Here is a 64,008-nt window from a genome sequence, read left to right on the forward strand (position 1 = left end):
TGTGTGGGACGTCAAAGAGATAATCAAGTGTTCTGCAACAACGCAATTTAATATTGAGAGTGCTTTTGTCACATACCATACAACAGGATGTAGTACTAAATAACAATGCAATTTGTTCAGACCATTTACAGCCATTTAAAGTTAATCCTTAACTTTACAAATATAGATTTAAAAAATACAGCTGATGTCATCTTTACAACATGAAAACTCCATATGGGGTGAAATTGGGATCCTATATTGCCACTAATTTCAACTCCAATGGTAAAATCGTGATTTTTGAGGGGGTGGGGGGCGGTGGTAGAATAGTGAAATTAAAACGAAATGTTATCTTCACCGAGGTGAATGACATTCTTGGGAATATTTTATTCACTTTTGGCACTTAATGTCAGAATGGTTATTTTGGGAGGATTTCTGTACCACAGATACAGACCTAGGAACTATCAGATCAGGTCAGTTTGTTCCTATGGTTGGAAAATACAACTTCACATGATTTAAAATATGTTAGTTATTTGGATGTCAAAATCGCAATACTTTTTCCTAAGCATTCAGACAGATATCTATTGATTCACAAAAAATTACCAAACGGAGCAAAATAGACATTGGGCCATATGAGTGAATTCACTCCTTTGAGTTCATGAAGTAGAAACACACCCAAATACCTTTCCTGTTTTCTGTTAAAATTATGTTTATATTGTGGGGAAGAATCCACAACTATATGAATTATCCATGTTGTGTTTGAAGGAGCACGTTCAATTGTTTGAGTGGCCTCTTTCTCATTCCATATATTACCTTTTTTTTAAAAAAAAACTCATCATTACAAAGCATACGTGTGAGGTTATTATATTATTTAACATTTTTTTTTAGAACTACAGTATTAGTCCATATCCATGGGACGGCCTGCTTTGTGAAACCTTTAATGAAAAATAACACAACCCCTTTAAATCATGTCATTCGCTTGTACACGAATGGTTTCCATATAAACAATCAACACCCATTAATTTGGGTCAGAATGCTTATGCTTTTGTCATAAGACCATCAGCAATTATGATAAATTGTTGGTACAGATGAACTTTATGTGTTGGGATGTTTCCTTCAGTTTTTTGTCGTTGTAGCAAACCCAATCCTTCACAGTGTCCTCTGAAATGTCGGGGTAGAAAGTCAGAGTTCATATGGACACCGGGCACACTATAAACCTGTCTTCGAGCAACACACTGATGATTAAAAACACAAAGTACAGGCCAAACATGGTAAAGCCCAGGAACTTGTTCATTTTCCACTTGGACAGGCCTATAGACATGATTACAAACAGCAGCATCAGGAACAGCAGGACAATAGCACAGAACAAGCCATTGCTACTCACGGCAACCGGCTGGAATGAGTTAAATGAGGTGAACAATAGCCAGGGAATCGGAAGCCTGTAGGTTGGAAGAGAAAGAAGAAACAATATTAAATGATGTGGTTTTGTGGGTTGTGTTCATGCTGTGTATTTACGGCAATAATATTAATAATACTTGCATTTGATATTGTCACGTTGAGATGTTTCAAAGCGCTTCACAAGATATACTGTAAAGTGGATTGATTGTGTAGTATGTGGGTGAAATACACAGTCGCACACAGCATTGTTCCACAAACAGCCATGGAGGGAATGACAAATTTTATTTGGGGGATTGTTGTCAGGACACCGGGGGAGAGACGCTCCTCTTTTCAAATAGTGCCATGGGATCTTAAACACCCACCTGAACAGGCAGAGAGGACCTCGGTTTAACATCTCATCCGAAGGAGTGTGTGTGTGTGTGTGTGTGTGCTCTCAGTTGTATGGATGGAAATGTTGAGTTAGACAGGCTTCCAGCAGAGGTTGATTAGACATGACTTTGCATTTGCATAGCGCCTGCGCTTACTTCTCTATCACAATCTATCCAGAATGCCATCTGCTTAACAGTGGAGGTGCTCAGAGCTCAGAGCCGCTACCCGCATAAAGGGTGCTATATAAATGCAAATTGTTATCAACGAGCATTGAAAGTATTACTTTAGCGCAGAATAAACATTATTGCTCACCCCACGGTGATGTCAAATATGTTGCTTCCCACTGAGCTCGAGACAGCCATGTCACCCAGACCTTTACGGGCCACGATGACACTGGTGATCAGGTCAGGGATTGAGGTTCCAGCAGCAAGGATCGTTAAACCCATGATCTCTTCGGAGATCCCAATAGTTTCACCAACCTGCACAATAAGGATATACAGCATTATGCACAAGTACAACTTATGGCAGCAAGTGGTCCAAGCTCACAGGATTTTGTCTGTCAGTGCCATTGCCTTCCAAACCACAACACCATCGGAGAATCACTTAGATTCGGTCCCATTCAATAGGATCAATGAATCAAATGAATTCCCAGCCATTCCTATTGTACAAAATTTCACAATTATTCACTTTTTTTGGTCTCCTATATGCACACACCGCATTGACATAGTGCATCTGGTATTAATATTGTTACGAGCGATGAAAAGGGAGGATGTAGCAATTATCCTACCACATACAGTGAAATTCACCCCTATTGTTACAATGAAAGTTTTGATGGATAAAGTTTCAGGATTGTCAATGAGGCTCACTGACAAGTCCTATGTGTAACAGTGAGTCCCTGTAAAGGGCTGAGGGTAAATATACACAGTTGTACTTTGCTGTAGTTCATTGCAACCCTGATCTTACCTGGTGAGCCCACCACACCATCAAGTACGAAAAAGCACCAATCCATAAAATTGATCCGAATAAAAGTTATGGGGAAGAATTTCTTAGAAGCCTGTTGAAGAGAAACATCCGTTTTATTTAAGTGTTGCAGAGAGAGCTGTTATTTTTTTTTTTACAGTCCCAGTGGAATTTTTTTAAAAAGTTTTATTTAGTTCTGTTTGCAATCTTGGGGATGAAATCCCATTAGTTGGACCAGTTGTTCAGTTGTTCCTCCACTTACATGGTTTCGGACGTCAGGTAACGTTAGCCAGAGAGGGAACACGATGGGCAGCAGGAAGAGGTAAGTCGCCTGTTTTCTCAAGGTGTCCGGCCATTCTAGGCTTAAAGGCTCTTCATCATCCTCTTGCTCGTCCTCATCATCATCATCGCTGTCCTCGTCACTATCATCATCACTATCTTCGTCCTCGTCATCCTTGTCACTCCCGTCAGAACCACCACCACCATCGTCACCAGGGTCTTCATCGTCTGGTTTCTAAGCAACAACAGAAACGGCACAGATTCAGCAAAGCGTTCAGCATGCATCAGATGAAATGTGATGACTCCCTTGTAACGCTTGTTATGGCTGTAAAATACAGGGTACCCTAGTTACAGGGGTTAAAGGGGTAGAGATGGACATTAACTAAAATAAGTGCCGAAAATGTAATGCTGGTGAAACCGATGAAGAGTTTGCATACTTGGTCTCCTGTGGGTTTCGCCTGATCTTCAGCGTCCTCCTGCTGTAACGGACCGGGCGAGTCAGAGGGAGGAGTAACTTCTACATTCACTGTATTCGGAAGATCCAGCTTCTCATTCTTATCGACCTCATTCTTATCGACCTCAGTCTTTTCGAGCACATTTTTATCCACCTTTTCATTTTTATTCACCTTCTGATTTCTAAACCCACCTGCTCAACAGAAGATATGGATGCCTTCAAAGAGCGTTCTAGTACTCAGTTAAGGTGCGCTACGGAAAATAAACATTCAGTATAAAAATTATTGCCCCCCCCCCCATGTGGATGATGGACATACTGGTGAAATTCAGGCAAAGACGAGGAGGAAGAATTGTGTTTGAAATGCTCACTGTGACTCAGGCGGAGCTGACATTGGGGTTTGCAGCGTTGGAAGCGTGTGATACAGAAAGATCTGATAGCTATACCGCCCTGGGTGGAGTAGGGGCCGTGGTAAACAGTGAAGGGAATTGCAGAAGAATGCAGGAAGACATAAACAGGCTGGCAGAACAGGCAGACACACAGCAAATGAAAGTTGCCACTTCATGGTAGTGCTAAATGAACGTAGAAACATGCGAATGAATTCACTTTGGCAGGAAAAGCAAAGAAGCCATCTATAGTCTAGACGAGCAAAGAGATCTTCTCCATCTCGTTTCCAAGTCAGACGTTTGTGGGGTCAAGACCCATGTCGGAACTTTGGATAACATAGTCTAGGCTGACACTCGAAAAGAGAAGGGTGTTTCTCCCAATGTCATAGTCAACAAATCCCCCAAATAATTTGGTCACTTACTCCATGAATGTCTGTGGGACATTGCTGTGTGCAAACTGGCCCCACATTTCACCCGCAAAATACAGTCACAGTATATCCTGTGACATGTTTTGAGACATCCTGACAATGTGATAAGGCGTTATATAAATGCAAGGATTATTCTGGTCTCCCCACTATAAGAACAGTATAGCAGTGATGGAAAGAGTACAGTGGATGATACCAGGGCTGGCAGGATACTGCTATCAGGATAGAATGTGTAGACTAGGCCTTTTTTCACTAGAGAAGAGACGTTTACAGGAGGAACCAATAGAAATGTTTAACATTATGAAAGGGATTGATAAGGTTAACATAAACAGGCCGTTTCCATTGGTTGGGGAGTCCGTTACCAGTGGACACAAATATAAGATAGTGACTAGGAGAATTTAGGAGAAACTACTTCGCAGAGAGGGTAGTGAGTTTGTGGAACTTAGCTGACTGAGCGGGGCTTGAATCAGATAGTGTGGATACATTCAAGCTAGACCTTTACACAAGGGATAGAGGATTAGAGGGGTGTGGGAGAGAGTAAGGATTGGGTGAAGATTCATGTGGAGCATAAACATCGCCACGGACTGTTTCCGTGCTGCACATTCTTTGTAAAAGTGAAAACTCCGAGATCCTTGTAAAGTGCCGTGTTGATATCTTTCACATCATTGCGCACTTTCACAAGGCAAAAAGGTCTCTCTAAAAAAGTGAGGATCACAAGTTAACCCAATGCATGGAACCTCCAACCCACCACCGGCCTCACACAGCAACCATGTCTGGACCAGATATAAAAGTAATATTTCATCTCATCCTCGTCTATTCGGAGTGGAGTGGAGTAATTAGTAGTTACATTAGAGACAAACTGCTTGTGACAGAATTGCAACCAATAACTGACACACAAATACATCCTGCATTTCAAGTACCTTCCAGGTATCTCCACTATTATCCCATCCTCGCACCACAGCCGGTACTGAGTCAGATTCCTGTATATAATGACCGCTGCAATGTCCATCTGTGCGCCATTTTCCTTGCAATGCTCACTCCTCATCACATTCCATATCTGACCAGTCTTGTGCCATTTCCTACAGACATTCACTCTTCACCATGTCCCATACTTGCCCACCATTTCTCCTGGCTGCCCATCCTTCAGACTTCCCTACAATTACCTTATTGACAATTCCAGTTATGCTCCACACTTTACTATTATCTTGGCTTCGCTGAGGTACACATTTCCCATGTACCATGATTGTTCAATTTACACCATATCCCATGTGGGCTGCTCTCCCTTGTGCTTAGTGTCAGGTTATGAGACTGTATTTGCTGTTTAACTCACAGTCAAGCTATGACCACAAAGATGATTTTCAAGGAAAGCGTTAAGAAAGTGAGAAAGAGAGAAGAACAGTCTTGCCTTTCATTGTATCCCATGTTATCCCATACAAAAAATATTTCTTTATGTTTTACTATTCACACGGGAACAGCCCAGGCTGCTATGATCTAATTCCTACTAATAAAAATCTGTGACCATCCAGTGGGACTTATGCCAACTAGTGTATAGGAGACACCCAATACTTCAGCATCAAAGTGCCCATTACATTGGAGAATTCTCTTGCACTATAAACCCTAATGTGTTCGCACAGCATCACACTCAGATCTGCTGTCATATCATATCCTGTTCACTAATCCACCTGTGATTTGCTATTAACTGCACTTTTCTTTTTAAAAAAAATCATGTTCTGGAAAGTCTTGTCATATATTGAATACAGTAAAGTGATTCATAGGAATGTTTTTCTTTTAGATATAACACCAGGTGCACAGGGCAACCTGTATACTTTACCCGTGTACTCATGGATTGGTACACCGCTAATTGCGACCAGACTTTTCCCCCAATCCCAGGGTAACTCATTCCTATGGTTCTTTTCTGTATCTCACCTCTGGCCTTGACTCCTTGTGGCTCTTTTGAATTTCCCTTGCCCTGGGTCATATTTTTCATTATTTCAGCTTTGTCCTTAAACTTCACTGCAAACAAAAGAGACGTTACAAATGGGCAAGGTTCAGGGACAGGTGTGAGAACCTCACTAGTGCATATACCACAGTTACAGAGCAGCAAATACTGATACAATCTGTAGATTGAACTACAAAGCTGGTATAATGATAGCCAGAGTGTGTGTTTCTCTCTCTCTCTCACTCACATACACACCTCACATACATCAATGCAAACTCCCAAATCGGCACATGTTCCACAATACCCTTTCTTCTGTCTAATTTATAGAACTAACTTTATAGTTCTCTGCATTAAACTGTGTCTGCCACCTCCCTGTCCATGTCTCCAGATTCCTCTGAATTTGCACACATTGATTCTAATGCTTTGCCACTCTCAATTTAGTATCATCTGTCAATTTAAACACCTTTGACAGTATATTAGTCTCAAAATCATTTTTAAAAGTTTTAAATAATATTGGTTTTCAAACTGACCCCTTTGACACAACAACAATGTATTTATATAATGTCCTTCGCACAGGTGGTGTCTCAGAGAGTTTGGCACATCACCGGCAACCAACACCCAGCCACACAACTCTCCTCACACAACTCCTCTCTGCTTTCTACCAAATTGCTATCTATAACATACGATAAAAAAAATCTACATTTATATAGCGCCTATCACATTAGTCAGACAGCCCAAGGTGTGTAACATGTATGCAAATACAAAAAGGAAATGCATTAACACGAGACACACTGATTAAAAACAATAGAGGTCAACGTGCTCATATAAAGGTTCACGCTCACAAGACAGACACAAGCACAATGCACAATGTATATGAGCATCTGTATGCAAAGATACAGATGCTCACCAACAACAATAGATCACAAGATTACAAGAGATGTTTAGATAAAGAGGAATCCAACCCATTTGACTACACACACAAAGTGGCGAGCGCAGATGCATACACTTGTACGAACCTCAGTGTACGTACAGCACAAAGAGAAAATATGTATGTACACACAAAAACTGCAAATATACCCAGAAACATCTGCACACAGAGACAAAATTGAAGATATACAGGCCCGATGGGAGATGGGCACATACTGATATGAACTGTTGTAATGATAGCTGATTTCTCACTCACCGCACATAGACACAAAGAACGATATAATGAAAACAGGTCTCTACATTCTGATGGTGTATGAAGGGATAGCATCAACACGTGTATGTACGGGACACTGGTTACCTGAGGTCACAGGGAGTTAACAATCTGTGAGTTTAAGAGCCTAAGCTTATTTTTTTTTAAAAAATTAAAAAGCCAGCAAGAAAAAATAAAAAAGAGAAACAATATGTAATACCGAAGGGTAAAGCTTTCTAAACGTTTGATTATGTTTGTATATAGGTTAAGGGGTTGTAGTTAATATGTTATGTAAGCCTGTTATACCTTATTAACTTAATACTGTATTAGTATGTGTTTCAGCATCTCAGTGTGTGAGCCCTCAGGGTTAATGTCCATCTTCCAATGCTTGGAGCAACCACTTAATTAGTTCAGATCTGCTTGAATGCTATTTAGGAGTGTTAATGAGACTGGGTAGGGGTGAGAAGAGTGTGTGTTTTCTCAGACATTTCTGTTGTTCATGTCACACCCATAGACACGGAAATTCCTACAGGTGAGGAATATTCAGGAATTCTATTCCCACGGGGTTTGGGAGCGAGGAACCTGAGAAATGAAGCCACATCCATAGATTAAATGGATCAACAGCAGTACTGCAGCAACCTTTAATCACATCATCTCGAAAATGTGATAAGGCGCTATATCAATTGCAAGGATTATTATTGTTATTAGTATTATTATTAGTATTATCATTATTATCAACAAGACCAATCAATATGTTGTAGCTATTTGAAATTCTTCCCACAGTGTGCAATTGTAAAGTCAACTTTCCTTTGAGCGGTTAACAGTGGGCTGGAACATTGTTAAATCGTCACCTTTGCCAAAGGAATCCCACCCAGTAAAATGCTTTTTTTTTCATTGGTTTGATTCTTATCCTATTGAAAAAATTATACATAGGGAAACAAAAAGAAATGAAAATGGAGACAGACAAATGGTGCTGAGATGTAATGGAAAGCTTAGCCCTCACACTACTTACCTTTCTCCTTCTTGGACATGGAGGGTTTTACATTTCCATCTGCTACTACCTCTACAGCACAAAAGGAATCAGGGCAAAAAAAACATTAGAAATGCCATAAGGAGGAAGAAAATTGCCTCCTTTTGAATGAGTTGAGGTTGAAATTCAAAATCCCCTTCTCAAGTGTTAACTCTTTGGACAACCGTGCTGTAAATTGGGATAGGCTTTCACAATAAACTTGTGGTCTTGAGACTGTAGGAAGAAAAGACTATGGGAGATTATAATGAGCCACACAATCTTGAAATGCTGGGAAAGAATAATGATCATGTTCTTGAGGCGATACAAATTCTTGGAAGAGCTCAGCAAGTTGTATTGCAAAATATCCACTGTACTGACCTTTGGAGAACATTAGGTTACTGTAGGAAATCTTGTATTTATTCCAAACAGAGTTACATACTTTACAGTATAACTAAAGGGTCCATTTCAGACAGCTTGACTCAACTGATTCTGTCAAATTTCATTGGCTAGGCAGACCCTACTCCTACACACCAAACAAAACACATTTCAATCAATACGGTAGTTACACACAGGATATCCGGTTAAATATATTGTAAATTCAGGCCCACCATCTGAGAGTGAATTTGTCCACATTGACTGTTTTTGATGACTTGATGCATTCAGACAAAAAAGAAAGAAAAAAACTGCACTATGTTGTGTTTCAGATTACAAGCTCTTACTGACGGTGGAAAGGATTGGTTGAAATCTAATATAAAAAGAGCTTTGCTGTGCCCGGGGCCTTGTTAATCTTTAATCCTCGCTTGTGATAGGAGCGCGATAAAATGCCCAGAAACCACAGGTATAAAGCTAAAAACTCTTTCATTCCCATATTTCTCAATCAGCATAATCCCGTCTCTCAATCAGCATAATCCTGTTGGGCACCCCCAACCCCACCCCACTGACTCCCAAATTACTTCTGAATTTAAGAATTTTTCACAATCCGAGTTTAAAACAAGATTGTAGAAGTTTCCACGGGTTAGATTTATGAGGCTCAAGACACTCCTGAGACCCCAGTTATTGACTTCTTGTGATGAATCCAAACAGCTGCCCTCAGAAGGTCCATTTAGGACATGAGAACATGCTGGGAGGCAACCTCTCTATCCCTTTCGTGCTAAGGAGATTTGTCTGAGATTTATCCAGCTCTCCTCAAGATTGAATTAAATCTGATTAAAAGCCAATAACTTTCATTCACCTGACAGAGGTTTCACCAGCTTGGCCTCGGAGGAGCTGAAGGTCACCGCAGACCTGGAGCTAAAGCAATGCTTCCATTGTTCATATGCAAATTCTTTTTTTTAAAAAAACAAGTGAGGAAAAACAACTGACTCCCAAGTTACTTCTGAATTTAAGAATTTTTCAGCTCCTTATTAGCTCATCCAACCTCAACCAGAAAATCTCCTCGTCTCTCGCTCTGCCTTTTGTACACATGGCTCAGTCAGTCAAAGGACATCCCTCCAAAGCGCTCCTCTCATTTAATGCTACTGTACTCCTTAGAATTGAGTTCACCAATTGACTTACCTTGTAGTTTTGGGGCCACAGGTTTCTCTATTTATCCCGCAGTTATCATTACCGACCACCCATTGCTTACAACTGTGCAACTAATGCAATTTATGGTAGTGTAACAAAGTGGCAACAGGCCTCAGATAAATACAGATTTATAACAGTGACTCCCTTGATTTCGCATCTAAATACATTATACATAATCGCCAACATTGAAATTTGCAAGTCATATTGTTGTACGGATATCCCACGAGGCATGTGGAGCAGAGATGCAGAGGTTGAGAGTACAGTACCAGAATGGGCATTGCAACACTGAGTGTTGACTGATACTCAGGCTGACTCTAATCCCATCGTTTCTTTGATTCCTTCAGATGCAGTGGGATTCAGACCAATTCTGCCCAAAGATTGATCACAGATCTCAGGACAGTGACAAGTATCTTAACACCAGAGCGGAGGGGACTTGAGTCAGAAGTGCTTCTTATTGGCAACTCTGGATTGAGTGGCTGAGAATAAGAATCTCCGGTGAAATTGACTGTTCGTGTCACAAAATTGGAAGTTACATTTTGTTTTAGAATAAGAGAGAACCTTTGGAGGTTCCCGTGTCGGATTCTGAGAACCTTGTCAGCAGCTCATGCACATTTATCTACTTAGCATCCAATCTCTGCTTATCTATTTTTGAAAGACATAGTTGGTAATCCTTCTCACAGGGTGATTTAGGCCAGTGAGACCGCGAGTTCTAGGTGACAGCAACAAATGAGACAACACACGGACTACATAACAGGTCAACTTTTACAATGGCCATTTCCAGCCATTCACAAGGCTGTTTGAAGGGAAGTGCCATCAACTCCCAGGCTGGTCTCACACTAGTCTTTGCCGGGACAAGAGAGATGTGGACATTAGGTGTGGGCATCTCCCTTATCTGACCCTGGAGTGTAGGAAGTGCAAGTGGTGAAGGGGGACGTGGGAGACATGAAGTGGAAATTAATAATAGAATCAAATGGTGAAACAATTGGCATTTATTTTGTTTTATGAAATGAATGACCTGTCAGGTTGACCATGATCTGGAGGCTAATATATCAAATGCAAGGATAAAAATCAATGAGTTGGCTCGAGTCAGACAACCATCCACTCTGGTGCAACACCTAAGTCATGTAAACACAACTAATCTCTATAAAAGTAGCATAGGGATGATTCCTCTGCTTACCAAGGTCAACTGAGCAGAGAGCCCGACACCTCTCAATAACAGCCACTTTAAGTGCCATCATCAAATAATACTAGAATTATTTAAAAGCAAACTGGATAATTACCAGAGCAGTAAAAACATTAATAACAACAACAACAACTTGCGTTTATATAGCGCCCTTCACCCGGGGTAGTGTCTGAAAGCGCTTAACAATGGCGGAGCTTGATGCCAAGCCAGGTAAAGGGGGGGGAAGTGATCGGAGGCACGGTCTAAGAGGAAGATCTTCAGATAAGCAAGGGGGGATCAAGGTGAAGGGACTGAGGCAGAGTTCCACAATTTGGGGGCACAATGGTTGAAAGCCTGGCCGCTAATGGTGGAGTAGAGGAGGGGACAAGGGACGTACAGGACACAGGAGCCAGCTGTGCAAAGGCAGTAGGTAGTGGAGCGGGGTGTTGGAAAGTTGGGGAGGTCCCAGGGCGTGAAGTGATTTGTACGTGTGCGTGGGGTGTTGAAATTGATCTGTTCTGCAACAGGAAGTCAGTGTAACCTGGCGAAGGAGAATGCAAAAAGGGAAGTTCATTTATTTTTAAAAAATAATGTTTTAGGGAAATATATGGAGTGGCTGGGAATGATGGGCCAAATGGTCTCTTTTGTGTGCTGAAAATGTCTATGTGATGTGGGTTGGATGGCCCTAATTCAGTCTTTTATTCCCTCCATCATCCCCAGTGTGTAATTTCAATAGGTTTTCACTGTAACGAACAACGGTTGATCTTATAAATCTCATTGTCTTGAGATGATCTATATTGCAGCAGTTTTACCCTTTTTTTTGTTGTAATGACACTTTGGGGCATTTCAATAGGAATTGGGTCATTGCGTCACAGTGGCCAAACATTGATTTCACAAACGCTTTTGAACGAAGGTCTTTTGAAGTTCCCGTGTGGTTTAGAAGGCCACCGGCCCTTCAGCAACCCGTTCTCAAACTGTGCACAAAGTGTCAGCTTTGTCACTGAAATCAAGTCTCCCTTACCTTCACCCAATGGGTCCAGGGTATGAATCATGAGCTGGAAGATGGTGCTTCGCAATGTGCTGTTGTGCAGCGATGCTGTGCTTCCTCCTCGTTGGAGAGCCGGTTTGGGCTGAACAATCGGGGGGAGGAGGGGGGGAGCACAAGATGCCAAATATATCAGATGTTATATGGGGAGTTTCAAAGTAATTACCTCAAGCGCAGACAACATATTGAAGAGGAGCTCCATATAGTTACAGTGAGTGACCCTGGCTGAATACAATAAGATCCTTGCCCTGTTCGATAAACAAGAACCTCAAACTATAACGCAAGTGTTTTACACAGATCAGCAAAAACTCGTCATCGATTTGCTACGTCTTTAGATGTTAGTTTATAGGGAGCAAGGCAAGACTAATTTCCCTTGCGTTCCCCCTGTCAGGAATATCTATCAGTCACTTGCCTGCTTTCTTGTGAAGACGCTGTTTTGAATGATCACTCAGCCCTTGGGTACAGAACTGACCATTGCCTTCACACGTTTTGTGGCAAAGTTCATATGAGCTCATAGGCTAACATGCTCATCATCCTAGTAAGGAAAATCTATGAAATCATACATTGTGGGTACACTAACTTTTCACTTGTTCTTATAAATCACCTTGACCTGTCAATTAGATCTTGGGAAGGTCTTGTGATCATTCACAGGGTATCTATTTTATATAAAGCTTCTGAATGTCTTGGTTAGATTGCGATCTATAATTCTTTTCCACGAATCCCCTACTCGGTAAATGAACTATCTGAGCCCTACCTTAAGTCTGTTCTTGTCGTCTGGTTCCTCACTGGATCCTGTTTCATCGGGTTTCTTTATACAAATGAAGAAGACAAAATGGATTTCAGATCGGTGGTTAAGTTGGTGATTTCACTTAGGAAGACGTGAACCCCTTCTCTCTCCCTCTCTCTCTCTCTCTCTGCTTTGAGACAGGCCATATCACTGACTTGTAATAATAATAGTCCTCTCAGTTGGAATATAATGCCAATATTATTGAAACGTATTAAAGTTTATTTGGTAAGGAATTTGCTATCGAGTGTTGTGACTGTGTAAGTTGTAGGAAAACCTGGCAGCAAATTCTAGCAGCAAGGACCTCAAACAGCCACGAGGATGTTGATCAAATCATCTGGAGGATCGCTGGCCAGGACACCGAGAGAAACTCTCTGCTTCTTAAAAAACAATGTCACTGGATCTTCAACTGTCAACACCATAACCCACCCCAGTGCCAGCAATCATCTGACCACAGTTGTTGCTTCTGCAGTCCCAGCAATTCAACAGGACCCACATTCATGTCACTCCTGAATCTTGTTGGACTCAGTTTGGTAAATAGCAAATGACAATTTCTAAATGTAGCATTTTTTCATGACTTACTTATAACAGAAGATCCTCACTGCTTTTAGTGATCTGCTGACAAGAGACCCCATCTTTCTTTGTGGGCGCGTGTGTGTGTGTGTGTGTGTCTACATAAAATAAATGTTAGCCAAAGGTTGAAGTGTATGACTGTCAAAGGTCATTCAAAGTAGCCCACTCTGAAAATCTCTGGAAATGTAACCTCTCACGATCAGGGAAAACAGAGTAAGACAAAAAGTGTCAAATAAAACCCTGGACCAACTTAGATGTAAGTGGCTTGTGGAGCTGGGAGGCAGATTTCAAATGGGCAGTGGGATGGGAGGGATGAGGATGGGGATGGAGAAGCCCATTTCCACGGTAACAGCAGCTAATTTCCAGATAAAGAAATCACGCAGCAGGAATTGGTCAGCTGAAGAAAGAACCATAAGTGGAACCTTAACATCCAGCGTTAAATTCAGTGAACGTGGCGATTAATCTGGAGACGTTATGAATTGTGCTGCAGTTATTATGAACACCATTTAATCATCATGATCACATCTCAGTCGCTTTTATAATGTGCTCTCTGAGAGACTGGCAGTGGGTATTGATTCCACTTATCCAGCGCTGTTGGTGATATCAACAGGTACAGTCGTGTTCAGCCATGGAATCGGAGGACTAGTACGTGGAGGTTTAGGAGAGCACATGAACAAGCTGTGACTTCCAAAACTGAAAGAGGTTGTCTTTCCTCTAACAAGGTGCTCAGTGCCCATGACCACCAGCTCCCATTGTAAATACTTTTTTTTACATGAAAGGCTCTATGTCAATGCAAGTTATTAAAGCGGATGTCAAAATGTCATACGGAGATCAGGAGTTTGATGAAACTGCAGATAAAAATAACCAATTTACATCCTTTTGTTAACAGGCTGTTAGTCACTCAGTCACACATTTAATCCTAGCAGGTGGTCTCTCTCACATTACAACTAAATAAATTGATTCCGAAAATACTGGATTTGATTGTAGGATGAGCTTGAATTAGGCAATTTTTCATCAAAATACAGCGTTTAAATAAGAACTTGCATTTAATTTCAAGTTATAGACATGCCAAGTTCATAGATGTGTGTGTATGTGTGTGTGTGTGTGTGTGTGTCAGCCTTAGGTAGACTCCTAGCTGCGTTGTAACTTTTCTGCTTTCAGAATTGTGCCTTTATTTGTAAAAATGCTCGTTCTCCCACTCTCAATACATCCCCCGCACATTACCCTGCAGATTATAGGCAATCAACTGGCTCCTGGGTGTTTCCAAAAGATCTGCCCAATAATAATAATACTATAATAATAATCCTTTCATTTGACGTGACGCCTCAGCAAGTCGTTGAGATGGCTCAAAGCGCTTCACAGGATATATATTGTCAAATGCATTGACTGTGTATTTGTGGGCGAAACGAGTATGAGATGGCAGTGTGCAGAGTACCTCACCCACCCAGGTCTCGCTCCTTCCCTGTGGAGCATCAGGAGTAATTAACCCCCAGTTCCCTTTTCCGTCTGAGAGGGTGAACAAAACCAAACAGCCACAATTTGTGTCTGCTTCCTAAAGCCCAGGGCATTGCCAGGGGGAGGGGAGAAGGTTCTAACACTAACTAAAACCCCCTCACTTTACTTTGATTCAGCGGCTTTGCTGCACAAAACTGAACCTGAAGATTCAGGAGTTACGTAATCTAACTGAGGATAAATTATCTGACACTCGGGTCGATAACGAGCTCCTTGTATTCCTGAATGCAAACCAGGTCCTTCATCACACAAAGGCTGCTGTTGCACACAGATATCTGAAGGTCACCTTGTGAGAAAACAATTTATCATTTGCATCTTTTATGAGACCGGACACCTCAATCAAACTCATTACTCAACCTCCCTTCAATCAAATTTGATTGGAAGCAACAGGGAATTTGTGCCTTTAGATTTCCTCTAATCCTGAACTCACTGTAATCAGAGAGAAGATTGTAGGCAATCGACTGTTATTATTATAATTCCGTGTTCTCGGTGACTGACAGCTTTCCAGGACAGCGCCAGCCACTGACTGCTTACCCAGTCTGTTATTCCAATGTTAGGAGGTGGGAATTGTTTTGCTAAAGACTCAGAAGAGGTTTCCGTAGCAACCCACACCACAAAAATGATCTCAGTGCTTTTCCCCCAACCCTGTTTTGATGACGAAGGTGCCTTGTTTTGATAATCATCATCAGGTGAAGAGAAGTTGGGAGTTCATTTTGCATGTGGTGGACAGGGGGGAGTGTCCGGGGGTGGAGGGGGGAGATTTAATATGTCTACCTGTGTCAGAACCACTGAAATCGCAACGGATTACAAACCAGAAGAGAAAGACACAACATAACTGCCTATAAGTCATAGTATCTATCTGTAGTGTTGCCTCCTCATCTCAGTTTCAGAATATCTCTGATATTTCCACTTTGCCTCTTGCCCATTTTATTACCAATTTACGCTGAAATGTGACTGACATTACACCGTGGACTGCTCAGAAATAGAAACTGTGTTTGGATAATAATAGTTCTTGCATTTGATATAGCGCCTTATCACGTCCTTGAAACGTCTCAAAGCGCCTCACATAATATACTGTAAAGTGAATTGACTGTATATTTGTGGACAAAATGCGGCAGCCAATTGCGCGCAGCAGCGTCCCACAAACAGTCGTGGCTTGAAGTGACCAATTTATGATTATTTATTTTCTTGAGGGATTATTATCAGGCCTATGGAGTAAGGAAACTTGCCCAAGGTTTTGCCCTGCCGGGAATCAAACCCAGGTCTCTCGCTTGCGGGGCGAGTGCTCTAACCACTGAGCTATAAGAATCAATGCATTTACAATATGCAAGGCCTGCAAAGATGTTTTTGCAGATTTTAAACACGTGTTGAAACTGTTGGAGCTGCTTCGTGTTATGTTTTTTTTTACGGTTTGCAAGAACGATGCTCTTTCTGGGAAATGGAAGATGTCTTCAGCGCAGCCATCAATGTCCTTGGTGCTTTAGTACGTTCCAGTCCAATTGTTTTAAGGTGAGTCAAGGTAACACGGGATTAGAAACAGATTGAATTATGACGGAAAATCTCTGTAAGACACGCTGTTGTGGAGCTATGCCAAGCAAAGGAAACAATCCGAACGGAAATGTCCTGGTTTCAAACAGTCTAACCTGAATAGAACAAAGGTATTGCTAAATAAAGAATTTATTGGATCTCAAGAAGGCTCTATCACATTGGGTAGAAAACACCGATGAAGTGTTTCAAGGCAATGACCCGAATGAGGACTTCTTAAACAATGGAGGTTGAATGCTCTATTTTATCATCTAAACCGCGACAAATTCCACCTCATATGAGATTTACTAAATGCCCTGATATTGAGATGTATACAGTCAATTCACTTTACAGTCTATTCTGTGAAGCGCTTTGAGATGTCGAGAAGACGTGAAAAGCGCTATATCAAATGCAAGGATTATTATTATTTATTATGTAACTGTACTGTACAATTTGCCAAGCCCCAGTGATCAACATTATGAAGTTCTTTAAATGAACCACTGGAGTTGGCCAAGCATTTGGTCACTCAATCCACGGCTGTTTGTGGGACACTGCTCTGCGCAATTTGCTGCCGTGTTTCGCCCACAAAATACACAGTCAATCCACTTTACAGTATATTCTGTGAAGCGCTTTGAGACGTCTCAAAGACATTCACGTGTGGAATTCTACAAATTTCACGCGTGAAGAAAAAAAAATCTATCGAGTACTCAAGGTAACGAGAGAGTACCAACAAGTGAAGATTGAATTGATTCCTAATACAACAATCAATTTTATTTTGAGATATTTGTTGTTCAACAGCAACCTTCAGGGGTAGAGAGTGAATGCAATAATGGCCGGTCATCACCAAGATCACTGCACTCTGAATAAAAGCATCAGTTGGATGAATGTGTGATCAGAAGTACAATCATGCACACTATGCCTAACCAGGCAAGTGGTTCATTTGAAAATAATGAAACTCTGAGCAGTTGTTCAGGAAAATAATCACCTTTATGAAATCTGCTTGAGGAAGGTCATGCCCCTGTATATTGGGTGCCTTGTGAGTTGTACAGAAATCATAACCCCATATGAAGCGTTAAAAGAAATCTATTGGCTTCATCCTGCAATGTCCTTGGTGAATTTAATCAGTGAACCCACCCCCTTTATAATTGACCAGTGTGTGATTAAATTGAGTTTAATCCCCAAATCTACTGAATTCGTAATGGTATAGCTTTATAGAGACTCCACCGAGAAGCCAGATTCTTCCCCAATGTGTGAAGGGGAACCTGAACCATTATGTCAACTCCTAGTTATACAGGAAAGCCAATTAATTTTTACTTCTTTTCGCCTCTCCTATTTTCGGACCTGAACTAGACTTACATAGCTAACTAAATTCACCAACGACGGTGATCAAATTGCATGATGTCTTAAATAATCCACAAGGGTTGGTTTGGAAAGAAAGCAGCAAGCGTAGGTTGAATCTTTCCGCTTGAGTTAGAAAGAAATTCCCTTAACAGCGAATGAGTATGGCTGAGATTTTGTTTTCAGGAGGGGAGTATAATGGGAGGAATCTATACTTCAAATGGTTACAGCAGGGTTAAAGGCAGATTTGCTCAACTATCATATGATGAAAAGAGAAGTAAGCACCAATTAATGCCAATCTTCACCCAGTGAGTAAATGCACACACATGCATTAATCCTTCTATTGCCTTGGGATGTCCTCCCAACATGAAAAGGGCTATACAAATATAATTTGTTGTTGTTGGATACACATCAGAATATAGTGTTTACCAGACAGAGAGCAGGAAATGGGAATAATGAGGATGTTGCCAAGCCATGTATGTGTTCACCGTTCACTGTTTTTCTTTAACCACTGCACGACAATTATCTTTGTAAACTGATTTCTAGACATTATACTGGTATATATTGTTCAAGAATCAAAACATAAATAATAATAATTGAATAAATAATGATAATAATTTGGTCCCTCAATCCACGACTGTGCGCAATTGGCCGCTGTGTTTCGCCCACAAAATATACGGTCAATTTACATTGCAGTATATTCTATGAAGCGCTTTGAGGCTTCTCAATGACGTGATAAGGCACTATATCAAATGCAAGGATTATTATTTTCCTACATGTCCGCAATGCAAATACAGCAAAAGCGTGAGCAAAGCCAAAGACACATGTTATATAAGTGCAAGTTGTTGTTGTTTTATCATTCCACACTCCCTATCATACAGCAAACATTAAGGGAATTTTCCAAGCATATCAAAGAACCAGTTATACAAACTTTTTTCTCTTTAAAATTTGCCTTCAATTCCCCCAATTATATGTATATATACTATATATAAAAAACAAGCGCTACCTTTCTACAGCCCCTCTAAAGAAAAACTGAGCAAGAATGTATTAAAAGGTGGAATTAAATATAAATATCAATGCATTAAAAATAAGTCACTGACCTTTTCTTTATCCATCAGAGAGAGGACTTTGACAATGTTACTGTTGTTTAGGATGTACCTCCTGAACAGTTTTTCCATCTTCGAGTTATATTTCATGAAGCTGACGTAAAGGATGTAGCTAGAAAACAGAAACATGCTCTCCCACCAGACGATGATATTGTCTAAGAAGAAGATGATCAACATGATCAAGTCTAGAATGTAGAAGGAGACATCTCTGAAGAGAGGCCACCAGGTCAGGTTGAGGATCTCTCGGGAGAAGACAGCGCACATGCCAATCACAAACAGGATGTTGAACACAGCAGATCCCACGATGGTCCCGATCCCCACGTTACTGTGGGAGATGAAGACGCCGATCAAGGACGTGAAGAGTTCCGGAGCCGAGCCACCGGCGGCCATGAAAGTAGCTCCAGCTACATCGTCTGAGATGTCCAACTTTGTGGTGATGGTCCCCAAGGCTGGCACGAAGAATTCGTCGCACACCAGAGCCAGAGAGACGAACATGTACATCATCCCAAACAAATGGAGGACCACCCAGCCTTGCCTGCGCTCCTCCACGCTGAACAGATCCTGAGGGTAGTCCCCCTTGGTGTGGGCCAAGGGAGGTTCCCTGGAGATGGTGATGTTTGGGGGAGTGATTGTGGTGTTGGGGAAAGGAGTGGTGGTGGGGGTTGGGGTGGTGGTCGCTGGGATAATCTCATTCCCAACCAATATACATCCTCTCAACCTAGGTTTCTCCGTGACCACGGGTTTCGCTGTGACTTGGGGGGTGTGGTTCGTCTCGGGGCCGAGGGTGCGGGTTGGGGTTGGGGTCACGGTGGTGAGCGCGAGTCCCCTTGGAGATGGGGTGCCGGGGGTCCTGGGATTGGGGGAGGGGATGGATGAGGTGGACTTGACCATGATGGTGGGATTGGTACTGCTCTCCAGGAGCCTCCTACCCTGCACCCCGTCCCCTGCACCTCTGGACCCCTCTCCATCCTGCGCTCTCCTCGGTGCTGACAGCAGAAAGTCACTGACTGAGACCTGATACAGGCAACAAGTGACCAGACATGAGAACAGGAAGATAACTCGGTTCCAAGCCAACCTTTTCCTCCGTCTCGTCTGCATCTCTCCCACTCCTTCTCTCTATTTTAGGTCAGTTTTTTTGTGGTGGGGTGGAATAAGTCCAATTTCGTTTCCACCCCCCACCCCCCAAAAAAAAATAAGGGTCCTTTAAACCTCACCCATGGAAGTGTGTCGTCTGGTTTTCGTTTCTGCTTCGGTTTCCTCTCTGCTCTATTGGCGTTGGTATTGGGTGTCGATCGTTTTGCTTTCTTGTGTGTGTGTTTTTTTATCTTGATATCAGTTGATGCAATTCGTACATTGTTTTACGTCGATACAGAGGATGGATCTCAGTCATGTCCCGGGTATAGCTCGAGCTGTGATCTGCTGCTCTCCTCTCTGTGTCCCCAATAGCCCCTTCTCAAAGCTGCACAGAAAGACAAGAGATAATAAGAGAAAAGAAGGCTTCTAAATTGTTGCACACACTATATGCACATAAATATTATAGTATATTACACACACACACACTATATACACGTAGATATTATAGTATATTACACACACACTATATATAATAGTGCATTGCACACACTATATGTACACATAGATATTATAGTATATTACACACACACTATATATAATAGTGCATTACACACACTATATGTACACATAGATATTATAGTATATTACACACGTACACACTATATATATATATATTCTATTGTATGAAAACAGCGCTCTGTATTAAGTATTTGCACAGCAATTGATGTCTCTCTCGCCCCCACCGCAAAAAGCTACCTGGACACCTGCTGCACAAATCCGGACCAATTTCAGTGACCGACTGAAGGATTCGGGTTCTGGTTACAAAGGGATTAAGGACAAGAGCAGCTTCCAGAGAAGAGCTCAGACCTCCCTCCTCTGTCCAGTGCCTCTCCTCCGCCAGGACTGACTCTGATCTGAAATGGTCCATTCAGTTCTCCTCCACACAGCGCCTTGGGATCCAATTATCCCCATCATTTGGCCCCGAGAGAGAGAGAGGGAGAGAGAGAGAGAGAGAGATGATGGCTATTTTACCCCGAGGTTTAAGGGTGGCTGGAGTGATGGGGGAGTTTGTTGTTCAGGAATAATAATAATAATTATTATTATTATATGTTTTTAAGCATTTATCTTGGAAATCTAAAATCTATGGAAGCACTTTCCAGCCCAGAAGCTGCTTCGCTCAGAACAAAAAAACCTGTACTGGTTTCCATAGGAACCGACATAATTTACTTTAACTCTATGAATAAAAGACAGAATTTTTTTTTAAAAAACGCGACTGCCCCTTATTAAAGTAATTCGAAATGCCACTTGCTGCCCTATTCAGTCAATTGGACCAAATTGTTTTGTCTTAATAGAGTCAATGCAACCTCTTCCTACCTGACTTTCCTCTCACTGCCTGTGGATCAAGACTGAAGCAGAATTGGATGCTCCGTTGAGCTCCAACAGTCTGGTTCTGAGGCGGAGCCCTGTGGAAAGTCTTTGTTGGGATTTGGAAGAAGGCTTCTCTCTCTCCCCTCCCTCCCCCTTCAAGCTCAACAGGGTCAGGTGTGAAGGACACACCACTTGTACAGCTCTAACCCCCAGTGAGACTAAACCTTGCAAACCTTAAGAAGCTTAATCCACCTTTCAGCCACATACATACATAACTTGTCCATGGTGTTTGGCTTTTCTTGTTTCAAATAGACCATTTTGATGCAAATTCAGCCATAATCTGGATACTCTGATCAGAAACATTGCAGTAACAAACAATATTTTCCAACCTAGAGCATAAACTATCTCCTACAAAATTCTCTACTTCGAGCCATTAGACCTCTGTACTGTACTTGCTTCACAGATTAGTAATCATATCAAATTGACTTAGGTATTATTGCTTGGCCACACTATTGATTAATGATGCCACTTGCCATTGTATCACCCAAAAATTGGACTGACATTTCAGTGCAGTGCTAGGGTTCGCTGCACTACTGAGGGGTACCCTAATTTGATCCTTTGGGTGGGACTATAATAATAATCCTTGCATTTGATATAATAATAATCCTTGCATTTGATATAGCGCTTTTCATGTCTTCTAGACGTCCCAAAGCGCTTCACAGAATATACTGTAAAGTGGATTGAATGATATCTTTGGGCAAAACACAGCAGCCAATTGCGCACAGAGTTGTTTCTTGATTAACCTCCAGTGATGCTATCAATGCTTCAGGGTAATTGCCCCTAACCCTTTAAGGGCACAAAAAGCTTTGGCAGTCAGTGTTCCATGTTGACAGCTGCTGATGGCATCAAAATCACCCTTCAACTGGTCAAAAACTGGGTACTTTAGAGTGAGCTGAAATATAATATAGGCAGAGAGCTGTTAAAAAGAACTGTTTTAATCGAGTTGTACTTTTTTTTATTTTTTTATTAAAAAAGTATGTTCTTATTTCGTGTTGCCTTTCTCCGTGCTGCCAGCTTCGTCTCTATTGTTTTCGCGTGAGAAAAGCTAATGCAACCACATTGGCCTGAAGTTTGCAGCTTTAGAACCAGAAAAGGAACCCAGACCAAGTTGGTTGTGTTTTGTGGCTACCTGCTGCCCGCAGTCAGTATTGCTGGTCAGTTTTCTTGAATTACAATACCGTATCTACTACCGCATCCATTGGATTGGATCCTTAGTGATTGTGGGCATTGCATTCGCCCCAAGTGAACTAACACGTGCTGTTCAAAATAAATTATTTTCTGCAAAAAAAAAGGTGCGTGTAGTACTTTTTTTTTGGGGGGTGGGGGGTGGGGGGGGTCTTTTGCATTTTGCAATCCTCCTTCGGATAAATTGGTCATCGCTGCGTTTATCCCTACAAAATAAACTTACTTTTCGGAGCAGTTGCCTTTGGAAGTTTTTCTTTATTAAAAAAAAAGGCGCTTTTTGTCAAACGCGAGGATTATTACAATAAATGATGACAATAAACGATTATAATAAACGATTATAATAAATGTTGCCCTGAGATCAGTCCATGAGAATCCAGACCTCTTTGTGTTGTTTTGGTGGGAGTGGGGGGGGGGGAACAATAATACGGGTGGTCTGTGGGGGGAACTTTAGTTCCGGGCTGTGCGCGCGGGGCCGGACGGGTTTGGAGGCGGACACGAAGGACCGTCCCCGGGGAGGAAGCGGCCGCCGCTGTCAGTGAAGAGCTGATGAGCCGCGCGGGAGCGGGGCCGCCGCCTCCTCCTCAGCCTCCGCCACCGCCTCCGCCTCCTCTCCGCCGCCGGAGTCGCCAGAGGCAGCGTCAGGGGGAGCGAGTAAGCGCCGCTCTGCCCGCTATTGGCGGTGTAGGCCGCACAGCCTCGGGCTGGTAGTAGCTGTTGTAGCCGGATCAGTGGCCTGGGCCTGGGCCTGGGCCTGGGCCGGACCGGGAGGGCTTTGCTTTACGGCGGTTATTATCATCATCATCATCATCATCATCATCATTAATAATAATAACAATAATAATAATAATAATAATAATCCTCGCATTTGATACAGCGCCTCTCGTCACGTCTTCGCCACCTCTCAAAGCCCTTTTCGCAGCACAGACGGTATGTAACGTGAACGCGACTGTTTTGTGGGTGAAGTCAATGAATCGTTAAATTTGGGAGTTGGTATTTTCAGCTCTCAACGTCAGATTGTTTTTAAGGTCATGACAGCAGCAGCAGCACCAGGAACCGCCGACTTCCGCGGCTGAAGCGCCGCCTTTCCGCGTCGGGAGGACGTCCCGAGGCGCTGGACGGACGAGAGTTGCGGACCCGAGCTGGGGGGGGGGGGTCGGGGAGGGGGCGGGGGGAGGGGAGGGTCTTGAGACAGGTCTTGAAGGTGGCGAGGGAGCTGGCGAGGCGGGGGGACTGCGGGGTGGAGTTCCGGAGGGTGGGGGGGCAGAGTGGCAGAAGGCCCACCCGCCAACGGTGGGGCGAGCGGGGCGGGGGGACGTGAAGCAGGCCGGAGCCGCCTGAGCGCAGCGAGCGAGCGAGCGAGCAGGGTGGGAGGGGGGTTAGGAGGTCGCAGAGTTAGGGGGGGGGAAGCAGGACCATGGAGGGCTTTGAAGGTGAGGACCAGGATCTCAAGAGAACGGCATTTGCAAATCTCAGAGCTTTACTGTTATTATTAATTACTTATAATAAAGGTAATAATAATAAAGAGGGGCTTTGGGGTTTGCACGGATCCATTTCATTTGTTTTTCAAAAGGGGGTCAAATACGTACACTCGGAATCGAGCAAAGTGGATTAAATTGGGCTTTGCTGCAGATCGACTTCCAGGAACTGGCTGTTCCCGAACCTCTTCTCCCGCCCACTGAGGCGAGGAGACGGTGCACCCGCTCCAAACTCATCTCTTACACAGTCCTGATTCATGATCATAATAATAATCCTCACAGTTCAGTTGTGGGCAACCTAATCGTTCACTGAAAATGACTCTCACCTGTCCCCTAAAACAGCGGTTAAAGGTATTTTTAAAAAAAAACTTTCAAACACACATTGAAAATGTGCATGGATCACGCGTCTCCTAATGCAGCAAATGCCTATCTTACTGACTGTGTTACTGAGATGTTCAAAAGGAATTGCACAGGTAGGGAGTTGAGGGGTACAATGTTGGGCTGGAAAATGATCGCTGTTTAGTGTCTGAAGGTGGATGTGGATTGTCTGAATACCTACTCCCATTCACACTTTTGATAATTCAAGGATTATATTTATATCTTTCCTTATATCTCAAATGCAAGGATTACATCTTCAATGCACACAGTAACGTTAACAGTTTGGATGTCACTCAAGGGGGTATTGAGAGTTTTAGACAGCAATTTAGATTCAATGTCGTTCTGTTCTCAGGTCCCAGAGCTGTGCTTGTGTGCAGCTGAGTGGAGCAGATGTGTTCGTCTCTTAAATTGTAATAAATGATTCACTTTTATAATTCCAGCACAGTAACCACTGTAACCATGCCGACGGTCGTCCTGTTAGACGTGTCTCTCTCCATGACACGGCCCGTCTCCATGGAAGGGTCTGAGGAGTACCAGCGTAAGCACCTCGCTGCCCACGGCTTGAGTATGCTGTTCGAGCACATGGCCACCAACTACAAACTGGAATTCACAGCATTGGTAGCTTTCTCTTCACTCTGGGAGCTTATGGTTCCCTTCACCAGAGACTACAACACTCTGCAGGTAAAGTGACTTCAGCAAAAGGACCGCAGTCAGACTTGAGAAAGGAAAATGCACGTTTGAAAAGTTAAATGAAGCTTATAACAAAGTTAACTTTTTTGACTCTTAAAAAATCTCCTTTCGAAGTCTCCCACAAAATATACAGCTGATTCACTTCACAGTATATTCTGTGAAGCGCTTTGAGACGCCTCAAAGTCATGATAAGGCGCTATAACAAATGCAAGGATTATTAGTAGAAGGAATTCCATTTGATACTGTATTTTGTTTCAAAACATTTCACACCGTATTTACTTTTTTGAGATGCAGCAATACTATATGTAAATATATGCAAAGGTCACTGTTAATCTTTGTCAGCAGTGTCCTATAAACAGTAACAGTGAATTTATGGGGTGGGATAATATTGACCAGGATATTGGAAACATAAACTCTTTACTTCAAAATAGCGCCTTTATTCAAAAGGTGATTGTTATTGGAGTCAACGTAAAGAGGATTAAAGAGTAAGAGCCGTAGATCTCATTCTGTTGAGGAATTTAGGATGAAGGGAAGCTGATCCAGGAGTATTAAGTCTTGAGAATTTTCAGTTTGTTACAAGCAATTCCATCAGATGTGTTTTGTTGGCAGGAGGCATTGAGCACTGTAGATGACTATGACAAGACGTGCCTGGAATCCGCTCTGGTGGGAATCAGCAACATTGTTCAGGAGGAGTGGGGCGTCTGCATTCCCTGTCAGGTACCTGGACGTTTTCATTCCTTTAACCAGTCGTAGCCAATGACACTGATACATTCTCACGGAAGCAGAAGACACAAACTCTGGTGAAATTCAGAAATTTATCAAACTGTATGCGACTTATAAAAGTACTCGTTTCACCCGCAAAGCATGCCGTCACTCCACTTTACAGTATATTCTGTGAAGTACTTTGAGACGTCTCGACGATGTGATAAGGCGCTATATCAAATGCAAGGATTAATATTCTTACAAAATTGCTGCAATGAAGACTAACACTATGAGCTTTAAATCCTAAGAACTACTGACTGTGCTTTTGCTCTAATCGCTTTGCCCAGAAAATTCCAGCCTGCTGAAGCCTCTGATCTAAAGAATTCTTAGTAATCCCATTATTGGGATTAATAGGTAGGATTGGGATTAAGACTCTTTCTCTCTTTCTCAGATAATCCTTGTCACTGACGGGAGTTTGGGAATTGGCCGAGGATCCCTGAGGCACTCGCTGGCCACTCTCAACCATCGCGGGGAAGAGAACAAGTTTCCATTACCTTTCCCGTTTCCTTCAAAGCTCTATGTCATGTGCATTGCTAACTTGGAAGAGGTAAAACAGATCTCTGAGAATGTCATTTCCTTAGACATTACCATTTGCAGTGTACTGAGAAATACCTTATACTTATTTATATATTTGCTTTATATTTATATATAAATTTATATGTAAAGTATATCGCTGTATATTTTAAAAATCAGATCTTATGCATAATGTGTGTCTGAAAATATATATTGTTTTTAAAAAAAACTTTTGGTAAATTACTTGCTCTTCAAACAGGGGAAAGATTGACAGCTAAGGAAAGCAGTGTCTGTATTTAGACACATCTGGTGCCAAGTGATGCAGAGTTGGCAGAAAAGTGTCTTGTGACCCGATTTTGTTCCCACTCTAAAATGTCTTCACACTGTCCCAAACTAATTCCACTGAGAACTCATTTCCTATCACTTTGGGATGCCACCCCGTATGAAGGGTGCTATATAAATTCAAGTAGTTGTTGTTGTTGTCTTGCCCCCACCATACAGCTCTTTCCCGAGCTAGAGAAAGAGTTTGTTGTGGGTGAGAGAAATATTGATGGGATGGAAAATGTTTTATTAGTCAGTCAGGACCAGCTGTACTTTAGCAGTTTATAAGCAAAAACTATCTTGTCTTTACTCAGCTTCAGACCACAGACACATTGGACATCCTGGAACGCATGATAGACGTAAACAACGGTGAAGGACAGATCTTTACCATTGATGGGCCTCTCTGCTTAAAAAATGTACAGTCAATGTTCGGGTACGTCCCTCTTGTGAATCCCAAACTCACCAGTATCTCCTGGTAGCCAGCTACGGAGGGTGTGTGGGGGTGGGGGTGGGGGAGGGGAGATAGAGCAAACACCGGTGCCGTACTCCGTGTCTTCTCTGCGATCAGGGCCTTGTCATACAAGAAGTGGTCTCCTCCCTTGTATGCATACAAGGTGGCGAGGCCAGGAACCAATGCTGCGTCTCTTTACTCTCGGTTGCAGCAAACTGATTGACCAGGCATACACACCATTCCACGCTGTGTTGAAGTGCGGCCACCTGGTGTCTGACATGCAGATGTTTCCCAGGCCGGAACCTGTGACCATAGATGAGGAGCTGGAGCCGGTGCCAAAATCCATCAACACAGGTCAGTCTGGGACAAGCGATGCACTCCTGGTCTCTGACTGCAGGGTAGGATGTCCATCTGGACTCGGTAGGAGGGAGGTTCATTGTGATTCATTTTGTAATGGCATTAATCGCTTTTTATCACATTTCCTTTGCAGAGCTGGATATACTGGGATTTATAAAGATCGCTGATATCTCCAGCCCCCCTGTGCTGTCCCGACACTTGGTTTTACCCATAGCCTTCAATAAAGGTACGTCCTTGGTGCTTAAGAAGTACCTGTTGTGTTGTGGAAATCTGCCCGGTTTGGAGACTGACGTGGTGAATCAGTAAATCTATTACGTGGGGTTGGTGAAGGCGGTGGAGAGAATATTATAATATACCGAGGCTTAGTACCTGCAATTGCTGTGTGTTTCCAAATACATTCCACACACTAAATGTTTACCCTGTAAACAAAAGACCTGTTTGTTTTTTATATGGAAGGGTGCAGTGTCTAACTGCGCTATGAGTTAGGGCTTTAGTTGGCCATGTATCAACACTGTTGAAGGGGTAGAAGTGTCATGATCACAGGGGTAGCGGTCAGTGGGTTGGGTGGGCAGATGAGTTATCCCCCTACGAGGAAGGTATTCACAGTTTCTCTGTCACTGGGGAAGCGGGGTGAATGTGGAGAATTGTCTGGTTACCGTGGGAAATGGCACCTTGGAGCAGTGGCGAACGGGAAGGGAGCGGCAGGTAGGGTTACAGCGATACTGAAGAGTTTTGTTTCCTATTGTTTGGGTAGAAGGCGATGATCTGGGAACTGGAATCCCCGAAGAGACCGAGGACGAGAACTCTGCTTCTCAGATTGCTGGCAAAATGCCGTCCTTCTGTGTGCTGCTGCACGGCAGTCTGAAAGTGGAAGGGATGGTCGCCATAGTTCAGCTCGGGTAAGGAACTGCAAGGTGATATACTCCCAAATTTAGCCACGCAATCTGTGTTTCTTTCCTCACCCAGAACACTCAGTCTCCACTTCCCTTGTTCATACCCTGAGTTTGTTAACGGTGCCGATTATATGGTATGTGTAAACGTAAAGGTTTGTATTGTTCCAGCGCCTTTCCGACATGAAATAATAATAATCATGATCCTTACATTTGATATAGTGCCATATCACGTCGTTCAGACGTCTCAAAGCGCTTCGCAGGATATATTGTGAATTGACTGTGTATTATGTGGATGAAACACGGCATCCGATTGCGCACAGCAGCGTCCCTCAAACAGTCGTAGATATGGATAAGTACTGCTGAGAGTGTTCCTATGCAGCTTACCCACCCCTCCGTTCTTTTTGTGCCTCTTTGATTTGTCCAGCCCAGACTGGTACGGGATGCTGTATTCCCAGGCTGACAGTAAAAAGAAGTCCAACTTGATGATGTCCTTGTTCGAGCCGGGTCCAGAACCCCTTCCTTGGCTCGGGAGAATATCGCAGTTAGGGCCCATTTTAGGTGAGTGCTGTCACACCGGATTAGCTGTGGGGTTGCCCTGCTTGTTTGTTTGTCCTCCTCCACTAATTTTCCTGTTAATCTGTATTGCTATGTACCCGTTCAGATGCTGCCGAAAATCCGTATGGTGAAGATGACAGCAAAAGCCCCTTTCCTCTGCAGCCCAGGACGAAACGCAGTTACGCACAGAATGTGACCGTGTGGATTAAACCCAGCGGACTCCAGGTACGTGCATTGTGCATACACACAACCTGCAGTAAATTAAAAGTCTTCCTCTCGCCTCCCCTTGCCCTCTGACCTCTTGACTCCAACCCCCTCCTCGGGTGCAAACCTTCACTGTCCAGCGCCTTGGGGCGTCCTCCCGACGTGAAAGGTGCTAAATCAATGCAATTTGATGCTGCTGCTGTTGTGGGTGCAGGCTTGCTTTGATGTAAGATTATCCTGTTTTAACAAGGTAATGGATTTGGAGGGATGGTTCGGCACAGGCAGTGAGCACACTATGCTACGAATCTCTCAGTCTTTTCCATGGTCTTGTTTCTTGCCTTTAGACGGACGTTCAAAAGATTTTAAGAAATGCTCGGAAACTTCCTGAGAAGACACAGACATTCTACAAGGTAGGATAGACAACTGTCTGTCTGTGTTGTGCCAGTGTTCTGATACTGCTATGTATAAAACAGAAAAAGTTACCGCATATCTTTTGTTTAAACAGAAGTTGGAGAAAGGCTCAGCATTAAACTGCCCCAATGATCTGAGTGTTGTTGCCTCTAGTGTTAGTGCAGCGTGCTGGATTAAATGTTTTAAACCCATTATGATCATTGAAAGAAAATTCCCTGCTTCGCCACCCGTCTCTCCCCCCAAGGACTTGCTATATTTTCTGTTACAGATTTAGTCTTGACTAGTCTCCATGTAACGAAGGGTGGTTAGCACTGGGAATGGGAAATATCACAATGGTAAGATATGGTTGAGGTTTAGGCATATTATTGAGGTCAAAGACTTTACTCCAGTTTTTCCTCATGTCTGTCAAAGACCTAGAATTGGTTGACGCCGATATTAAAATGGGGTAAATGTGCCGTTCCTTTCATGTCGATCGCACTTTTGAAAGGACAGTATTTTATTAAAAAAGTTTAAAAGAAAGGCTGTTGTTTGACACGTTTGCAGGAACTGAATCGCTTGAGAAAGGCAGCCTTGGCGTTCGGATTTCTAGACCTGCTGAAGGGAGTAGCGGACATGCTGGACCGAGAGTGCACACTCCTGCCTGAGACAGCCCACCCTGACGCTGCGTTTCAGCTTTCTCACGCCGCACAACAGCTGAAATTGGCCAGCACCGGGAACTCCGAGTATGCTGCTTATGAGCACAACATCACACCCCTGCAAACAGACTTCTCAGGGAGCAGCGCTGACAGAATCTGATTGGGACGCAGACTGAATTTGGTTCGCTTCTGAGAACCCTATTTGTTTTTAAAAAATCTAGTGAACAGTGCTGTGCACAGTGAACACACATTAGATGCCTCAAGGTTGCATCAGGGTCTACTCGAGATCTTTAGTGCTCCACACACAAGCCTTTTTACAGTAACTTAAAAAGCAAAAGTCTTGCGTTTTAGCTAAAGTATCGACAGAAATTTGTTTCCAGTTTGTTTTCGCCTTTGCGTTGCAAACTCCAGTTGAAAGCTGACAATTCAGTGGGGTCAGAATACAGAAGTTATTTTATTATCTCCGTACTACCTCTTGTACGTATAAAGTACACACCAGCAAAAACAAGAGAATGTTAGTTTGTTTGATACTGTATTTCATAGTCTCTGCTGTGTATGGCTACAGTTGTCAGCGGGATGCTTGGGCAATGGGGAGAATGAACCAGGCTTCCTATTCTTGCTTACTGTAAAGTACATGTTGGATGTTGGGTAAGATTAGGATCAGGTGTCGCTACGATGGTCAGTTAAACTGCCGGCACCGACTGCCTCAGCTCACTTATAGATAACAACCACTGAAAACTGGGGACTTCCATGCACGTGATACAAATTAAATAAGTTTATGTCAACTTAATTCAGTCCCTCACCCATTTCAATTCGTAAACTGATTTGTCTGCATTTTAAATTGAATCTTAACTCACTCGACAAACAACAAAACAAATTGCACTTTTTTTCCAAAAAAAAGTGCAAAAACAGGATGACTAACAGCAAAGGTTTTCTCATTAAAATGTCTTCAAATAATCTGAGAAAACTTGCACAATGGAAGGAAACCTAGGCTGGAGACTGAAAGAGGCCGAGGGATGTGAATGAGATGGGCCAGGCAGTGAAAATGTGCAGCAAGATATTCACGGGTTAAAGAATGACATTACAATCAGAAAAGTAAAATTTAACAGTGTCTGAACCACAAGATGTGTGGCCCCCCCTCCTGCCCCTGTGAAAAGCAACAGGGTCCAAACTTCATGGGATTTGAAGTGAACTGAACTAGTGTTGAATCACTTGATCGAGCCTGCAATAATAACATCAGGATTTGCTTCACTGTGTGCAACATGGGAACAGGACCTGCGATGATATCAGAAATTCTCAAAATTTGTTTGCTTACAGAGTGTTATCTTTATCGAAAAGTCATGCCTTCACTCAGGTCAAACTACATTACCCTTGATTGTCATCTGACCTCTTCCTGCCAAAGCAATGTGTTAAAAATGTTTATCTTCTGCTGCAAAATTGACAACTGGTGAAAGACGTGAGCCAATGGTCTGCCCACGTCACGGCTCGCTTGTTAATTGCAACACTGATTGTGCTGTTATACAGAGCACGGAGGCCTGAGGTTTAAATGCCTCGGCTTGGCTGACTTTACAGATTTCTGGAGGCTGGTAATGGGGGTAGGGGTAGCACAATAGGCCTTGGAGTACTGGGCAAGGGAATAATTAACTGGGATTCCTGCTCAACACAATCCAGAGACACCTGCTGGAAAGTGCAAATGGTTTGTGGGTTCTGGATTAGGACAGAATCAGACTTCATGATCAAACAGGCAAACGCTCACACGTGAAAAATCACTTGGGTGCAGGTACTGATAGTTGTGAAATGTCTCTACCATCAAAGTCAGGATAAAGGGAGAAAATTGTGGCAGGTGGGCAGGGTAGTGAAGGAATAGCTTTGTCACAAAGTAGTCAATATTCATTTTTAAAACTCTTTCCTAGTCCTTATTTTAAGATTTCACATTAGATATCTACTGGATGTTTAATTTTTTTATGATGTAATAAATTACACCTTTGTTTTTTTTGACTTACTGTTTTATTGATCTTTTAATGACCCCCAAATACAGATTATGGAAATCTCACAGTTGGTGACATGTCCCTTCCATATTCGAAACCCACAAGCCTTTGGGAACTAAAGCTGAAGATCACATGCATCCATTCATTTGTGAACATGCACTTCCTATAGGAATAATGCAATAGTCTAAATCAAACATTAATTAGAATGAATTACTGATGTACATTAGCCATCTATAGTGAAATACAGTTGCTGACTTCAATCTATAAACTTATAATAATAATCCTTGCATTCGATATAGCGCTTTATTTAGAGACATCTCAAAGCGCTTCAAAGAATATACTATAAAGTAAATTGACTATATTTTGTGGGTGAAATACAGCAGCCAATTGCGCACATCAGTGCCCCACAAACAGTCGTGAATTTAGTGAACACATTTTTTTTCAAAGCTTAATGCACATTTGGGTGATAAGTTCATACATTTATATTTAGGTCTTTTTTTACTAAAATCTTTTGATCAGTTTCTATCTTAATACTAGGAGCAATAAGATCATCTGAATGGGATGAAAAAGAAAATGTATTAACTCAGTTTTATTCCAGCATTTCTCCATTCATAGCAACTTTTCAAACATTGGGATATCGTCAGCAGAAACACTTGATTGAATTACTGATAAAAAAAATTCCATGTTCATGCTGAAGATCATAAAATTGGCCTTTTTTTCTAAGTGGTGTGGCAATGTTTTAAAAGCAAAATGGACTAAAACATTTTACATGAAAAGCATGAGAGACTAAAAGTGAAAGTAGTCACTGGTACAGATTATAAAACGGCTTTGACCGAATTTCAGCCATCACATTCTGGGATTCAATTCAGGAACGTGAACCAATCAAGTTTCTAGTTTGTAGTTTAAGAGATAACTCGGACGTCAGGCTGCCATTCACTCTCGTATTTGATCAGTCGATTGAAATGAATCCTTTTAAATAGCTGCCTTATATGTGGAAATGCATCATTAAGCACATTTTCAAAGCAGCTTAGGTGTGCAGCAACCTTGAGGTTGAATTGGTGCACAGAATGGCGGGATATGAACGGGGGTCAGGATACAAGCCTGTTCTGCATTTCCTCGCCCTGGAGTTCTTGGTCTTTGTGGTACTTGCCCAGTGGAAGTAAAAAGAGAAAAAAAAATGCAGGCAATCTCTCGACTGCTGTTTAACTCCTAGCAAGTGGTTACAAGGCAGCTACAACCTGGGAGTAGGTCTCAGCTCAAGAAAAGTATATCATGAAGTGACTTAAAGGAGTTAATTAAAATATTTTAAAATTAAGTTATTTAATTATAGACAGGCCCATCAACAATATTAACTCCTCCACTGACCGATGCTATCACACTTCATTCCTCAATTACTTTTGATAATTACAACTTACATTGTTACAATGTGCAATCATTTTAATTGATAACAATTACTCAATTTGTTTTTAAAAATTGCTCAGCAAGAGTGCAAAATAATTGGCTACAACTCATTCCCCAGCCCCCCTCACAATCGTAACAGATTGGATTTAATCAAATGTACATTTATACAGAAAACATTAAAAGACTAAATTGAACCTTTGATGGGATGTGTTCAACATCACTGCAAAACCATTCCTCGCAACGAGTAACAATTCTGAACAATGAGAGGTCAAAGCCATCATTGTAGCAGAAGTACGATTGGTGACTGAGGATTTACTTTGCAATGGCTTTTATTATTTCCTGAAAATTACAGTACGCTCAATAAAGGCAGCAAGTTAACACTGTAGTGAAACTCTTCGAGGACGGTTTCTCACCAGCTGAAAGAAGCAGACGCGGGCTTCCTCTAGTTCATCTTGCGCTTCCTTGGTTTCAAACGCTTATTCCGTAGTCTGTACAGGTGACGGAAATTAATGAACAGCCCTGAAAATCAAGAAAGAATCAAGTTGGAATATACAAGGGACTACTGTACATTTAGGTCATCTCTAAAAGTATGTGTTAACACAATTTAAAAAAAAATTAAGGTAACTATTGTAGTAATGCTATGTTAGTATTTCTACCACAAAGCTCCAGGTTCTTTTGACAATAACAATAATACTGCATTTGATATTGCGCCTTATGTCTTTGAAACGTCTCAAAGAGCTTCACAGGATTCACTGTAAAGTGAATGGACTGTATATTTTGGGGGCGAAACGCCAGAAAATTTAGCAATAGAGATCAGAGCCCAGAACTCACCTAGGAACATCAGAATAAGGTAGGCTTGTAAGAAATAGGAGAAGCCGAACGAGATGTTGAATGGGTTTGGCAGCACAATGCTAAACCTTCCCGTTTCATCAAAATGTGGAATGGACTGAACAACACACACGGCTGGAGAAGGCAAAAGGAAAGAATTTGGTCATAATACACATCCTGGAAATCCTTTGGTACTAATCAACGTTAAGTTCTCATAGATCAAACGAGTAAACCTTCAGCATTACTACCCCAAAGTAAATCTAAACTTAGATATTTCTACTGCATCAGTATGACGTTTCTATTCCATTCATCATATCACATTTTGGTACCTAGTGTAACTTGACATGTAGTTTCAAGCTGTGGATCTCAGAATCCTACAGAAATTCACAGAAATTCAGGTAAAAGAGCTGAGTTTATCTAAGTCAATACCAGCACTGTGACACAACTTCATTTTTTTTAACTCTACAGGAAAACATCCAAGAACGTCATAACCAACCTTCTGCAATGACCCCAAATGGATACAGAGGAATCCAAATCGTGTATCTAATCCACGTGAGTATTTTCCATTCAGTGTCTATACAGGAAAGCATGTAGTATGGGTACCTATTTCAGTTTTGACAACAAAAGAAAGTACATTTAAGTACATCAGTTTCACGTACAATTTTGCTTAATAAGCAAAGTTAACACAATTTAGAAATGAACTTATATGTACTGTATCTTGAAAACAGATAAACCACAGATTATAATTCTCTGGGGTGGTTTGGAGATGCTACTCTACTACGGCAATGAACTGGAATCACAGATGATCTGGGATGTGTGGAGGGAGAGTTCATTTAAAACTATACAATTCATCATTGGGATTTCAACTGCAAATTTACAGCTTATGTTAAATTACGCGTTGCTCAGGGTGCGCTCACCAGGAACAGGTTTCAGACAGAATTTGTTTTACTTCGGACCCTTAGAAATACAGTAGTTTTGAAACCAACAACATGTGGTGAAAGAATGCTCACATTCACTGTGACTAGAGATACTGTGGTAAAGGGGAGCAGGAGATAGCAGAGAATAGCAACAAAACTTATTGCAAACCTACATAGTTTATAGCTTCCTTCCTAACAGATAAATCATGCTCACTGTAAGCTTGTCTTATTAATACAGAATATTTGGCCCATCAGTTTTCTGACTATGCAGTTTCATTTGTGCTGAGGCCACAGGAAACATTGATAGTACAAACCAGTAGCTTGATCCTTTGGTCCAATAACAGATTTAAAATTCTAGATCGAGAAACCAAGGAAGATACCAAACCTAAACATTTCAATGATGCTCCACAGGTAAAAGACAGCAAACACCGCTGCTTTGTTCTGCATCTCCTCCTGAGTCCCAATCACCACAAACAGAATCACATTCCTCCCAATCACCTGTTTAAAACAAATAGTTATGTGTTTACTGGTTAACAGACATAGCAGTAACAAGCTGAAGGCAATCTATTCATCACAGGATACTGTTGCACAGATAAGATATTCACAGATATAATTTCCTACACTATTCTCCGGGGTGAGGTAAGACCACTCAAATTGGAAAACCAGTTAGTATGGCTAGCAATTGAACATTAGCAGAAACAAATTAGGGAATGGTGCTAAATTCAAGCGCTCAGTGAAGGCGCTATTTAAATGCAAGTTGTTGTAAATGCAAAGAGAAAGGGAGAAGAAAAGTAGACCTTGCGAGGGGAGCAAGAGGCACTATCTGGAGCAGACAGAGCATCAAAGCACAATGTTAATATCTTCTGTGTCCTAGAGTTAGGGAGCTAGATTTTTTGTTACTAAAAGCCAAGGTTCCCACTCATTATTCCACTCACCCAGCCCCGTCCCAAAAAAATTGGGAAATGTTCAGACTGAAGACAAAGATAGGAAATCTACATATTTAAATGAAGGAAGAGTAGAATACTGAATTTACTATTCCTCTAATTATTCAGTGATCTGAAGCTCATACCGCACCTGGATTATGGCAGGCACCAGTCCTGATTTGACTAGACCCAGGAGTGGATTTATAATCTCCAAAACTGCAAAGATCTGGCAAAAATACATCACGTCTCCAACTGCATGGAAGGTGTCAAACAACGAATCTGCAAATAAAGAAAACTGCATTAATACTCATAATCATAATCCTTGCATTTGATCTAGCACCTTATCACATCTTGGAGACATCTCAAAGCACTTCACAGAATACACTGTCAAGTGAATTGACTATATATTTTGTGGTGAAATACGGCAACCAATTGCGCACAACAGCGTTCCACAAACTTCATGAACAGTAACCATGTAAATATAGTGTCAACTATGGAACTATTTATTCCCTGACTCAGTCAAAACAGACATGAGTGGAACAGTTTCCTGGTTCAAGAGGAGATATGATATGCCCGGTGTCCATAGGGTTAAAAATTTTATAACAAGTTAACCATTTGTAGAGTTTTATTTTACACTTTTTGTAAACGACACTACTGATTTACTTCTAACAGTACTCCAGCATGGTCTTTCAAACATTAAGCTCTGAGGTATTCAAGTCTCTCTATTGAGCATCTTATAAAAAAGTATTGAACAATTGCCAAACAACTGCCATGTTGGAGTACTGTTAGAAGCAAACTAATCACTGTACTAAGTGTCAGATACAATTCACAAATTGTTGAGGCACAGAAGTGTATTTTTTTTAAACCATCACAGTTTTTAACAATGTTTAACGAGTTGTACAGTTCCCCAGAGGCACTCACTCACCTTGGCCCAACACAAAGAGTCGCACAGTCATATTGACAAAGATCCAGGAGAACCCCAGGAACTGCACCAAGTTGTACATAAATAAGTAACCTTTCTTTATGGTGATGTAGGCTGCCAGAATGAAAGAAAATAACAGGGGTCACTTAATATTATTTTAAAATAGGGAACAATTAAAAAGAAAATATAGAGAACACTGACACAGACATGAAACCCTGACATGTTTCCACTTGTGGGGAGACCAAAACCAGGGGCCATGAATATATAATAGTCACTAATAAATCAATTAGGGAAGTCAGAAGAAACTTCTTTACCCAGAGAGTAGTGGGAATGTGGAACTTGCTATCACAAGCAGTAGTTGAGGCAAATAGCACAGATGCATTTAATGGGAAGTTAGAGAGGTACATGAGGGAGAAAGGAATAGAAGATTATGATGATAGGCTTAGTTGAGCAAAGGCAGGAGGAGGCTCATGTGGAGCATAAATGCCGGCATAGACCAGTTGGGCCGAATGGCCTGTTTCTGTGCTGTATATTCTATGTAATATCTTTTTTGTCTTTTTCAAATGTGGTTATCAAATTAAACATTTTTATATGAACGCTCCATCATTCTACAATTTGTAAGCAAGTCACATTACTAGTTTGTTTACTTACGGTCTTTTCGAACCCTGGACTTAACGCTTATTTGATTAATCCGTTCTTCTTCCTACAAACAGAAAATGCAAAGGTTCAAAATAACTGCCACAATTGTGAGGAAAAGATCATTTATAATCACTAGGATCATTTGGTGAATGATGATAGAATCACAAGAAAATATTCAAGTTTTTAAATTGAGATAAGAGAGATTAAGTGAAAGAGATATTGGACAAAGAAGGGCAGGAGGGTAAGAGTGGAGCTGTTAAGACTAAAAACATTGTAAGATCAGCTGCTGTGTCTACTGATGGGGAGGCACCAAACAGAAGTCAGATGTTTCCCCACTGGGAAGGTGGGAAATCCTGAGCAAAAATTTGATCATATCAGGTCGTCACTGTATATTTTTGCCCACTAAGAACTTGAGCAAAATTACACAAAATAATTTCTTTAGCCTGGATAAGTTTAAACCCAAGTCCCATAGAGGTCAGGTGATTATAATTGAATGAACCCACTTTCATTGTATCTTTACCTTTTCTCGGAGTTCCATTTCAGCATCAGATTCATCCAACCAGCGGTCGAAATCCGGAGCCAAAAATATTGGCTTTTTTTCCTGTTTGGTCAGTCTGTCCCACCATCTGCTGTCGGTTTTCTTCACAGTTATATTCACCTGTCTCTCAGTAACCTTGAACAGTGGCTAGCAACACATACACACACACAAAAAAAATCATTTTTATAAAAACATTGTAAATATACCAGCAAAAGTATTTGACTAACTACTTATATACAATGAAGTTATCTAAGTTTCCGTAGGCCAAAATACAGCTGCATATACAATAGCCCTGTACCCCCAGGCAATACTTACTAGGCTTCTAAATGTCAGAAATTTGAACCCAAATTTTAAAAAAAACCCAAGATATTTTCAAAAATAAATCCCCATTTTTTTCTCTGTTACAGGACGTTCTAGCATCAGGCAAATTTCATTTGACACTGAACTGCAAACAACAACATGATACATACCTTAGGATCGACAGCTTCCAAGAACTCGAGCTGAAATTCATATGCATTGTCTCCTTTAGCACCATGACCACGTGCTGGAAGTAAATGAGAGGCTTATTAATATACTAAACATAGCAATCTTTCCGTTATGTTCTTAGAATAGGATTTTCAATGACTGTGTCAATGGTGAGAAATATACCAAGCTGCCTAATGCATATTTGTGTGATATTGTATTCCTATTGCTGATCTAACCCATTAATGTTTCTAATAAGCCCTTGGAATTAAACAATGCAAAAAAGTAACAGAGAAACTTTTTAAAAAAATACTCCTACATGTACACCGTAAAAAAAGTGTTGAGTTATGTGTGAACAATATCTTACCGCTGAACAATAGTGTGTTTTCAGAGATCCTGATGTCAGATTTCTGTGGAAAGAATATAAAATAGCACCAATTACACAGTACTTTTCTAAGATGATGTACTTCAAATTGAAACAATTCCTATTCCTATGCGATTCTCCACAATGGAATTACTTGCCAGTTAATGGTAAGTTCTTAATTGAGTTGAGAATGTGAATTAGAAAGTGAAAGGGTTGTTGGAACACTTAAGATAAGAATCCCCATTTTGAGAAGACAGAGAGCAAATTACCGACTGTTCTCTTGTTCTGAGGAACTATATTGTTGAACAGGAAGATCTCAAAGAGGGAAGCCATTGCCTTTTTTAAAAAAATGTACAGAAAATCTGATGTAATTTTTTTTAAACCAGAATTTGTTTTAAGTTTTTTTTAAGGTTTTCAACCTTCAGGGAGAAAATAATAGCAGAAATGTTCAAATAACCTCAGATTAAAATGGTTGATCAGAGCCTCATCAACTACAAAAGTTAATCACGAGTCCTGCATTTTCAACATGTATGACAAGAGATGCACACATTTTTATTTTAATCTTTTACTCCATATGCAAAACAGGACGAGTGGAATATATTCCATAACAGACAGATCTTGTCCTTCCGGGAAACAAGAATAATCAATATGCAAGTGAATTAGTCAAGCAAAGGGAGATAGAACATTGTCTATCTGTTGAAGTTGCTAAAGGAACTCAACAGATTCCAAACTCACAGTCCAGTAAATCTGATGGTACATGAATATACAGGTGTAGAATATACAAGTGTGCGCAATCGGCTGCCGAGTTTCGCCCAAAAAATACAGTCACTACAGTATATTCTGTGAAGCGCTTTGAGGCGTCTTGAAGACGTGGTAAGGCACTATATCAAATGTAAGGATGATGATTATTATTATATAGAACAGAGAGGACTGCACATTCTCACAATGCCCTCAAATTAGAATATAGTACATCTGCTGCACAATCTTTAGCTGACTTGGCTTCCACAAACCCATATCCGAGCGCTAACATCAAAATATCTAAGTCTGCCCGTTTTCATCTTACTATCTGCACACACGTTAGAACTTGCAAACAGCAACTGTGCCACTGAATTTTCAGTTGCTGGAACTAGAGATTTTCAATTGATAACATATATGTAAATCTGCAAAACAAAATGATTTGTATATCCACCTCTCACTCGCTCATAACCAAATTACATACTCGTAATACCTCTGTTGCATACTAAGCTCCTGGTAGGGTTTGGCTTTAATATCATGCTGCACAGGACTTCAGTTCTAAAATAGCCATCAGATGCTTACAGCATGTGGTGTAAATAATTGAACACGCAGTGATAAAGGACTTTTTGGGGCTTTTTCAATCTTCAACTCTTTGCTTCAATAAAATGATCTGGCAGTTGCTTTTCTATATGTTCAATTAATAATAATAATAATCCTTGCATTTGATATTGCGCTTTTCACGTCGGGAGGACGTCCCAAAGCGCTTCACAGAACACAGTGTAAAGTGAATTGACTGTATATTTGTGGGCGAACGCGGCAGCCAATTGCGCACAGCAATGTACCACAAACAGTCGTAGATTGAAAATGACCAATTTATTATTGTTTTGTTTTGGAGGATTATTATTAGGGCTCTGTGTGGAGTAAGGAAACTTGCCCAAGGTTTCGCCCTCTGCCTGGGATTGAACTCAGGTCTCTCGCTTGCAAAGCGAGTGCTCTAACCACTGAGCTACAGGACTCCACAATTAAATGGATTTCAGAGGAACTGAACAGGATACGTGCTAAGTAAAACCAGACCATGTGTCTAATCTTTTCTAATCTAAAAGCCTCGGCTGTTATTTCTCCTTTTTGTCCTTCCCCTTGTCTATTATTCTCCTTCCAGCAGCTTCTTTGCCCGCGACAAGCTCATTTTATATTAGATGGCAGTGTAAATAGTATGCATTGCTCCAGTGCAGAATTTTTCTTATTTGGCTTCCTGTTTTGCTTTCTAAGCTAGTAAGAGGAAACTTGTGCTTTTGAGACTATAAGTAGCGCAAGATGGTAATGTTATTCCATCCCATGGGTCACCAGATGTGCAACATGAATCAAGATGCTTAATTATTCATAAACCTGAAGAAGAATTGGGAGTTGCTGCGGCTGAAACACTATCCCTCACTGCAAGGCGAAGCACCCTCTCATTCCACTCCGATCAAACCCAGCACAAGAAAACTGCCAACTCCCAGACACTCGTTAGAACCCACGTCCTCTGCTCCAGGTCAGCTTTGCTGCGTCAGGACTTGGATATTCCATTCCGGAACACAGGAATTGCTGGGCAGAAACAGACCGAGGTCCGTCCAGTCTGCTTTCCACCATCCTGGTAGACCGAGTGATCCAATGATGGAGATCTCGATGCAAATTCATTCTGTGTGGATTAGTCTACCATCACAGAGGAACTGCACACACACACACACACACACATCTCCAGAACAGCTCCTGCTCCCATTCCCACTCCGGGCCATCTCTTGTTCTCATTCCCACTCCAGAACATCTCTCCCGCTCCCCATTCCCCGCTCCAGAACATCTCTCCCGCTCCCCACTCCAGAACATCTCTCCCGCTCCCCATTCCCCACTCCAGAACATCTCTCCCGCTCCCCATTCCAGAACATCTCTCCCGCTCCCCATTCCCCGCTCCAGAACATCTCTCCCGCTCCCCATTCCCCGCTCCAGAACATCTCTCCCCATTCCCCGCTCCAGAACATCTCTCCCGCTCCCCCTCCAGAACATCTCTCCCCATTCCCCGCTCCAGAACATCTCTCCCCATTCCCCGCTCCAGAACATCTCTCCCGCTCCCCATTCCCCACCTGGACGTCGCTCAGCTCGACCCTGACGTACACCTCGCAGTGCCTCTGAGCCCAGTAAACGTGGGGAGTCAAGGTCTGGGTCTGCATCGCTCCGGGCCCCCGGCTCCGGGCCGGCGGGGTCTCTGTGTCCCTGGGGGGGGGGGGGGGTGATGTCAGGCTGACCGGCCGCCTCCCCGCTCCCTGTCCTGGATGACTGAGGCCCTGACCCCGAGCTCAGGCTCCAGCCGCCGCCATCATCGTCGCCGCCGCCGCTTTTGCTAGAACAATCCGCGCCGCCCAACGTGCGTCCCCCGCGGCGTCCGTGCGTACGTCTGACGTAAGACCGGAAACGACGCACGTTCCCGGAAGAGGAGGAGAGAGGAGAGGACCACAAGTGGTCCCCAATGGAAGAGCGTCTCCATCCACTGGTGCCTCTGTGTCTGACTGAGTGTCTTAGCTGACAACACCCCCCCCAGCTCTTGCCCCCCCCCCCAGCTCTTGCCCCCCCCAGCTCTTGCCCCCCCCCCCCCGTGCCAAACAACAACAACAACTTGCATTTATACAGTGCCCTTTCAACTCATCAGAGCGCTTCCCCAAATGAGACAATGATGGGTGGTTTGGAAGGTGGTGGGAGGGGGATTGTTACGTCCTCCATGGCACGTACCCATCGCCCCTCCGCTCCCGTCCTCACCGTGCTCCTCGCCCCGCCACCCCCAGGCGCACCCCCTTATCACCCTGCTCAGTCGCCCGCACCATCCTTTTAAAGTACTTTTGAGACGTTCTATGTGAAAGATAACAATAGTAATAATCCTTGCGTTTGACTTCTCGACGTCTCAAAGCGCTTCACAGAATACGCTGTAAAGTGAATTGACTGTACATTTGAGGGCGAAACGCGGCGGCCGATTGCGCACAGCAGTGTCCCACAAACAGTCGTGGATTGTAAATGACCAATTTATTATTGTTTTTGGTTTTTGGAGGGATTATTATTAGGCTCTGTGTGGAGTAAGGAAACTTGCCCAAGGTTTCGCCCTCTGCCTGGAATTGAACTCAGGTCTCTCACTTGCAAAGCGAGTGCTCTAACCACTGAGCTACAGGACTGCACAGATTGTGTGCAAGTTGCTCAGAAGTCCCTTTTTGCAGTAATCACACCTTTATGCAATATCCACATCCCATTTGCATTTGTAAAATATCTTAAATGGCTTTTAAAAATAGCTATTTGTGTACTCCAAATAAAGTATTTGGATGCTTTTAATAATAGATTACCCTGAACCAATAATGGCAGATAATCTGCAATTCCTAGGGAAAATAGGACAAGGCAGTATATTGTCTTACAATTGAATAGGGTTACTGTTCCGTCTGACAGGCATTACCATCTCCATTTGTGTAATGTGGCTGGTAAAAGGGCATCTCTTTTTGATTTGACATACTCATTTTTAGCAGATATACTTATTTTCTCTAAAAATGTGGCTTCAATGTTGAAAACAAATTATTATCCTTAGTCCAGAGGTTTTAGAGAAAACTGCTGTAACTAGACCAATGTTAATTATGCCCACATCTACATTGCAGGATTGTGCCATCTGCATTCCAACAAAACAACCTTTATTATGGATAGTCCCTACCCTGTAGGGATCACAAAGCTATTTTTGTTATGTTGTTGCCTAAGGAATGCAGAATGTAATACGTGCAAGTTGTGAAAGCAGATAGGCTGGAATTTAGAGGTAAGTCAGAGGAGCAAAGGGTTTCAAAATCATTCTAATGCTTTAAAAGCTATAGGATGCTAATACTGTACTACTTTACTGTGCACAAGTTGGCTGCCATTGTTTTCCTAGAACTATACAACAATTCCATGTGAAGTGCTTTCAAATGGTTTGATGTTATAGGCGCTAATTTAAATGCAAAGAAACAATTATCATTCAAACGTTAAACGATTTTTTTAAAAAAATCCAGTTCGTTTTCTTCTAAAAGTTACTTTGTTGATATATCTGGCTCACATTGTTTTAATACAGATTTGTGCCAATTATAGATATGTTTTTATAATGCAACTTGTGAAAGTCAATTTTAGTTTCTTTGTAAGATTATTGTAAAAACATATATTTAAGTTTATATAATTGTGCATTTCATTGCTGGTGTATTTGGGTTTTTGCTAATAATCTGCTTTTCCCATTTGTTCAGAAAATTTGAATAGAGGAAGTATCAGAGGCAATATGATACTTGGCCATTGGGGGATATAACTCATGATAATTGAAAATACTTCTGTGAATAACACATTGGTCTTGTAAGATAGCATCTGATCCCACATTGCTGCACACATACACACACACATATGTACAGTATATGTACGCTATACCAAATGCAAGGATTATTATTATATATGTAACTCAGTCTGCATTGACAGTAAACACATCTCAACCCCTGTGGTGTTACAGCTGATGCATTTTTAGAAATGTGTTTTTCTGTTGAGCTCATAATCCAGATTAATACTGCAGAGCAATGCTGAAGGAGTGCTAAATTGTTGGAAGTGATATCTTTCAGATATGTTAAACCAGGTCATAGAATTGTATGTGGGCATTTAAGATCTCATTACACTATCCAGAAGAGGTGGTGGTGGTGGGGGGGGGGGGGGGGGGGGGAGAGAGAATTTGTCCTGAAGCAGACTTGATGGGCCTTGTGGTTTTTTTTTGCTCATTTTTTGGCAATGAGTTAGCTTGTCTTAGATGGTAGCAATCTCGCTTCTGAGTCAGGAGCCTGTCATTGCGAATCCCGTGTCTTGATACAGATGTGATCACACATTTCAATTCTGTACGTGACTTCACTCTCAGTGCCTTGGGATGTCCTCCCGACCAACGTGAAAGCCGTTCTATTAATACCATCTGTTCTGGTGGTTGACATGGGGGCTTGAACCCAACAACCTTGTGACTCAAGAGGTGAGGCTGCTACCGACTGATACCTAAATCATAAAGGGAGGCAAGGGGTGAGCTGACTTGAGGTATTTCAAAGTAAAAATAAGGTACACCATTGAAATGCGTGACCACCGTGTTCACACCGGTATTGGCATCCGTGACAAATTGGGCGCGGTGGGAGTGTCAGGCTGAGATTAATTACTCATTAATATGGGAGAATAAAGAGCAGGTGCAGATGAAAACATTTTGGCACCGCCGTTCAAATACGCTGTGTAATTTAGATTTGAGATTGAGAATGGATTGCAGAGCAGATCATGTATGTACGTATGTACGTACGTACGTATGTATGTCTATGTATGTGTATATGTTTGAAGTGCTCTGAGACGCCGTCCAAGTTGTTGTTATTGTTATATACCAGGAGCAGGAAAGCCTTCTGTGGTGCAGTGTAAAAGGAGAACTTGTCCAAAAATAATCAAATAACAAGTCAAGAGCATTGTCTGGTTATATTCTCTTGGGCTAAAATAACAAGAGAAATATATAAAAATATATACATATATATAACTCTTCTCCGGGGCAGAGGGAGAGTTTACCAGAGACTTCCATTTGTGGTTGAATTATTATTGCCTCGTGTTAAAGTCACCCAAGGAGGGAGGTCGGGGTCACACTTAGCCAGGGGGAGTGGGGGAGAGGAGTGAGAGAGGGAGGAGAGTGAGAGAGAGAGGGTGAGAGTGAGGGGGTGGGGTGGGGGGAGTGAGAGTGAGGGGGTGGGGGGAGGGAGAGAGAGAGTGAGAAAGTGGGGGGAGAGAGAGTGGGGGGGGGGTGAGAGAGAGTGAGGGGGTGGGGGGGAGTGAGAGAGAGAGTGAGGGGGGAGTGAGAGAGAGAGTGAGGGGGAGAGTGAGAGAGAGAGTGAGGGGGGAGTGAGAGAGAGAGTGAGGGGGGGAGTGAGAGAGAGAGTGAGGGGGTGGGGGGAGTGAGAGAGAGAGTGAGGGGGTGAGTGAAGGAGAGAGAGTGAGGGGGTGGGGGGGAGTGAGCGAGAGTGAGGGGGTGGGGGGGGAGTGAGAGAGAGAGTGAGGGGGGGAGTGAAGGAGAGAGAGAGTGAGGGGGGAGTGAGAGAGAGTGAGGGGGTGGGGGGGAGAGAGAGAGTGAGGGGGGGGGGAGAGTGAAGGGGAGAGAGAGAGGGAGTGAGAGAGGAGTGAGGGGGTGGTGGGGGAGAGAGGGAGTGGGGGAAGTGAGAGAGTGAGTGGGGGGTGAAGGGGAGTGAGAGAGGAGTGAGAGGCCGGGTGGGCAGCGAGCAGAGGCCGGGCCGGTGGGTCACTCACACCCCGGGGGAGGAGGAGGAGGCGGCGGCGGAGGAAGGAGGAAGGAGGAGGAGGAGAGGTCGGGCTCGGGGGCTCAGTCTGACTCTAACCCGCCCTCTGCTGAGAGCGGAACATGGCGACGGCGGCCACGACGACAACAACAACAACCACCGGCGGCGGCGGAGGAGGCGGCGGAGGAGCGGCGCTCGAGCTGAGCCCGGGAGCGAGCAACTGCCGCGCCGGGGCCGGGGCCGGGGCCGGGGCCGGCCCGGTCGGCCCCCGCCGCCAGCTCGGGGCTCGGGGGCGGCCTCGGCCTCGGCCTCGCCGCGCTGCCTGGGCCCGGCCCCGCTGCTGGCCCCGCCGGCCTACAACTGGCAGGCCTCGCAGCGCTCGGTGCAGGAGCGCTTCTCCTTCATGTTCAACAACGAGCTGCTGAGCGACGTGCACTTCGTGGTGGGCAAAGGCCGCCAGACCCAGCGCTTCCCGGCGCACCGCTTCGTGCTGGCCGTGGGCAGCGCCGTCTTCGACGCCATGTTCAACGGCGGCATGGCCACCACCTCCGGGGAGATCGAGCTGCCCGACGTGGAGCCCGCGGCCTTCCTGGCGCTGCTCAAGTAAGAGCCCGAGCCCGAGCCGGAGCCGGAGCCTCGCCCGCACCTCACCCCCACACACACACACACACACACCGCACACCGCGGGCTGAGGTGGGGGGAGAGGGAGAGGGAGAGGGAGGGAGGGGGGGGGTGAGGGGTAGGCCCGCCCGAGGCCTGGGGCTGGTAGTGATGGCGAAGCCCGGTGGGGTGGGGGGAGACGGAGGGTGAGGGGGAGACATCGCCGCTGCGCCTCGTTCCCTTCGTTCTCGATAAACTCTCTCTCTTTATATTATTATTATTATTATCATTTATTTATGTATGTTATTTTGTTAAATTCTTTTTCATTACCGGTTTTTTTTATTATTTTATTTTCATTTCCACCCGCGGAACGGCCTCCCCCCCCCCCACCACCCTCCACCCCACTCCCTCCTCCTCCCCTCCCCTCCCGCGGTACACTTTGTACGGGATCATTCCTGTTCGAGAAGCGCTTCCAGGCGCCTCGTCCACCCAATGGGTTTATTGTGGGAGGAGGAGGAGGGGGAGGATGATGATGATTGTTTATTATTATTATTATTATTTATTATTATTTCACGAGTCGAAGAGAGAGAGCGAGAGGTGGATGTGGCGAGCGCTCTCTATTAAGGCCTCCGCCGCTCTCGTACGGCCCACTCCGGCCGCCGGGGTCCCGCCAGCCGCGGCGGATCGGTTTTTAATAATAATAATAATAATAATAATCGTTGCATTTGATATAGCGCTTTTCACGTCGGGAGGACGTCCCAAAGCGCTGCACAGAACGCACCATAAAGTGAATCGACCGTATGTTTGTGGGCGGACGCGGCAGCTGATTGCGCACAGCAATGCCCCACAGACAGTCGTGGATCGAAAATGACCAATTTTATTATTGTTTTGGGGTTTTGGAGGGTTTATTATTAGGCTCTGTGTGGACTAAGGAAACTTGCCCGAGGTTTCGCCCTCTGCCTGGGATTGAACTCAGGTCTCTCGCTCACAAAGCGAGTGCTCTAACCACTGAGCTAAGTGACCCCGTGGTACTTTGTCTGCGGGGGGGGGGGTGCGGAGGGGGTAGGGGTGCGGGTGGGTATCTTTTTCGCAGCGGCGTTATTGAAAATGGACCTTTTTTGCAAGTGAGCGAAAAAAAAGAAGACGTATCCAACAAGTCGATGTCCACGCAAAGGACCGACAAACCCCCTCGACCGCCTCTTTGCTGCTGTAACGTCGACGGGTAGCGGTAGTGATAATAATAATAGTAATAATCCTCGCATTTGATACAGCGCTTTTATCACTTCTTCGAGGCGCCTCAAAGCGCTGTCACGGAATATACTGTAAAGCGAATCGACTGCATTTTGTGCGCCGATCGCTAAAAGGCATGGATTGAAGTGACCAATTCATTATTATTATTTTAATTATAAATGATACAGGAATTATACGAACTAGTTTTCATAACTCGTGGGGGTTTGTTTTTTTTTGCTTTGCGGCGTTGTTGTGCCCTTATATATTTTGAGTGTTTTTGGAGGCGTTATTGTTTGGTATGAAATGTAGTCGATAATAACTGCTGGGAGCAGTGGAGAATGCAACCTCCCGAGACAGTCCCATCTCTTTTGTTTCTTTTTTTTGGGGGGGTCAGATGTTTGTTTACATGTAGATGTGCTTCCACACGTACGTTTTTCTTAAATTGAGAGGGTGGCTTTCTTCAAAAAGTGTACCGTTATAAAATGCCTGCTTCTCAAGGTCACGTCGTGAACAACTTTTTCAGATCTTGCCGAGTGGAAAACTCGAGCGGCGAGATCGATTTGTTTGCTATGTAAAGAGACTGCACGGAGCCAGTGAAATTGCAAACTTTGAAGAGGATATCGTTCGCAGCGTGAATGGGGTGGGGTAGCCTTTAGAATGAGCGCAGTGTGAGCACCAGCGGGTCTTTGATAAAATAGATGCCTGTGTTGTACAGACCGTAGCTGGTATTCAGAGAGAACAATGAGGAACAGTGCACGACTGTTTGTTGCTTTGCTGTTTGTACTGTATCTAATCTTTGCCTCCGTCTATTTTACCACCAGGTTTCTGTACTCCGATGAAGTTCAGATCGGCCCAGAGACGGTCATGACCACTCTCTACACAGCTAAGAAGTATGCCGTGCCTGCCTTGGAGACCCACTGTGTGGAATTTCTCACCAAGCACCTCCGGGCTGATAATGCTTTCATGCTGCTCACCCAGGTGAATAGCGATTACCTGTCAAGCTGTTTGTAAGCAAGTCTACTCAAATCAATATTTCTAGCACAGATTACCCTCCCCCATCCAATGTTTTTCAACTATATATTTACATACATAGATTTACATAGATTTTTATATGATTGATACGACTTCAATACACTGTGTCATCCCCATAAGCTTATATTTTATGTGAATTGTGACAAGGCAACATGTCAGCTGCAATATTCACACAGTAACGGTGTTGAGTATCCTTGCAAAACAGTTGAGTTATCTTATCGGCACGTACAATGCCTTTGCCTCGTAAACTTTTATGATTCCCAAAGAATATTGTGATTGTACGCTATTGTTAATTATCAGTTGAAGGTGCATTGCAGTTGATGTTCAACCCATCTTGTTTACCACTCTGTTTACCCCCCCCCCCCCCCCACGAAAAAAAAATATTTAGGCTCGCTTGTTTGATGAGCCCCAGCTCGCCAGTCTCTGTTTGGATACCATTGACAAAAGCACAGTGGATGCGATCAGTGCAGAAGGATTCACTGATGTAGATTTGGGTGAGTCTCCTAAGCATTTTTTATTTTAATTTTAATTCAACGAGTAATGTTTCTTTTTTTGTTATCTAATTTGCTGTGCTCCAAATAGTACGATTTGACAATGCTAATGGCTTACAGGTCTTCCAGCTATTTATCCTTGAAGTGCTTTGTTTTCAGACACACTGTGTGTGGTGTTAGAACGAGACACCCTCAGCATTCGTGAGATCCGGCTTTTTACAGGAGTGGTCCGGTGGGCGGAGGCAGAATGCCAACGCAGGCAGCTACCGGGGACCTCAGCAAACAAGCAGAAAGTCCTGGACAAAGCAGTCTCACTGATACGGTTCCCGCTGATGACCATTGAAGAGTTTGCTGCAGGTAACCTCCTCCCATTGTGTCGAATCAAACCAAGGTAGTATTTCACGCTGCATTTATATGTAATTTGCCTGCTAACTAATGTTTGCTTAATTGCTAATTAATCTTGTTCTGTAAAATCTTTTGAAGGGTTTCTTTTACATGAAAGAAATAAAAGATATAGATGTAAGTTGCTGCATGTTTGATGGAGAATAAATAATTTGTTCCCTCAATCTAGGACTGTATGTGGGAGAATGCTGTGCTCATACATTTTTATGGATTTTTCTTGCCTTTCACTTTTGCAGGACCAGCTCAATCTGGGATACTTTCTGACCGAGAAGTCGTTAACCTTTTTTTACACTTCACGTTAAATCCCAAACCAAGGGTGGAATACATCGACCGGCCTCGATGTTCCCTCAAGGGGAAAGAGTGCAGTATTAATCGCTTCCAACAGGTAGAAAGCCGCTGGGGCTACAGCGGGACAAGTGATCGGATCAGGTACGTTAAAACAAGGCAAACAGCGTGCTGTATGCTTAATAACGGAACCCTAGGGAAATAATCTCATCGCCTGGATATCAGACAGGCACTGATACCTCCAGTGTAGAAGGATCTTTCACTTAGGTGACCTGTCTCAGCAACATTATGAGGCAGAGATTGCCCTTGGAAGACCGAGACCCTATTATGTAAATTTGATTTAATCTGATGTGTAATCTGAAGAAGCTTCAGACATGCGGATCAACTCTCCCTCTTTGATAGAAATTAGTCTATTCAGTGATTGCAATGAAATGGTAGCATCACTGTTTTATTTGAACCTCCTTCCTCTAAGTGTTAGTTTATGTGGTTGGAGTAGTGCATAGCTCTCTTGACTGAAAACCTTTAATCTGATTTACACAGTGGATTAGAGATGTAAAATATGTTGCATGATTTGTTGTATTTAGACTAAATATAAAAGCAGATTATGCATTTGGAATTGACTCATCTTCCTTTGTGATGTGAAGGTTTTCGGTGACCAGGATAGTGTCGATAGTGGGGTTTGGCCTCTATGGCTCCATTCATGGTCCAACGGATTATCAAGTTAATATACAGGTATGTGATCATATTAGCTGGAGGTTTTCATCTTTTTAACGTTATCTTATTTTAAGAAGTGTAAAATCCACTCGTTTCCTACTCTGTTCCATTTTATTCCCAGCCTCAAAATTATCCCTCTCTCCTCCACCTCCTCCAACTTAAATTTAAATCACATTTCCATTTCCTCACATGATCCAACTCTTTGGTCTGCATGGACAAAAATGCAAGTGCAAGCTTGACATTGAATTCTGGACTGATGCGTACTGTAGACTTCTACCCACTGAAGGCTAGTTAAGATATCGCAAACATTTCACACAGGACACTTGTAGATATTTGGCGCCCGCAAACTAGACTGGATGCACATTGCAAAATCAATGCAAAAAAAGGAAAGAATATAAAATTAAACTATCAGATTATTTTTGATTAATAGGAATTCTCTATTCTGTTCCAGATCATTGAAAGTGAAACAAACACAACGCTGGGGCAGAACGATACAGGATTCTGCTGTGATGGGTCAGCCAGCACGTTCAGGGTCATGTTCAAAGAACCAATCGAAATAGTGCCATGTGTGATCTACACAGCCTGTGCCACTCTCAAGGTAATGCATATTTTTCTGTAGGTTTGCCATTATACTCTTTAGTTCCATAAACTTCATTCAATCCCATGATTTTATGGAACGGAAGAAGTTCCGTTCGGCCCATTGTGCGTGTTGGGATCCATGTTTTTGCAGCTTTTCTCGTACCTCATTTACTACCGGAAAACCTCTACTTTCTGAACATATCTGTGCTGTTCTCGTTGGCATCCTTTACCCTCTTCCGCCTGGATTCCATTGCGCCACCGTATCCAGAGTCATCTACAAGGTCTCCTCAACCTGGCAATTGGATTTTGGAGTGAAAAATTTAAGATGGCTCTCGTTACTCTGCTCCCCTTCGCTGCTGGAAGCGATAACAAACGTGTGTGAATTGAGCGTTACTGCTCCGTGCCCAGTTCCACAAATTATCTCACAAATGCTCCCTGTTTTAATTTAATCTTCAACCTTCGATTCAGTGACAGCGCCAGTGGGTAAAAGAGCTGCTGAGTAACTTTTAATTATTCCCACGCTGTCATTGATATATCTCTTGATTCGTGTCAGTAATCCCGACACTGATCTGCAGAGGGCATCTCTTCCCAAACCATAGGGGCTGGTGTCAATATCAGCTCAACAGTCAGTGCTCCCAACTTTGAGCGTACTTCATCAGTGCGTTGCATCGTAATTCCTACAGTATATTCTGTCCAGCGCCTTGGGAACGTCCTCCCGACGTGAAAGGCGCTGTACAAGTGTAATCTTGTTGTTGTTGTTGTTCTCACTAGGGCCCAGACTCTCATTACGGCACCAAGGGTTTACGGAGGGTCCCTCACGAGTCTGCAGCCACCGGCATGAGCACTTACTTTGTCTTCTTCAGCGCCCCTGGCAATAACAACGGAACATCAATCGAAGATGGTCAGATCCCAGAGATTATCTTCTACACGTAACCTGGTCACCTGCTTAGAGTTGGTCCCGGCTGTCAGCAAAGCGAGCCCCCGGTGGCACGTAGTATTTGGCTATTGTTTTTTCTTCCTCTCTCTCTTTCTCGGCGGTGATTCCCTCGTGTGGATGAAGTATAGAGTACTGAGGTTGAAGCCAGGGGTAAAGAGGGGGATGGGAGAGTGTAGTTTGGCTCGAGCTAACACGTTCTCCGTGAACTTTCAGAGTAGAATGCATTTACTGATTCTAGAGAGTGGATCCACAAGTGCCGGTCGGTGAGATTCTGCGGAGACGGTTTAGAGCAGGAGACCCTCCGTGACGGACTGGTTGGAAAAAGCACCGATTTCCAAACTAAAAAGCCTAACTAGCTGGAAATAATATTGCCAAGAACATGTTTTATTCAGCGGTAACTATACAATTAAGAGAAACTTACTGTAGCAGTTGACCTTCCAGTGTTAGGTTTCAGGACTTACTGTTTCATCATGGAACTGTGGCAAGTGATTCTTGGTATTATTATAATAAAATATTTAACTTCAGCCAAATCACCATTTGTGAATCACAATAGTTTTTCTTCTTACACCTGGCCCGGTCTCCTCGCAAAAGGGTTGAAGGCAAGACATTTGCTCCTCCCTGCCAGTCTGTGATGACTTGAAAGTGTCTTAGATTTGACCCTTTCCTGATTATATTTCCCCTTCCAGGTTATTGCCCGGCACTGGACACTGGGAATTGCCACCCCATTGTTCACTCTGCTCTGCCCAGCTCTTGCCCTGTTGTTAAATCATGCCCAAGTCAACTGTATCTATTGTGTTTTTCTTCCATCACCTACCCAAGGAAAGTGCTTTATGCACCCTCGTATGGTATTTGAGTTCCGGGATTTGCTGTGTTCTGTCTAATTTGCTTTCAAAACTATTGTTTAAAAGTTAGCTGGAATACCTGGCTTGAAGAGCTTCTGGCATCCAATCCACATTTTCATTAAGAACTCCCTCTGCAAAAAATGCCATCATTCTGGCATTGGGTCAGGCAGGATTCTTCAGCCGTTTATTTCATAACAAGTCCTTGTAGTGGAGGAGGTTTCGAGGAAAATTATACTTTTATTTTTAATGATACTTGTAGGTTCAAGGTCCATTTAGGGACTTTGAGCTCACAGACTAAACTGACACTCCAGTGCAGTGCTGAGGAAACACTGTATTGTCGTAGGTGCTGTCCTTCCTTTAGATAGGATAAATTGAAATTCCGTCTGAAGCCACAGGTGGATGTTAATGATCACATTACACTATTTGATAAGAGAAGGGAGATTCTCCCTTTGTCAACACTCCTCCAGATTTATTGGTTAGTCACTTTATAGCTGTAAACTGAACCTTCCCATTTGCCCAATAACTGCCTCATGTGTCTACAAATACGGTCAATATCCTTGAAAACAATACTTGTGAATTGCTTTGAGACATTTGATGTTATCGATGTTATATTAAACGCTAGTATTATTATTGAAGGCACATTCTTCAGAGTTAGAGCAAAAATTGTTTATTTGTTGGATTATTCCACTCACCACTGCGTGCAATTTTTTCTACTGGGCTCTCGATTAAGAAGTTACAAAATTGATCACTTCTCCTTTGGTCAGCTGGACTCTGCAGCTCGTAGACACATACCCTATTTATGCCACAATCCTTTTATTATGGCTGTGCAATTGTGAAGATGAATTGTATGTCTTTGTGTGTGATGGAAAGACTGGATACAGGTGGCCGCTCTACACAATGGCTGGCCCACTGCACTGTTCTAAGGTCTTGCTTTCAGCCAGGGAGGGATGCGAGATCCTGCTTTGTGAACGTTGAAGAGGAACGTACATTACACTGTGCGGATATTCATTGCATAGAGTGGATACACAGCAGATGCTCTATTCATACGTAAGCAGGACTGTCTTTTATTTGAGAAAATGTTGGGCTCCTGGATGTAGCCCAGTTAGCAAAGATAATATAAGACCATCTCAATTTAAACTGAGAAATGCCTGTCAACACAGTCGCTCTCATTGGAATGCTGCGTATTATGTACCAATCGGGCAATTTATCAATCCTCCCTTCAAGTTGAATCCCAGTCTCCAAGTCACTGCAGAGATTCTCAAAAGAATTCCCTGAATTCATGTAATGTTCCTGCCATATTTGTTGTGTTAAACCAGTAACAATTGGGATTAGACAGTGTAGCTATGGGTTAGTACTGGACTAGAACTTTTATTTACTCCGGGTTCAGATCTTTCGGATTCCCTTATTTACGTGAGAGCCCGTATACATGGAGTTGTAACAGTTAATCCAGGGACGTGTGTCTTCTGCATTTTTTAATCTGCATTGGATAATTGTATGTTACTCTCTTCTCTCCTGAAATAAAACGTGTTTTTAAGAAAATTAGTGGCAAGAATATTGCAGGTTCCCGTGGTTTCTTTTACTATTGCACCACCTATAAATGTAGATTTAGAATTTATTGTTCAAGCCAGGAAGCTTAACTATTGCTAATTAAATATTTACTCAATTTTCTTACCAGTGTCTTGGAAGGTAATGGTTGCATTTCGCCCACGAAATACAGTCACTCCACTTTACAGCGAAGCGCTTTGAGACATCCCGATGATGTGATGAGGTGCTATATCAAATGCAAGAATTATTATTATAGTGCTTATTATTATTATTATAGTGCTTATTGTTCACTTTGAAACTGGTTTCATGTCACTCTTAAACAACAACAACAACTTGCATTCACATAGCGCCCTTCACGCGGAGCGCTTGACGTAACTTCCACAAAACTGGTTTGAATTCAAATTGAAGATTGCATTTAAGAATGTGTCAAACTGAGGACACTCTTAAATAACATCAACAAGAGCAGCAAATGGTAACAAAAGCCACAGCAACGGCAATCATAGTAATGGCAGCAACAATGACAGCAACAACAGCAATAGCAACAACAATAACAGCAATAATAACAAGAGCAACAATAATGATAATAACAATAGCAATAATACTAGCAATAATAGCAATAACAACAGCAATAATAATAGCAATAACAACAGCAATAATAATAATAGCAATAACAACAGCAATAATAATAATAGCAATAACAACAGCAATAATAATAATAGCAATAACAACAGCAATAATAATAATAGCAATAACAACAGCAATAATAATAATAGCAATAACAACAGCAATAATAATAGCAATAACAACAGCAATAATAATAGCAATAACAACAGCAATAATAATAATAATAACAACAGCAATAATAATAATAATAACAACAGCAATAATAGTAATAGCAATAACAACAGCAATAATAGTAATAGCAATAACAACAGCAATAATAGTAATAGCAATAACAACAGCAATAATAGTAATAGCAATAACAACAGCAATAATAGTAATAGCAATAACAACAGCAATACTAATAATAGCAATAACAACAGCAATACTAATAATAGCAATAACAACAAAGTATGTAGTTCGCGACAGTGACCACAGGGGGCGCGAGGCTGACTGACCCAGTGCGCATGCTCAGTGCCCGTTACCAGGCGACGGCGGCCGGGGCCTGGTCTCCGCTCTCGGGCTCCTGAGGCGGTCCCACTCCAGGGCCTCCCCCCCCCCCCCCCCCCCGGCCCGGCCCGGCCCGGCCTCCCCCACCCCGGCGGCTCGTGTTGATGAGGCGGGCGGCTGCCTGGCTTCCCGCTGGCACTCCCTGGGGGTCTGTCTCGACTTTCGCTGCTGCGTCTGTCCGCGCCAGCCGAGGCCCGGGCTTTCAGCGGCTCTTTCCTGCCGGGGGAGCCGCCGGGGGGAGGGGGCAGTGTCAGGCCGCCCCGCGGGGGAGGAGGGCCGCGTGAGGAAATGCCTAAGAAGTCAAAAGATGCCAAACTGGTGAGTTTATTGATGTTTTGTTGGTTGTTTTTTTTCTTTCCCCCCAAAATTTTTTATTAAAAAAAAAACATTTAAATATTTTTTGTAAATGTGTGTATATATTTAAATCTGTTAAAAATATATATTTATGTGTGTGTGTGTGTGCGCCTTAAAAAATCTTATTTTTTTTTACAAAAGAAAACACGAAAAAAAGTTTTAACATTATAAACGTAAAGTATTTACAATTTTCTTTTGAAATAATAATATCAGAGTCAATAATAATAATAATAATAATAATGGCAATAATAATCTTCGCATTTGACACGACGCCCGATCGCGTCGTTGAGACGTCACAAAAGCCCCCCACACCCCACCCCCCACACCCTCCCCCCACACAACCCCCCACACACACACCCCTCCCCCACACACACACACCCCTCCCCCCACACACACCCCCCCCCCCCAGACACACACCCCCCCCACACACACACACACCCTCTCCCCACACACACACACCCCTCTCCCCACACACACCCCCCGCCCCCACACCCCACACCCCTCCCCCACACAACCCCCCCTCCCCCACACACACACCCTTCCCCCACACACCCCCTCCCCCCACACACCCCCTCCCCACACACCCCCTCCCTCCCCCACACACCCCCTCCCCCCCCACACACACCCCCCTCCCCCACACACACCCCCCTCCCCCACACATACACACCCCCTCCCCCACACACACCCCCCTCCCCCACACATACACACCCTCCCCCACACACACCCCTCCCCCACCCACTCGCGGGACGCACCGCCGTGCGGATCGGACCGTGCGTTTTTGCAGGTGAGAGGGCAAAGTTGATCGTCGCCGGGACTACGCCACCAAAAGTTGCGCTTTTTAACTGCTTTTGCGGATAAATAAACGTTGTTTCACCCCCTCCCTCCCTCCCCCCCCGTCGTCCCCCCCACCTACCTCTCCACCAGAAAAAGGGGAAAATCAAGGACTCCGCGAAACCAACGTCGGCGCCGGCGCCTTTGGGACCCGCGACCCGCGGGAAAGACGGCGCCATTTCCGTGGCCGTTCGCGCCAAGCCTGGAGCCAAACAGAACGCAGTGACAGGTGAGGTGGCGTCGACTAAATACTGCGCTCACCCAGAGGAGCAGAGAGGTGCCTTCCGTGTGGCTCCCCTGGCAGGCGGGCCACTTGTAAACTTAGTCTGGCCGTCCCGTAGCTCAGCGGCTAGAGTACTCGCTTTGCAAGCGAGAGACCTGGGTTCCATTATTATAAGGCTATTATTATCATCTCCTGTGCGCTACAGAATGCAGGTTAAACTGCTTTGGAATTCAGAAATCACTTGAGCTTTTTGCTGATTTCTCCCCTGCCTTCCGCGTGCTGAGGGGGGGGAAGTTTGGTTTGCGATCTCTTCGTGGAATCACCAGTTATGCGATCGACCCAACCACTGACTCACCGATCACTCTCCTTTAAAGCCCCGGTTGAGATTTTGCAGATCCCTAACTTCCGGATTATAACGGGCCATTGCTGTACTTTAATATTTCACAGACGTGACCCATGAAGCAGTTGGTGTAGCCATCGCAGCACCTCCATCGGACGGGGAAGCGAATGCAGAGCTGGTTCGTTTTCTAGCGCAAGTTTTGGAAGTAAAGAAAAGCCAAGTTACTCTGGACAAGGTATGTCATCGTCTCTGTACTATAATTTAATGTCTAATCATTGTTTGTGTCCCTTTTCTTGTACAATAAAGGGTATATTACTGTAAGTTACTTTTACTGTTTTTTTTCAACCTCCAATCAGGTCCCCAAACTCCAGTCGTTGTAAATTCCAGTTGATCAATTTACCAAAATTTCTGTCGCTGCTGCACTGGAATTGGTTGTTTGCAGTGTGACCTTCCTTTTCATTACCCCCCCCCTCCCCCCCCACATAACTGTAAAGAGTAACTGGATTAGTACCCCCAAATTATCCCACATAGACAAACGGTATTTGATTTTCTTGTCCTCTCAAACCCTGTTGATGTGTAGCGCAGGGTAACCTGAAGAAGAGGGCGAAGGCAAGCTTTCGAGAAATAGAGAGACTTAATGGGTTTAGATGTCAATCATTAACAATGTTTTGTTTTTAAACCACAGGTAATTAGATTAACTGAACTGTCATCACTTGCCCCACTAACAACGCAACTTTCTTAATTTTCTTCCTGTACAATACTGTTCCCCATCTCTTGATCACTGAAGGGCTGCCGATCTCGTGAGAAGATAGTAAAGGTTTCAGGCTCATTGACCCTAGAGGAAGTGCATGAAAGACTCAAGTCTGCAGCAGCCACAAACTAGGACAAGGAGCATGGCTGACTAGAAGAAGCCTAGGTGAAGGCACTGGTACTGTGGAATGAGCCAACCTCAGATTTGCACAGCAGTGAATACTGCAAAATGAATTGACTACATTTTGTGGTTGAAACGGGTCGAAATTGCTGGTGCGAGGAGTTGCCTACAAAAACGGAATTACTGAAGTCCAATGCAAAGTACAGTGCGTTGTTGTCTCTTGGGGTGTTGTAACTGGGATGATCACCAGGACTTCCTGATAGCAGCACTGGTGGGCGCCAGAGCCACGCCGAAGAGCCAGAAGCGAGTCACAGCGAGGGATCTATTAACGACGCCTCTGCCAAGCAATGCAGAGACTAAAAATGTCTCTTGAGCAGCTGCGGGCTGGGGCGCCCTCAGGTGAGTGACGTAAAGGCGACCATTATAACAGTTGACCTCACAGCAATGTGTGATGACAGAGTGGAAACAGGCAGTGTCTGTCTGTCTGTGTCTGTCTGTCTGTCTCTGTCTGTCTGTCTGTCTGTGTGTCTGTCTCTGTCTGTCTGTCTGTCTGTCTGTCTGTCGCATCCAACGCAAAGAATGTCACCGTGACGTAGCAAAAGAAAGGTTAGATAATAAAATTAGACCCATCTGCCTCCTGCGACTGCTTGTATAGAAAGAGAAACAAGGCAGGGTCTTTATCTCACTGAGAATTTGGCAAAAATAAGATCAGTTGGCATTTAAGTGTAATTAAACACCGTTGTTTTGACATGGTTGGTGTATTGTATTCTTCTTTAATCCCTATCACACCACTCCATTGTTCTACAAATACAATCACCATACAGCAAATCAGGTGAAGTGCTTTCAGATGTTTCAACGACGTGATACAGTAAACCACACAGAAGTTGTATCAGTTGGGACCATACATTTACTACGCAAAGTATGAGTTATGTCAAACCTACACTGAATATAAACTCTTGAAGGGGTTTGGGCAGATGTACAATTTAGGCGATTATATGATTTATACAGATCAGACTTATACGAGGCTTACTCTATATCCAGTAAAACCTCTCTGGATATCACTGTTGTAAACTATCCTGTGGTTTGCAATCATGATATTAGCTACAATCTCGCACCGCTACTAACACAGCCTTGTAGATACACAGGTAATGCAGTCTGCCATGCATTCAATAAGCAACAATAAGCAAATACACCAACTACAGTATGTCAAATTAATGGCATGTAGATACACTTTCGGCCGATTGATCTTATTTTCGCCAAATTCTCAGTGATTGCAGTGAGCTAAAGACTCTCCTTATACAAAGATGGGATCAGGCTGTTCATGGTAAACGTTAGGTGTTGCAAACAGTATTGTAACCTTCACAAATTCCAAGGGGAAAAATAGAAAACAGTACACCATATTAATGATTAATGAAACCTGCGGTGTAAACACAGAAATACACATTCCTTTTGATAAGATGCTGACCTAGAAATTCGGTGCAACATTACACCTGAGCTGAAGAACCAAAAACAAGATTGTTATATGGGAAACGCAGGGAAAGAGTGAATCTAATCTCAATGATTAATATTCCTTAACTAGCTCTCAGGAGACCTGTCTGCGGCTGATCAATTTCAGTCTGGCAGACCCGAGATGGAGTTATGGTCGCAGTTCAGACTCTTGTTATAAATTGGTACTGAGGGGCCTATTTGTTGTACTTGTCAAATTGTAGATATTGATCCAAGTGGGATTACAATGTTAGGTCGGGTTTATATTGTAAATTCAGCCCTCCAGATCTTGCTCTGGTGAGTTATATTGCAGTGTTTTATTGCAGAGAAAAGCTTTTTTTATATGAGTGTATATATATATATATGAGCAGTGAATTTACAGTTCTGTTGAGGGTGGAGGGGGGAAAGCTGGATGGAAATAGTGTAATTGCCACATGTTTCCTCTATGCTTATTATTGAAGGTTATTCTGAGACACGATTGCTGGGAAGCATGACATCCAGTGCGTAATCATTCAATCAACAAGAATAACAAATTACATTTGTATAGCACCTTTCACGTCGGGAGGATGTCCCAAGGTGCTGGACAGTCGCGGAAAGATTTGGACCCAAGTTGGGGGAGGGATATTGTAAAAAAAAAGCACTATTGCTGAAAAACAAAAGGCATACAGATATGGGAAATAGGACCAATTTCAAACACTTTGGATTCCTACAACTCTCAATAACCTTTGCCACCTAATTTTGTGCCTGGATGATGCAAGGTTACAAGATTTCCTCACAACTATTTGCTTTGTTCTAATAGCTCCAGTACTTCTACTTTCCTCTGAAGCCTACTGTGTGACCAGTGATGCAGTGGTCCAAATATTACTTTGTGTTGAGAAGTGTATTACAATTGCAAATGACAGCACAGAGCCTGAGAGGCAAGCTTGGGCGGCTTATGAAAGCGCCTTTACATAGAGACTTGTTTCATCCACATAATTCATGCCATCTGTGTGTGGGTGCACATGGTTGAATAAATATTTATTATTCACTAGCATCTCGGTTGAATCATTTTCAAGTGGGGCTAATATTTCCCTCCACTCGATCTCCCGAACAGCTTCAGTCTCTGAAAACAGAATATTTTAGAAATGTGCCTTGGTGTATATTTCTTTACCTTCAACTCTGTAATAATAATATGATTATTTTAAAATCTCCCTTATTGGAAGGGAACCAAACTATAAGTGAGTGAGTGGTGTGTTTCTGTTAGCGGTGACAGGTACATGCCGGGCAATGTTAATTTGTGCTCGGAACGGTTATGTGTCCAAATGGCCTAAATCTACAAAACAAAGTGTGCTCACCCTGAGAATCTGTCAAAACAGTTGTCGATGAGTTACTTGTTTGTAATCTAATAGGATTTCAAATTGGTGGACGGGGTAGAATAAATAGGTCACACAACACAACAAAATGAAGTAGAATTTTGTTGTTGTCTATCATATCAAAAGATCACAAGAGCAATTCAGATGTAAAAGGCCTTTCTGTGTATAAACTATTAGAGGGTGCCTCTGCTACTGTATCCCACAAAATGGTCTGTAGGAAAGAGAACAAAATCAAGGGAGAGAAGAAAGAATATTCAAGAGACAGGCTCCCCTTTTGCAGCTCACTGCAAAGTATTTGAGGCTTGAGAGAGTGAATGGCAACATTCATTATATGGGATATGGTGCGTATCGCAGGGAACTAAAACCAATCGCAGTAGGTGAATAAAGATTAAAATAAGTTTTTTTTCCCCACATCGGGAAAATCTTAAGAATATGTAAGTAATTTACCATTGATTTTAATATCATTACTATAATTTCTAAAAATCAAGCAAGTTAAAAGTGATCCTAATAATTACAAGTGATATTAATATGCAACTATTTTTACATTCTGGAAAGTCATTCTATATGCAGTAATAACTACACAGCAGAGGTTTAGCAGAGGCAAATTGATTTTCAAAGTGAATTCTTATTAAATGCAAAAGTTGTGACATAAACAGGTTAATCGTCAAACAGGGACCACAGGTGATAGGCAATTGAATTGAAAAGTGATACGGGATGTTGGAAAAAATGAATAAATGACCTATCATTTCTGATCAATTTCCCTCTCCATTGAAAAGCTAAATAATGGCTTCTGTTTTATTTTTTATATATATAATACACTAGCTGTACCGTAGCACAGGATAACACCAGGAACCACTTCAGTGGAAATGTCCTTCAGTTCAGGAGATAATGAAGCAGTGGTACTAAGGGGAAGGTGGCAAATTATTAACCTGTGCCAGGAAATCCACAAAATGAAGGGAGCTTTGTGCCAAAGGCAAGTGCTGAAGCCTCCAATGTTGAGTATTGTATAAGTAACTCACAGCTGCTGTTGTGTTTTTATTAGATATTAGCTGTATCTATGGCAATGCAGTCTCTCATTAACTTGGCTTACACTTTCTAGTTGGTACACTTTCCATTTTATTTTGTTTTTCTGCTTTGTGTTTCTGGCATTAGCTCTGCCGTTGCCAATAAGAAAGGGGGCAATGTAGATCTCTCTGATAACTGCCCCGATGTGCAATGCTCCAACACCAGGAGTCTAACCAAGAACTGGGGATTTGTGAATTTTGAGAGGATAATTTATTTTAAGTTTGAAATGTGAAATGAATCTTCTGAAGGAGATGCTAATATTCTACCATTTGATCTAACAGTCTCCCTGCTGCTACTTTGATACTCTGCTGTTAAAGATAAGGCTCGAAATAGGTTAATGCTCTATCATCAGAGCCAGTTGGGAGTCCAGAGGTGTCAGTATCTCAGAACAACATCCAGTGTCACTGGATCCTCTGTATGGTGATCAGTAACCCTAGCTGTAAGCTTACTAAGCTATTAGATCCTACCATTTATAGCTCAGAACAGAGTGAATATAGGGCTGTTTGCATAGATTCATAATGGACTGTCCACTTTTCATTCGACTTGTTTTGCTGATTCCTAATACTGTAAAGGCAGAAAATATTACTTGATTGTTACTCTTTCTAACACCCAGCTCTGTAAATTCAGTCAGTTGATTCCTGCACATCTTAGAAATAAACTATTTCCATTTTTATCACATTGAAATGTCTCAAATAATTACGGTCAAGTGCATTGACTTTCCTTTATTGGCAAACCCAATTATGGCAAATTGTTTCTGTTTGTATTTAGATTGAGTAGCGCCTTGGGACGTCCTCCCGACGTGAAAGGCGCTCTATAAATGGAATCTGTTGTTGTTGTTGAGTAGATGAATGAACTATTAACACTGATCTATCCTTCACTAATTGTCTTTTTGTCTAGTTTATAATAAAAATCTCAAGTCATTTGTGTAAAGTGCTCCATAGATGCAAATAGTTTCATTTTCCTTTGCCCTCAGATTTCAAAACTCACCATAAAAAAGCCCAAGAAGGTTGGCATTTTCAGCACCTTCATGGGAGCTCTTGGGAGCTTCAGCCTCAAGGAAAGGGTTAATGACAGTGGCTTCACAGCCGATTGTTGGGATTCAATGACGTTATCACTCAAGTCACTGAAGTGGAAGAATCGCCATCAACAGCAAACTCTGTCCTGTATGTGACAATGAACATTAACTGCACAGAAGAAACCATTGAATGAATGTACAAGGTCACTGCCACAATAAGTTTCCTTTTGTCAAGTCAAACAATAATGTACAATGTGCCACAAAGTGCTTCACAGTAATTTTACTCAAATGTTTTTTTGTAAACTAAAATAGCAG

The 64,008-nt window shown here is 42.8% G+C and overlaps 5 protein-coding genes across 9 annotated transcripts; 3 read left to right on the forward strand and 2 right to left on the reverse strand.

Annotated features, from left to right (window-relative positions):
• Positions 1–1,059: 1,059 nt before the first annotated feature.
• Positions 1,060–21,447, reverse strand: slc24a1 (solute carrier family 24 member 1). The gene is given in 12 exon segments (XM_007909645.2): positions 1,060–1,415; positions 2,056–2,222; positions 2,707–2,763; positions 2,765–2,797; positions 2,966–3,217; positions 3,420–3,628; positions 6,171–6,257; positions 8,373–8,423; positions 12,116–12,224; positions 12,894–12,947; positions 18,971–20,435; positions 21,425–21,447. Coding segments are annotated over 11 exon segments (2,373 nt in total). The 5' UTR covers positions 20,075–20,435; positions 21,425–21,447; the 3' UTR covers positions 1,060–1,165.
• A 2,119-nt stretch (positions 21,448–23,566) lies between these two features.
• On the forward strand, positions 23,567–35,056 carry ints14 (integrator complex subunit 14). 3 transcript variants are annotated; one of them, XM_007905508.2, is made up of 12 exons: positions 23,567–23,590; positions 24,957–25,197; positions 25,816–25,923; positions 26,360–26,515; positions 27,117–27,235; positions 27,465–27,607; positions 27,744–27,836; positions 28,365–28,509; positions 28,928–29,061; positions 29,165–29,283; positions 29,607–29,672; positions 30,217–32,311. In XM_007905508.2, the coding sequence occupies exons 2-12, from the start codon at positions 24,976–24,978 to the stop codon at positions 30,466–30,468; spliced, it is 1,557 nt and encodes a 518-aa protein (XP_007903699.1). In that variant the 5' UTR covers positions 23,567–23,590; positions 24,957–24,975; the 3' UTR covers positions 30,469–32,311. The 3 variants fall into 3 exon arrangements, with proteins under 3 accessions (XP_007903699.1, XP_007903698.1, XP_007903692.1); XM_007905507.2 differs by lacking the exon at positions 23,567–23,590 and adding an exon at positions 34,994–35,056 and having other exon boundaries at positions 24,354–25,197; positions 30,217–30,395; XM_007905501.2 differs by lacking the exon at positions 23,567–23,590 and having other exon boundaries at positions 24,356–25,197.
• Positions 32,297–42,427, reverse strand: hacd3 (3-hydroxyacyl-CoA dehydratase 3). The gene is made up of 11 exons (XM_007905488.2): positions 42,143–42,427; positions 39,294–39,336; positions 38,935–39,008; positions 38,447–38,611; positions 37,939–37,990; positions 37,291–37,401; positions 36,517–36,644; positions 35,828–35,940; positions 35,022–35,128; positions 34,529–34,660; positions 32,297–34,216 (listed from the first exon to the last, which is right to left on the reverse strand). Exons 1-11 carry the CDS (start codon positions 42,227–42,229, stop codon positions 34,140–34,142), a joined length of 1,089 nt encoding a protein of 362 aa, XP_007903679.1. The 5' UTR covers positions 42,230–42,427; the 3' UTR covers positions 32,297–34,139.
• Positions 42,428–43,823: 1,396 nt separating this feature from the next.
• Positions 43,824–54,981, forward strand: LOC103172607 (BTB/POZ domain-containing protein 1). Of its 3 annotated transcripts, none has more exons than XM_042343037.1 (8): positions 43,824–43,839; positions 48,982–49,138; positions 49,581–49,686; positions 49,843–50,040; positions 50,322–50,514; positions 51,015–51,102; positions 51,536–51,682; positions 52,435–54,981. In XM_042343037.1, the coding sequence occupies exons 2-8, from the start codon at positions 49,025–49,027 to the stop codon at positions 52,594–52,596; spliced, it is 1,008 nt and encodes a 335-aa protein (XP_042198971.1). In that variant the 5' UTR covers positions 43,824–43,839; positions 48,982–49,024; the 3' UTR covers positions 52,597–54,981. The 3 variants fall into 3 exon arrangements, with proteins under 3 accessions (XP_042198971.1, XP_042198972.1, XP_007883543.1); XM_042343038.1 differs by lacking the exon at positions 43,824–43,839 and adding an exon at positions 44,984–45,107; XM_007885352.2 differs by lacking the exon at positions 43,824–43,839 and adding an exon at positions 46,661–46,933.
• A 1,288-nt stretch (positions 54,982–56,269) lies between these two features.
• On the forward strand, positions 56,270–59,045 carry cunh15orf40 (chromosome unknown C15orf40 homolog). The gene is made up of 4 exons (XM_042343047.1): positions 56,270–56,475; positions 57,436–57,571; positions 58,013–58,140; positions 58,693–59,045. Exons 1-4 carry the CDS (start codon positions 56,446–56,448, stop codon positions 58,786–58,788), a joined length of 390 nt encoding a protein of 129 aa, XP_042198981.1. The 5' UTR covers positions 56,270–56,445; the 3' UTR covers positions 58,789–59,045.
• Positions 59,046–64,008: the final 4,963 nt, after the last annotated feature.

Source organism: Callorhinchus milii, unplaced genomic scaffold (genome assembly GCF_018977255.1).
Source record: "Callorhinchus milii isolate IMCB2004 unplaced genomic scaffold, IMCB_Cmil_1.0 Scaffold22, whole genome shotgun sequence".
Classification (NCBI taxonomy): Eukaryota; Metazoa; Chordata; class Chondrichthyes; order Chimaeriformes; family Callorhinchidae; genus Callorhinchus; species Callorhinchus milii.

Coding starts and splice junctions, on each gene's coding strand:
- LOC103172607 (XM_007885352.2), top strand. CDS start 46,734: ATGTTCAACAACGAGCTGCTGAGCGACGTGCACTTCGTGGTGGGCAAA. Junction 50,041..50,321: donor CATTGAAGAGTTTGCTGCAG/GTAACCTCCTCC, acceptor TCACTTTTGCAG/GACCAGCTCAATCTGGGATA. Junction 51,683..52,434: donor CAGCCTGTGCCACTCTCAAG/GTAATGCATATT, acceptor TGTTCTCACTAG/GGCCCAGACTCTCATTACGG.
- ints14 (XM_007905501.2), top strand. CDS start 24,934: ATGATTCACTTTTATAATTCCAGCACAGTAACCACTGTAACCATGCCG. Junction 27,236..27,464: donor AATGTACAGTCAATGTTCGG/GTACGTCCCTCT, acceptor TCTCGGTTGCAG/CAAACTGATTGACCAGGCAT. Junction 27,608..27,743: donor GCCAAAATCCATCAACACAG/GTCAGTCTGGGA, acceptor TTTCCTTTGCAG/AGCTGGATATACTGGGATTT.
- hacd3 (XM_007905488.2), bottom strand. CDS start 42,229: ATGCAGACCCAGACCTTGACTCCCCACGTTTACTGGGCTCAGAGGCAC. Junction 37,991..38,446: donor AAATGGAACTCCGAGAAAAG/GTAAAGATACAA, acceptor TTCTGTTTGTAG/GAAGAAGAACGGATTAATCA. Junction 35,129..35,827: donor AGCATCATTGAAATGTTTAG/GTTTGGTATCTT, acceptor AAACTGAAATAG/GTACCCATACTACATGCTTT.
- cunh15orf40 (XM_042343047.1), top strand. CDS start 56,446: ATGCCTAAGAAGTCAAAAGATGCCAAACTG. Junction 56,476..57,435: donor AGTCAAAAGATGCCAAACTG/GTGAGTTTATTG, acceptor CCTCTCCACCAG/AAAAAGGGGAAAATCAAGGA. Junction 57,572..58,012: donor CAAACAGAACGCAGTGACAG/GTGAGGTGGCGT, acceptor AATATTTCACAG/ACGTGACCCATGAAGCAGTT.